At 45.7% G+C, this 72,089-nt stretch overlaps 1 protein-coding gene across 2 annotated transcripts; it reads right to left on the bottom strand.

Moving 5' to 3' along the window:
* Positions 1-1,176: 1,176 nt before the first annotated feature.
* Positions 1,177-31,301, bottom strand: Trim62 (tripartite motif containing 62). 2 transcript variants are annotated; one of them, XM_005317777.5, is made up of 5 exons: positions 30,230-31,301; positions 17,553-17,648; positions 12,828-13,084; positions 11,992-12,107; positions 1,177-3,531 (listed from the first exon to the last, which is right to left on the bottom strand). In XM_005317777.5, the coding sequence occupies exons 1-5, from the start codon at positions 30,635-30,637 to the stop codon at positions 2,981-2,983; spliced, it is 1,428 nt and encodes a 475-aa protein (XP_005317834.1). In that variant the 5' UTR covers positions 30,638-31,301; the 3' UTR covers positions 1,177-2,980. The 2 variants fall into 2 exon arrangements, with proteins under 2 accessions (XP_005317834.1, XP_077881994.1); XM_078025868.1 differs by lacking the exons at positions 17,553-17,648; positions 30,230-31,301 and adding an exon at positions 13,558-14,467.
* Positions 31,302-72,089: the final 40,788 nt, after the last annotated feature.

Raw genomic sequence — 72,089 nt, forward strand, 5'->3', positions numbered from 1 at the left:
CCAGGTGTCAGTCAACCTGCTGACAGTGGACATCATGAAGACAGACTCAGTCCCCTGAAACCTGACCCCTTGCCTCATTTGAATAGCTTCTCCTCAGTAAAAGGGGTCGGCCTGTGCTCTCCCTCTCTCTTCCCGTGGAGCCTTAAGGTCAGAGGAGCTGTCACAGTGACCCCAAAGAAAAAGGTATTTGTGTCTCTTGTGTGGTTATTTTGCACAGCCCAGTCAGCCCAGTTTTACTGGAGTGACCCCTGAGCCTTTTAGTCATGAGAACAGAAACCTGGTGGGGTGGGAGGGGGTTCCCTCTAGGCCACAGATAAGATCTACCCAGTGCCTCAGAGCATTGGGTCTCACCTCCCTCATCCTGCAGGTGAGGAGGTGGAGGAATGGACCGTGACAAGCCAAGGCTGGGCCTAGGACTCTGGTCCCAAGGACATTGCATTACAAATACAGAGGGGTCTGGGTCTTGCTGCTGCCAGCATGCACAGCCTGTGCCCATGTGCGGGACCCTGGCTCCTGGCCAGGCTGCGTCTCCATCAATCAGAGGTGGGATGGAGCCTTTTCTACATAGCAGACATGGGGACTCTGCTGGACTCCATGGTCCCACGCTCCTCACAGGGCACAAGGAGGAAGAGGGACTTCTCAGGGTCAGAGCCAGTACAGAGGTTCAGGAAACCCACGCGCTCCAGACACTGACTCTTCCTCAAGTGCACTGTCTTTATAGCTTACCAATAAATCATGTGAGGTTGGTGTTATGATTCCCATTTTCCCTGTGGGGTAAGTAAGACCCAGAGAATTTAAGTCATTTTTCTAAAGTCACACAGTGATGGAGCCTGAACTTGAGGCCAAGTCCTTGTAGTTCCAGAGATCAGACTTGCCACTGTCTTGTGAGCTCTGTCTGCTCCCAAGGATATCCCCACTGTCCCAGGCAAAGACTGATCGTCCTTGGCTGGTGACAGAGTTGTGGTGTATTGGCCTAGAACCCAGGTCTTTCTAGTGTGGACTCTAGGACACTTGGCAGTCACACCCTCTCCCTTGAACTTGCTTTGCCTTCTCTGAAGAATGAGCAGAATGCCATCTACCTGGCAGGGCTGCTTTGTGGATTGGCCATTCTAACATACCCTTACTCCCTGGGATGAATGACAAGTTTGTCAGAATGAATGGAACTGACCACTGGAGTCCTGTAACTTTAATTTAATACAAATTTATCATAACTCACAAATGGGAAACATTTTTAAATAAAAATACTGCTGGGGGAGGCCCAGACTCTGGAGTTGAGGGGTTGGGCAGGGCTGAGGTTTACTCTTACTCAGGGAAGGCCTGAGTGCATGGCCGTTGGGAGTGGGAGCCCCTCAAGTTCGGCTCTTTGGGCTCCTTTCTGATGGGTGTGCTGAGACCCCAAGTACAGAGTTGAGGCCTCAGGACTAGAAAGAAAGGCCAGGGCTTGTGAGAAATCAGTGCGATCTTGCAAGCACATTCTCAGGTTGCTGCTTTTAGGTAGGGCAGGGCACCTCCGGGCTCTGTTGCTTCGAAGCCAAGGTGGGATGAAGCCTTTTCTACATAGCAGACCTGGGGACTCTCCTGGACCTCATGGTCCCATGAAGGTGAAGTCCTCTTGCAGGAGCGCTTCACGATGGATGCTGTGGCAGAAAATGCAATGGGCTTGCTCAGCTTGCAGGCTAAATTTCTTCTAGTGCCCTTTTTTGCATGGCTGGGGCTGGAAAGAGGGAAACTACATTTCCCAGACTCCCTTGCAGTAAAGGTAGCAAATCCCTTGTAGAAATATGGATTGGGGACCTGAGTTAGTGGAAGAGGCAGGCCTTGGGACATCCATTTGCTGGCATGGACGGTGGCAAAGGGGGCACAGTGCTGCAGTCTGCGGCTTCTGATACAGTAGCTTCCTGCAGGGGGGAACAGCTTCCCTGGTCATGACAGGATGAGTCTGGCAGCTGGGAATTTTTCTTGGAAATTCAGCAAGGACTCTACTGCTCCCTTCTGATGCAAACTCCCAGGGAGCTGGTAATGAATCCTTACCTAATTCAGCCAGCTAAAGTGGCTCTTGTTTCTGCAGCAGGATCCTAAGTAAGATAGATGCCAAGTCTGAAGGGGATGTGTGTGTCTGAGCTAACAGCTCCTCCCAGTGCTCAGGTCCTGATTAAAATAACTGCTCCCAGCAGCCTTTCTGTACCCTAGCAGGTCACAGAGGCCTGGCCGCAAGGGGTAGCTGGACCAGAGTCCAGAGCTGCTGGAGACCTTTGTCATTCAGTGATGCTTGCTGTCCTGCAGGTACCATTAGCTTGTGCTCTACCTGGGTCTCCAGGGTGCCCTCATTCTGCCCTCAGATTTTGGGCAGGAAGGTGGTGACATGGTAACTAACATGTGGCCTCAACTACTCGGTGCCTTCCCACAGGCTACAGCATGGTCTCTGCTTTGTACAACAGTGGGGAAAGTGGAGCCTTACAGCTCTTGGTAGAGGTGGGCGGGGGTTGAGAGGGGGGGGTTCTGTGACAACCCTAGGACCAGCTACTGCCTGTGTCCTTGGTGGGCTGGGGTCAAGGGTAAAATGACCATCACTAGCTTGGTCAGGGGCAAGACTTAGGCCATGAGACTTGAGGATTCTGTGTCTTTCAGGCTGCCAACTCCTGACCACATCTGACACATCCCAAGGCCAGGCAGCTGGGCAGGAGGAGACACAGGGAGGTAGTGCCCTTTCCCTGAGGGGCTGGGGATAAGGGCTGGGTGGGGACTGCCTTGAGGAGAAGCCATGTCACATCCTCATCAAGGTCAGAGCTTACAGAACTTTAATGCTTCAAGAGAGCTTAGGACTCGTGGAGCACGACCTCCATGTCACACACAGGGCAACGGAGGCCCCAGGGCGAACAAATGGCCTGAGGTCTGCGGGTGACCGGGCAGAGGCGCCTGGGCCTGGACCTCTGGTGTGCAGGCGGGGCTCCTGCTGGCTGCAGCGGCCTGGAGGCCTGGACTAGATGCGCACCGTGTTGATGCGCAGGGGCTGCACGTTCTTGCCGTTGGCGTGGCTCTGGCCGGGACTGAAGTAGGAGCAGAGCTTGCCGGGGAACTTCTCCCGGAAGGTGTAGAGCCAGGACATGTCGTCGGCATTGTAGAAGATGAGCAAGCCCTGGTCGTAGTCCAGGAAGACGCCCACCTTGTCCAGCTTGTCCCGGACGTTGAGCCGCGTCCAGGGCTCGGTGCAGGCGCTGTACTGGTTGCCGTCGTGCATGACGATGCAGTAGAAACCGCGGCTCGGCTGGATCTGGATGCTGCCCTTGCGGCTCGCGGCCTCGTGCGCCAGCCCGATCACCCACTGGGTCTTCTCCGCCACCACCACTTCCCAATAGTGGACGCCACTGCTGAAGGCCTCAGAGCCCAGCACCGACACCTCCACGTCAAAGCGCTTTGGCGAGTCCTGCAGGGGCTGTGGGTGCAGGTTCCCGTAGGCCACGATGGTGCAGTCATCAGACAGGATCAGGCGCTGGTGGGCAGTGCCAGGGTCTAGGGTCAGGGCAGCTGGCACTGTGAGGGATGAAAGAGGGAGAGGTCAGCAGAGAGAAGGCTGTGGACCCACTGTGCGGTGTCTCCCTGCATACAGGATTCTGGGGGGCCCCCAGGAGGCCATTGATTTGCTGTGTGACTTCGAAATAAAAGCTTGTCTTCTCTGGGCCTCATCTTCCTTCTCTGTAAAAAGGAAGGGTAATGGCTAAGGTCCTTCCAGATTTACACTAAGCCTCAAGAGATCAGGGGCCATAGCTGCTTGGTCACTGCCTGATGCTCAGGGCAAGGCAGGTAGTGAGCACTCCACAAATATTTGTAGAATTAACGAGAATGAGGTCCAGAATTTCAGAGCTGCCAGGGAGGTTGGTTAAAGATTTTTCAGGTACTACTGCCCCCTAGAGGGTAATGTGGGAATTTGTGAGGGTGTTTGGGTTGTCTCTGATAAGAGGGATCCAGGGACCACAGAATGAAATGACCAGGACAATCCATCACATCCCCCCACCAGGGATTTTCAAATGTCCCACCACACCTTCATGTGGATGAAGTCTTCTTTATAATGATATGAAACTACAAACTCCACTTCATGTATAAATATGAATTTTTTTTTGCATACTGTACATACACTGTATATTTTGGAATACAATTACCAAACTCAGGGAAAACTGACTTTTCTTTCTTTCTTTTTTTTTTTTGTAAGGGAGATTGAACCCAGGAGTGCTTTAACCCCTGAGCCACATCCTCAGCCCTTTTTATATTTTATTTAGAGACAAGGCCTCGATAAATTGCTGAGGCTGGCTTTGAACTCACAATCCTCTTGCCTTAGCCTCCAGAGCTGCTATAGGCATGTGCCTGGCTGATTTTTTTTTTCTTTTTTATCGAACCCAAGGGGCCCTACTGCTGAGCTACAATCATAGCCCTTTTTTATTTTTAGATGGGGTCTCACTAAATTGTCAAAGTGGCTTCGAACTTCAGATCCTACTTTAGTCTCCCAAGTAGCTGGGATTACAGGTGTGTGCCACTGCACCTGGCTACATTTTGTTTGTTTGTTTGGGACTTAACTAAGAATTGTTCGCTTTTCTGGAAAATACATCTCTAAGGGCAAGACCACTGATAAAAATCTGTCTATATAGGACTGCATTTGAAGCAGAAGGTGTTTTACCTATAAAGTGAGCACTGGAATTACTTATGTTTTCTAATGTGGTTCTGAGTGAACTTCTACACGTTGACATGTAAAATATTTTATTATAAATAATTTCCTTCTATTTTCCATTATGTGAGTGTATGTATATAAATATGTGTATGTATAGTGTGCATATGTGGACACACACATGTATACTTGAAATGGTGATGAGATTATGATCTTTGTAACATCACAAATTATTTAATATGAAAAGTAGAAAATATGCTGAAAAAGTAAAAAAATCTCTAGTTCTAAGCCAATTCTTCCATTTGACAGGGGAAACCTGAGACCCAGAGAGGAGTCAGGTCAGCAGATACTGGCGGAGCTAGGACTGAGCAATGCCAGCCCAGTCTGGCCCGGCCCTCCCCGCTGCCCATCTCTCACCCTGCCCCACCTCACTCAGGCCCAAAGCCTTTGCCCCACAGTTTCCTCCCCTGCCTCCTCTTTGCTGGCATGACCAGGTTCAGGGGGCTCTTCCTGGTGGCTAGGAGTCGTGCTCCCCTGCCTCTGAAATTCTTGAGCCATGTCCACGGCCCAGTGCTCACATCTTTGCCCCAGGAGGGTAAGGACTGGATCCTCCTGACCTCGGCCCTCCCCTGTGTGCCCAGGGCTCAGCACAGGACCTGGCACAGGCTAGGCTTCTGGAAATGCTCACCAAACCAGGTTGACCCTGTTTTTGTTGGGCAGGTGGTGCAGGCTGGGTCACCTGCCTGTGGGCTGGCCATACCGGCTTAGCAGGTCTCATCTCAAGTCTCAAGAACTCTTGTCAAGACCTCTGTTTACTCTGTCTCCCCAGGGAGCTGATAAACAAGCCAGAAGGAGAGGGGAACCTGGGACCTGCTCCCCCCTTAGGTCCCATGGCCATTTCCAGGTCAGAGCAAGAGAGAGGAGAGGACATGCGGGAGGAGGGGATCCTGCCACATGTTTCACAGAGTGAAGGACTTCACCATCCACGTCCCTCTGGCCTTCCTTATCTGGTGGAGCAGTGTGACGGGGCTGGCACACTACCCCCTAACTCTGCTGCCTCTGTGGGCTGCACACACACAGAGAAGTAAAACGGCTCATTGATGGTGACTGTCCTTGTTGGGAGTGATGCCCATCCCTGAACCGTGCTCCTGTTCATTCACCCACTAACAAGCCGACCGCGGCCTGCAGCAAGCTCCTGCCACCATCTCGGTCAGGAATAAACTCAGCTTTGCACTTTCCTTTCTTCTCTCCTACTTTTGGGAACCTGAGGGCTCTATGCAAACAGTGAGCTCTGTGAACAGAGGGGTCAAAAAAAAAAAAAAAAACTCCATCTGGGAGGAATGAGGAGGAGGAATGAGGAGGAATGATGGAGGAAGAGGAGCCAGGAGATGAAAGGCACTGGCTGTCATCAGATGAAGGCTTTGCCCACAGTCTGACTGGTCCCAGGGCAGCTGGTCAGAGCTAGAAGTCTCCTGCCTCTTGGAATGTGGGCAGTTCCCACAGAGGGGTGTGGAGGGAGGAGGTGGAGGAGTGTGTGGGTGGAGGGGGGCCAGGGAGCCAAGAACTTAATCAGATGCAGATGGGGTCACCCCTACGGGCAGAGGGGTGTCTGTGCAGAGGGGTGGGAGGGGTGGGGGGGGCGAGTCCCTGCCTGGGAGATGGTGGCCACAGCTCTAAGTGTCCTGGAGAATGTGGCCCTCCTATTTGAGGCGTTTGGGATGATGGACCAGCAACAGCTAGAAAGGCGAGCTTGGAGCAGAGAGACCTGAGTGTGGGGGGGACTGGCAGGCAGGCCTGGGAACAGCTTCAGACTCTCAAGCCTCCAGGGCCACATGGGCCACTCACTTCTGAGCCACTGGGAAGGGCTCCAAGGGCTCCCGGTGGTTCTGGGAAGGTGAACAGAGAGGCGCCTGCAGGGCAGAGGAAATCCTGATCCCCACCTCCAGTCCTGCAGGTGGAGGAGGGCAGGGCCTGCCACTCTTTGGGTAGGACTCAGGCGAGGCCTGGGTTCTCCTTAGGGAGAGGTGCTTGGATCCTAGGGAGGCTTTTCCAGTCCCAAGGGCAAGGCCAGAGGGGGCATGGCAACACCTTCTCCCCCACTGGGAAGCCAGTCCCTGCCTGTGGGACTTCATCCCTCCTTGACCCTCGGGAGAGGTGACAGATCCTACAAAGGCAGTCCTCTGGGCTCACTGTCTTACAGGTCGGGGCTCATTTCTAGGTCGTGGGACTCTGAACCTGTAAACACAGAGAGCTGAGCATGCGTCTTGGTCCTCGAAGCCTCTCTGAGACCTCCAAGTCAAATGGCATTTGGGACTATGGAGGCCCCAGGAAGTATGTCCTGGCCTCTGGTCGCCTACCACAAAGCAAGCCCTCCCGAGGCACGGCTCGACACCAGCACTGGGCAGCCTGGCAGCCCCATGGCTTGTTTCTTTGTTCTCAAGGACAGCGGGGCCAGCTGCACAGGCCTGACAGGACAGGAAATATGTCAGTGCTTTTCTGCAGCCAGGCATTTAACACCAGGCCTCAGGTCCCCGAGTCCTCCCACCTACTCAGCCTGCAGCTGCCTGGGCGGGCACCACAAAACATCTGCATACCTAAGAGCACAAATTACTATACCCCCATTTTCCAGAGGACAAAACTGAGGCTCTTCGAGTGAGTTACGCGATTTGCTGAGGTTGCCATCTGGGGTGGAGCAGCGTTAGAACGTGAGCTTTTCACATCATATTCTTTCCTTCATGTGGCTCCAGAAAGCCTGTTCAGCAGGACTGAGGAACCCTGAGAGGGCCAGGTACTTACTAAGTTATAGGATTATTGTCCCCAATTTTAATTTAATTCTCATGTGTAACCTGGGAAGCCAATGGGACTTTCCCTGTTGTATAGGTGAGGAACTAAGGCTCAGATGGGGATGCCCTGCCTTGGGTCCCCTGGTCAGGCAGCCAAACACTGGGACTCAAAATGACTGTTCAGATGAGCAGGAGGTGGGGAGAGGGCTGCCTGGGGGTGGGGTGGGAGTGGGGAGGCAGCAGGAGGGAGAGGAGCAGTGTCTGGTTCCTTGGGACAATAGGTGGCCTGGCCCTGTGGGGAGCAGGCCAGGTAGGGGAGGGCAGAGAGGGGAGGGCTTCCTAGTGTGAGGCCAGGGGTGGGTGGGGCAGGGGCCTGACAGGTGGTAGATGGGTTCTCCAGTGACCCAATAGGAAGCCAGGGCCATAGGGGAGGGGCGGGCAGGAAGCTGCTAGAACTTGTGGGCTAGGTCCCTAGGGGCACCGCTCCATTTGGACATAAAGGGCTCTGGTGCTGGCAGAGGAGCCAGAGTGACTTCACAGGCCTCACAGACAAAGGAAGGGGCCCAGCCAACAGGATCACTGCTCTCTGAAGTCCCGGGGCCTCTGCTCCCGGTGGGATGTTTGGGGCACACAGCTGCTGCCTCAGCTTGACTGCAGGCACTGTTCGGCGGGGGCAGTTTTGCTTCCCAAGGGACATTAAGTCACGTCCAGAGATACCTTGGGTTGTTAAGACAGGGGTGGGGGGGTGGGGGGGGGGCTACAGCATTTAGTGGCTAGAGGCCAGGGACGCTGCTAAGCATCCTGCTGTGCCCAGGAAAGTGCCCCCAAGGCCTAAAGTCAGTGGCACTGAAGGTGGAAAAACCCTGCCCCTGGGCAGTCAGCAATTCCCCATGTGAAGAAGCCCAGAAGGAATACTGTCATTCAGAAGGGGAAGCTAAGGCTCAGGGGAGGAAGGGACTTGTCTCATACTGTACAGTGAGTTCCTTCTCTCAGCGGTTTACTGAGCACCTATTATAGACTCAGCACCATTCTGGAAGCAGAAGTGGACTTCTGCTTCATTGTCTTCTTCATTCATCAACACATACTGACTGTGCTGGCTGCTGGGGATGAATCAACCCTGGGCCCTGAGCCTTCAGAGCTCACAGTCTGGAGAGAGAGAGAGACAGCCACACAGATGGTGGCCAAACAGTGAGACCAGGAAAGCTGAAGCAGGGCCCTGTGGAGAAATCCAGGAAGGCTTCTCAGCACAGGTGTTTAAGACACGAAGGGAAAGCAGGAGCTGGCCGTAAGGACTGAGGATGGTGCGTGAGGCTCTAAAGAGCGTGAGGAGGGAGAACAGGGCTCACTTAAGACCTGAAGGGGGTTCAGTGTAGCTGAGTGGGATATGGATGGGAGGATGAGGGGGCTCTTGAACGGCAGGAGGAGAGGCCCAGCCTGTCTCTCTGGGCTGACAGGGATAGAGCAGGTGGACACTGAGGCTCAGAGCTCTCAGGCCTCCTGCACAAGGGGCTCCCCCGGCCTGCGGCTCAGGAGAACAGCGGCCGGGATTCCTGCCTCCCTCCAGTGGCCCTCAATCTCCTGGTCCCTGTGTGGGGTTCCCCAGGGGTGGGAGCATGCTGTGGCCTCTATCCCAGGAGGGCAGCCCAGAACTCCTACCCAGGCTGCTAGGAAGTGGACCCTTGCTCCAGCTGTTGCCTCCTTTCCCACGGAGAGCAGAGGAGAGCAGAGGAGAGCAGAGGAGAGCAGAGGAGAGCAGAGGAGAGCAGAGGAGAGCAGAGGAGAGCAGAGGAGAGCAGAGGAGAGCAGAGGAGAGCAGAGGAGAGCAGAGGAGAGCAGAGGAGAGCAGAGGAGAGCAGAGGAGAGCAGAGGAGAGCAGAGGAGAGCAGAGGAGAGCAGAGGAGAGCAGAGGAGAGCAGAGAACCGGCTCTGAGCCCGCGTCACTCCGAGGAGGTCAGTAAGGACATATCAGGCGAGGCCTTCAGTCACCGGCAGGGAGCCTGGCTCTGTGGTCCAGCACCCTCTCAGTGACTGTCCTAGCGCTTCTCCATCCCTCAGGGACTCAACTGTGATTGCCCTGGGGTCGTTCATGGCCCTGCCCACCCCTGCTCCTTCGCCTTCAGCACTCAGCTCAGACAGCATCTGTTGCCCAGCCTCCCGCCAACTCCACCCCCAGCCTCCTGTTGCCCCTTCTGGGTGTCCGTGGTACCCGGGAGTCCCCGGTCATAGCCTTGTCCCACTGGACTCTTGAGATCTGGTTGCTTGCCTTTCTCTCCTGACTCCTGAGGATGTCTTGAAGGATTTTTATTGTTTGTAGAATAAAAAAAAAAAATAATCCAGACAGGTGGGAGAACTCTGACTGCCGTGTGACCTTAGAAACACAGTGAGCCTCTCTGAACCTCAGTCTTCCCAGGTGCAGCTGGTGTATCAGGCTGGAGAATGGCTGGTGAGCTGAGTTGGTAAGGTCACAGGCTCTGGGGTCTGACCTGGGGGTCTGAAGGCTGGCTGTACCTTTTATAGGTTGTGACCATGGACAGGCTTCTAACAGCTTTGTGCCTTAGTTTCTTCGTGAAGGTACCTACCTCTTAGGGGGAATTCCCTCCTTTATCTGTATCTCACCTCTCAAGGGCAGGTGCTGACCCAGGCACAATCAGGGGTCCTCACTGCCTGAGGCTTGAATCTGTCCTGTGGTGCAGCTGTGTGGTTTTCGGGAAAGCACTGACCTCCCAGGCCCAGGGTCAGCTAATGCACTAGAAACCTGCTTCCTCCTCTCTCTGCAAACCTCCTACCACCTCCTCCTCATCTCAGCTGACAGCTTCACTTCCCACCTCATTGGGAGGTGATGCCATCAGAGGATGCTTCCTGCAAGCTCCCACTTTGCTCTGCTGCCCATATTCCACCCTCTCCAGGCTTTTGGAGATAGACTGCGTAGGCTCCTGGCAGAGGCCACCCCTCAGCAAGCAGCAGACCACGCCAGGGACAGTACCAAGGCCATGGCTTCCACAATTCTCTCCCTCTTTTTTGTATTTATTCATTTATTTATTTTTTGGTACTGAGGATTGAACTCAGGGGCGCTTTACTATTGAGCTACATCCCCAGCCCTTTTTATCTTTTTAATTTGGAGACAGGGTCTCCCTAACTTGCTGAGGCTGGCCTTGAATTTGCAGTCCTCCTACCTCAGCCTCCTGAGTCACGGGCATTACAGGAGTGCACCACCGCATCCAGCTTCTGCCTCTTGATTCTGCCCTTCTACTGCCTCTTTGCCATCAATCCATGAGCAGGCGGCTATTCCTTCTCTCTTACAAAAATAGCCACTCAACAGTCCCTCTCCCTCCTGTATGTAAAGTTCCTTGAAAGCGTCGTCTCCACCTGCTGTTTGCACTTCTCTCTTGGATGGGCTCCAATCAGGCCTTTGTCCCACTGCGCCACCAAAATAGCTCTCGCCAAGGTCATGGATGATCTCGGTGTGGCTAAACCTGGAGGAGGGTCTGCTTGTGGTCTGGCTACTGCTGCCTTCCTGACCTTTTCTTCACCCTCCCTCTCATTCACTCTACTCCAGCCACACTTGGCTCCTTACTGTTCCTTGAACATGCTAGTCATGCTTCTGCCCCAGGGCCTTTGCACTTGCTGTTCTCACTGCCAGGAGCCCCCTTCCCTCAGATACCCACATGACTCACCCTCCTTCCTTCAGGTCTTTCCTTCCATGCCCTCACCCTTATCTAAAATCTCTCTCCTATCAACATCTAATGTACCATAGTGCACGATGTGTATTTGATTTTTGTTTTACTTATTCACTTTTGTTTACTTTCTCATACCCTAGAATGTAAGATCTGTAGGACAGGAATTTTTTGCCTGTTTTGCTCACTACTCCACCTCCAGCACCTAGAACAGTGTCTGGTGTGAGAAAGGGGCTTGATATGTACCACGTGTATCCAGTGACTTGCTGGAGTGCCAGGGCCTTGGTACACAAGGCCCCCAATTGATGTTTTTTTTTTTTTTTTAAACCTATATTAGTGTGAAAACGATAGGCATTCAGGAGAAATGTTATTTCAAATTCTGACTTTTGATCTCTTCCCAGGGTTGGTCACGTGTGGTATGACACTCAGGTGTTTCTGGGCAGAGGCACAAACTGGGGGCCGGTTAGTCACATGATCCCAAGGAGAAACAACCAATAATCCTCTTTCGGTGCCTTGCTAAGGGGATGCTCTGCAGGTGAGCTGTTAAAGGCATTTTCACCCCAGATGGGTCACTGAGAGGTGACTCTGTCGTTGGTGAAGGAGCACCTGCAGCTCCCCGGGGATGGGACGGCCTCACGGAGTCCTCTGAGGATCCCTCAGGATGAGCAACTGCGCAGTGCCCAGCACAGGTCCTGGGGCACAGCAAGCTCAGGAAGGCACCCTGGGTCCCCCCCTGCCCTGCCCCCAGACTGTGTTTAGGATCTGGGGCCCGGCGGGCTAGGACCAGGTGCTGCCTGGCTTCAGCCCACCAGAGACCATTCCTACCTGTGCCCCCACCCGCCTGCCGGCCTCTCGGGGAGGGACAGGGGAACCTCACCTGGGTGGATGTCCTGGAACAGGGACTTCCAGATGGTGTACTGCAGGGGGCCCGTGTACTTGGAGGTGGGGAAGTCTTCGTATGTCAGGTTGGTCTCGTGGATTTTCCCCTTGAGCCTGGAAGGACAGCAGGAGAGAAGGCTGCACAGGGGACTAGGTACCTGCCCGGTGTTGGGGCCCCATGACCACCTTCAGGGCAGCTGGCAAAGGGTGAGGTCATGAGTGAGAAGGCTGTGGGACTCAGGTGCAGGTGCCTGCTTGTGCCACTGCAGACCTCTCTAGCTATTACCTTCAGTTTTCTCATCTATAAAATGGGCACGAGCTAGAACCTGCCTTCTAGGATTGTCATGAGGGTTACATGGCACAGCGGACAGAATGCTTAGCACAGTATATGGCTCAGGGCCAATGCCATGGGCATGAGGCTATGACCAGTGTTGATCCCAATAACTAAGTATTATTACCAAGGGTGGCCTTGAAGCCAGAGAAGCCTGGGCTTGAATCCTGGCTCCACCACCTAGTAGCCGACAGATCTTGGCCAATCGATCTGGCTTGTTTGTGCCTCAGTTGCCACATGTGTGAAATGGGGACGACAGTGATATGCTATATAACATAAAGAACATAAGATATAATACAGGTACCTACCACGTGATCACAGACATTGCTATTACTTGTACATTAATGGCAGAAAATATTAAACATAGATGCATGGAGCCTTTCGCCCAAGCTCTGACACACAGTAGGTCTTCCATAAATGATCGATGGAGACGTGCATGATCAAGTTCTCTGCTGACAACCCATCTGTCTCCACCACCGCCGCCTCGCACAGGTGGCACGTACCTCTCAGACAGGGAGGCCACCCCGGCCAGGAAGGTGTGCCGGTCGGTCTCTGCCAGCCGCTCCTGCAGGATCTGGGCCCCCTCCTGCACCTTTCGCAGCTGCTGGCTGTAGCGCTGGACCTTCTGCTCGATGTCGGTCAGCGTGCGGGCCGTGTCCGCCTCCAGCTCCTCCAGCATGGCCTTCTGCCGCTCTCGCAGCAGACGGTGCAGCCGCTCAAAGGCCTCGCCGATGGTGGTCCGCAGGCTCTTGGTGGAAGACTGCGGGGACAGTGGTCAGGGGTTATGGCAGCGGGCGCAGATGGGGGGAACCCAGGTGAGAAGAGGAAGCCGGGAGCCTCGTTGGCAGAGAGGGAGGGTGGGAAAAGGCTATGCAGGGGGCCTGGCAGGCACTCGAGGATGCCGGTACAGAAGCCCTGGCGTCGCGGGGACAGCAGTTAGTGTGGCCCATTAGGAAACTAAGGCTGTGGTCCAGGTGAAACAATGAGTTTGTAGCAGGCAGAGAGGGAAGAGGACTGTGCCCAGATATCTGGCACAGAGGCAGGAGGGACAGGGAAGCTGGGGGAGGGAGAGGGGACACTGTGGAATGACGTCTTCAGCCTGGGATACTTTGTCCTTCCTTTTCTCTCTCCCTCCTGTGTTCTGGGGATTGAACCCAGGGCCTCAGGGTTGTTGGTAAGCACTCTGCCCCTGAGCTACACCCCCAGCCCTAGTTTTTCTTTATAATGACTCACCTGTGGGGCTGGAGGGAAGAAGAGGAGATCACAGAGGTCAGAGAGCTTCATAAACTGCAAAGTGCGTGGCTGACCCTGGTGGTCACTCCCCTGTTCTGACACCCCCGAGACTCCCCCAGCTAAGGAACAAGAACTAGAGTGAGGGTCTCTGCCAGGGCAAGTGAGCATGGACAGGTGGTTCTTGATGCCATGCAGGTACTGCAAGGCCCAAGAGGGCACGGGGCAGTGAAGGGCACTGGGCAGTGAAGGGCACCAGCTTCGGTGCCCCACAGCCTGGGTAAGAGTCCCAGCTGTGTCTCCAGCTGTGGCAACTTCAGCACTATCAGCCTCAGTTTTCCAACCCATGAATGGGGTAATGCAAATGATTTCACAGGGCTGTGGTGAACAGGACATGAGGGGTTGTTCCTGCCCCTAGGGACAGGGTCCCAGGTGTGGAGAAATAGCCAGGTTATTGCAAAGGGATTGATTCTAATGGGTATGTCCTGGGAGTCCCCAAGGGCAGGTGGCCCGAGGAAGCTCTAGGCACCATTTGGGGTCAGGGGAGAGGTGGAGGGAGCGGCCTGGGGAAAGACTGAGAAAGTCAGGCAAGACACAGGATGTGGCAGCATGTGGGGCCTGCCTCTGCAATTTCACTTTGCAGGATTCTGGCTGGCAGTTCTCGGAGTCAGAGACCCCACTGTGTTCAGTGCCCTGGGCTCTGTGGGAGGCTCCACAAAGGCTCAATTAGGGCCTGTTCCCTCCCGTGGTGGCTGCCCGCCTGCAGGAAGAGCTGCTGGCAGCTGGCCAGCCTCCCTGCGCATGCCCACCCAGCGAGCCAGGCAGACAAAGAGGGGATGGAGGAGAGCCTGGGGATGGGAAACCAGGCTGCCGCTGGCTTCCCCAACCCCTCACCCAGGGAGGCTGAGGCTGCTGCTGCTGGGGGGATGGGATCTCCCTCCCCCTCCCTCCCTCTGGAGCTAACCTCCAAAGGCCCCCAGGCCCCATGGCCACCAGGTCTGGCTCCTCCCAGACCACTCTGCAGTGTTTGCCTGCTGACCACCCTCTGCTGTTGGAAGTCCTGGTTTGCATCCCATCTCTGGCTGCTCCTCCTCTGCCACCCAGGTTTCTCGGGACACATCCAGGCCAGCTCCTTCCCATCTCTCCCTCATCTTTATCTATTGCTTACTGTTCTGAGGCTGGCTCCAAAGTCCATAGGGATGGCTGGGCCGGGACTGGTGCAGGATCACTTTTCCAACTCTCTCTCCAACACATCCCTCCAACTCATTCAGTCCCCAAGTCAACTCCAGTCTTTGCCAACAAGCTCACTGCCAGTGGTCCTTCTCAAGTACAAGCTGGGTCACAGCCCATACTGGGTTTAAGGACCTTCCCTGGCTTTGGATCACAGCAAAATGCTAAATATCTTAGCCTGGCATCCAAAAGCTCCTGTCAAGTTGCTCCCAGCTGACCTCCCTAACATCGCTGCGCAGCACTTCCGCATGCCTAGAACGACCCCTCCCAATCCATTATTCATTTGGCAAATTCCGACTCACCCTATAAAATCCAGCTTGAAAGCTACCCACTGAGAGACCTTCTTTAAACTTTTCAGGGAGTTAGATATTCCCAGAGCCTTTTATAAACTCTCTTGATACATTGTCCTCCACATTGTCTCCCCAACTTGTGCATGAACCCCTCCTGGGTAGGAATGGCATTTTTCTTTTTCTTTTAGTTGTCAACGGGCATTTATTTTATTTATTTATATGTGGTGCTGAGAATCAAACCTAGTGCCTCATGCATGCTAAGCAAGAGCTCTACCACTGAGCCCCAGCCCCAGCCCCCAGGGCATTTTTCTCAGCCCTTTGCCCACCCCAGGGCCTGGCACGAGGCTGGAAGTCAGGGGCTACTTGAGAAAGGGAGAAAGGGCCTTGCTCATGATCACTTCACACAGCTGGGCAGAGACTCCATTTTCTTTCCAGAATGGGGATCCAGTGTCCCCAGGATAAAGAGAATACAAAGAAAAAGAGGTGGAAGCAGGGAAAGACCAGCTCAGAAGTGGCACATCATACTGACAGCCACCCCAGGAGCCCTGAGCATGTCCCCTAGGGTCCTCTCAATCTATCCACTTGACTTTCACAAAGCCCTAGGCCTGCAGAAGGCACCCCAGAGACCTCCCAGCATGAGGCTGGAATGTGCATTGGGCTCTGCAGAACTGGGCAGTAAGTGCCCTGTTGGCCACTTACTAGCTTGTATGGCCTCAGGCTGGTCCCTCAACCTCTCTGTGCCTCAGTGACCTCACTGATAAAATTGGGATTAAAAAACATCTACTTCCAAAGTCCCCCTCCCTCCCAGTGCTTTTTCTACAAATACAGTTTGTATGTCAGATATTGTGCTAGGTTTTGGCAAGTCCTGCTGGGATGGAGGTGACATTCTGTGGGCTTTGGTAAGACACTGAAGCAGAAGCACAGTTCTCAGCATGGAGGAATGTTCGGCCTGCTTTCGTCCTTGGCTGGGAAAGCCGCTCCCATCCCTGGTCCGCCATGCCCCGCCTGGAACACACAGGGGCTTGGGGGAGCTGTGGCCCTTTTAGAAAAACACCCTTCCAAGAATGCATCACCCTCAGGGTCAACCAAGGAAAACACAGGACCCGAGGAGGGAGATCAGACAGGCCCCAGGCTGGGTCACTGGAGGGGCGGGCGCCATAGGAAAGCAAAAGTCAGGCACCAGGTGAAATATGACCTCCAAGTCTCCATAGGCATTTCTTGTATAAATACCCCAGTCCAGACAGGAAGCAGGGCTGGGGGAACTGGAGGGGGAGGTGGCCCCACAGGACCCCCCAGAGGCATACAGATGGACAGGAAAGCAGGGGAGGAAGAGGTCAGTGAAGAAAAACAATAATGGGGGAGAAGAGAGGAGAAAACCGCTGGTCGGGAGAAATGGACCCTGGAATTCCCTCTCATCCAGAGAGGCTCTGAGTTGCTTCTCAGCATAGGGTACAGAATTACCAGAGAGTTGGGGAAACTGAGGCTGCAAGAAACAAGGAGGCTATAGTTCTCTGACTGTTTTTCATCTCTTTCCCACTAAGGGGCTATACCCAGAGGCATTCCGGAATGTTCTCTGAAGAAATATGTGTCATGACCCTCCCGAGACCCCACAGTGGGTTGGTGGCTATGCTGGGGCCCAGATGTGAGTTTCCAATGGCCTCTGTAAGCCCTGGGCTGAATTCTGGAGGCTCAGGGCATTCCCGAGGCTCCTTTCTGCCCCTAGATTTCACGTAGAGTCACTTGGTAAGGGAGGGAGGACTTCTAGTCTTGAAGTTCTGAATGGAGCCCCGCAGATCCTCGCTGTACGGATGGGAAGGCTGGGGACCCAGGAAAGAGTATAATTTACCCAAAGTCAGTGGTGGGACCAGAACCCACATTCTTCCACTCAGGTCAAGGGAAAACTCCCCGCATCCCCAGCGCTGTAGCCAGACTGCAGGGCTTTGAACGACCTTTTTTGTGTCCACATCTCTATGGCCTGAGTGCAAGAGGGGAAATGACACCAGGGCTGGCTGTGAGGGGAGGAAGAGGTCAGTGAAGAAAAACAATAATGGGGGAGAAAAGAGGAGAATAGCGCTAGCTGAGAGAAATGGACCCTCGCATTCCCTCTCATCCTGAGCTCAGGGTGGCTTCCTTGGGCCATGGGCACGTTCAATAAGGGCGGAACAAAAGGAGACTGGGTACATTTTTCTAGCCCTTCAGGATTCTGGAGGTTTCCGAAGGTCTCTATTTCACCCGCAACTTCCATCCACATTGGAAAGGGAGAAAGGGCCCAGCTCAGTCCCTTTGTTGTCTGGAGTGGGTTCCTTGCTCCTAGTCCCCATCAATTCACTTTTACAGAAACCTCCCCCTCCTCCCTGAGGCTGCCTTTTACACCAGGTTCAGCCCCCCCCCCCAAGCCCCAGAGTGGACGGAGGCTCCGCCCCTTCCCTGAGATGACCCCGCCCCTCTAAGCCCCGCCTCCACGCCCAGCTGGCTCACCTTAGTCTCCGCCAGCTGTCGCTTAAGCAGCTGTAGCGCCTCCGTGTGCTCCCGCTCGCTGTCCTGAAGGGCCTGAAGCTGCTCTTTCAGCTCCCTCTGAAACACACACAGGACCGGCTTGGGGGCTTGGGTGACACGTGCCCAGGGTATCCAGCGGTGATGGATGGTCCAGCCCTCCTAGACGCCAGGGCATTACCCTGGCTTTGTGCCCCACTTCTGGTCAACATTCATGTGGATTGCTGTGTTTTCTTGGCACCAGAGTCAATTACATTTCAACCACCAAGTCCTGTAGGGTCTGTATCTTAAATGTCTCCAGAATCTGTTCCCACCTTTCACCTTTCACCAGGAGTTTTGCAAAAGCCACACACACACATATCCCCACTCTGCCCCTCCTGAGCTGCTGCTTCTGGAAGTAGACCTTTGGTGGCAGCAAGGCTTTGGGAAGCAAGGCGGGAAACCGGATAACTATCCACACTGAGCGCTCAGCTTGGGCTAGACACTTCTGTCGGCACTTGGCTTATTATTAATTCATTGGAGCTTCTGGGTAACCCTAAGCTAGGCACTATGATTCTACTTTTAGATGAGGAAAAAGGCACAAAGAGGTCAAGAAACTGGCCACAAAGCATACCAAGCATGTAAGGGTAAGGTCAGAATGAGAACTAGACATCTGGTTCTGGAGACCATGATCTTGAAGCCAAGTGACATGTTTGCAACAGTGGTAACACCCAAGATAATTAAGAACAAATTTACGCTAGACAATACATCACCATTTGAAATAAAAACATGATCAGGATTACTTATATTTCCTTTGTCTCAAGTTCCAGTGTAGCTTAGCAAGGAATGGCTAATGAATGTTGGCCTTGTTTAAAATTTTGATATTTTGCTCATTATGAATTTTTGCATTAATTTTGACTGAAGAAATATTGCAATACTGCATTGCCTATTATTCATGTGTATTGCTGTGTTTTTTGGCACCAGAGTCAATCCTGTGCCTCCCTCCCCTGACCTTGCCTCCAGTTGTCTCCATCATCCAACCCTAGGACTCTCCTCCGGCCACAGTGAGCTTGGCCCTGCTCCTCCAGCACCTTGCACTCCCTCCAACTTAAAGACACTGCATTTGCTGCTTCCTCTGGCTGTCCCTCCACCGTAAGGGTTTCTCACAGTGACTCCTTTGTATCATTGACTTATCAATTCCGTTGCCATCTCTGGGGGATCACCCCAGGGACAGTGGCATCTGCTTGCACCTCTGTCACATTCCCAGCTCCAGGGTCTTCACCGTACCTCCCACTGCCTGGAATGGCCTTGCTTGTTGACTCACCTGCGTGTTTCCTGCTTGTTTCCTTCAATGTAATGGGAGTTCCATGAGGGCAGGAATCTTAACTGGCTTGATTGCTGCTCTATCCTAGTGCCCAGAACAATTCCTAGCAGGGGCCTCAATCAGTATTTGCCAGATAAAGATTGGGATGATAGATGCTCCCCAGCAGAGGGTCTAGCTGGCTGTACTTATTTATTTTTGGTGCTGGGAATTGAACCCAGGGGTGCTTTGCCACTGAGCTACATCCTCAGTCCTTTTTATTTTTGAGACAGGATCTCACGAAGTTAATGAGGCCTGGCCTCAAACTTACAATCCTCCTGCCTCAGCCTCCTGAGTTGCTGGAATTACAGGCATGCACCACTGTATCTGGATGTCTGCACTAATTTGAGCCCCTAGCCATTGTATCATAGCCAGTTTTCTTCCTATCTGTCCCAGCTTCCTCCTCATATTAGCCTGTGAGTCCTCCAGGGCAGGCGCTTGATGCTTCCTTTCCCTGTGGCCTGTACCCAGCAGCCTGTACCCAACAGCCTGTACCCAGCGGCCTGGCATTGAACTGGGCCTCAAGAAAGTTTGCTGTGTGAATGAATTTCCATGGAAACAGCCTCTGAGCAGGCCCTGCGGTCCCTGACCAGCTTGGGCTGAGAGGTACCAGGGAGGCTGATCCACCAGTTCATATTCATCTCCCGCTCAGTCATGTCGTCAGAGCAGGGAGGATCCTCAGCAAACATCTGGTTCAACTAATTTTACAGACTGGGTAGCAACCTGGGAGAAAGGCCATTACATGTGAGGGGAAGAATGTGAAAAACAAAATTATCTTTGCTTACTATTGCTTATTCATTTAACAACTATTTATTGACAGAACAAGGCATAGGCAGTCCTTGCCCACAGGGATCTTTCAGTGTGGTGAAGAAGACAATAAGCAGGAAAAATAATAAAAAATAAAGATAATTACTAATTTGGTCTGTGCGCTAGAGAAAATAAAGAAGTGTAGGGTCGGGAGGAGAATTTAGCAAAGTTGGTCAGGGAAGGCTTTCAAAGGAGGTAACATGAGAGGTGACATTGCAGGATGAGGAGAGTCTACTCATGAAAACAGGAGTAAGAGAGAAAAATGGGAGCAGCATGTTTTGTGACAAAAGAGAGCTTAATGGCTGGAACTCTAGCAGCCATCTCAGGCCATGAGGCACAAAGGTAAAGACAGAAGTCACAAGATGAAACTAGAAGAGTAGAAGAAGACAGGACAGGCATGGTGGTGTATACCTGGAATCTCAGCAACTCAGGATGCTAAGCCAGGAAGACTGCAAAAGGGGGGGCTCATCTTAGCAACTTAGTGACACCCTGTCTCAAAATTAAAAAAATTAAAAAGTCTTGGTGATGTATTTCAGAGGTGGCAGAGAGTCCCCGGGTTAGCTCCCCAATACCAAAAAAAGGAAAAAAAAAAAAAAAAAGAAAAGGCAGAAGTGTGGGTCCCCGTCCCTGAAGACTAGCCACACCATCACTAGACTAAGTGATTTTTAGGAAGGAAGAAAAGAGAAAAAGAAAGAAAGATCAAAAAAGCTCCACTAAGGTTTGCCAACTCCCATGGTGTAGATGCTCCCACCAGAGTGGATCTCAAGCTACTGCTGTTGAGGTCACTGGCCGTGGAGTTGGGAAGAGATGGCACAGTCAGCTCTCAGGAGCAAGTGTGGCTACTGCCAGCATGCCGCTGTCCTGAGTCCCTTCCTACGGAGCGTTTTAGGGAAGGGGATGCTGAAAGGCATCCTCATGGACTCGCACTCGATCCGCGGGCTCCCCAGGCCCCCTCTGATGGCCTTGGGTTTATCCAGCTGGGGACATGGGCTGGCCGAGAGGCAGATGTTGGAGGAGATGGCCCAGTGCTACAGCTCTCCCCTGGGGCACCCCCGTGGGCCCACGTCAGACCCAGCCGCCCAGGCAGCTCTTCTGTGTCTCTGAGAAGGGGCATTGGAGGCCACGTTCCTCACACTGCTCAGGATCTGAGGGACGTGGACAGATTTCTCCTTGATTTTGGAGTCAGGGAATGAGGAGAGCTGGGCCGCAGGAGCAAGAGAACCCTCATCCACCCATTCCATGTCCTGGGTCTCACACGCTGCTGTGTCTGGGATGGGGAGAGGGACGAGGGGCAAGTCCCAACCCATGAGACATACAGGAGTCAGGGAGACAGACAGGGACACAGAGAGGTTGTCACACTCTCAGTACCTAGGACAGAGGCAGGGACAGACCAGCCTCAGGCTTCTGCAGGATGAACTGCCCAGGGAGGAGGCCGGCCTGGGTCTGAGCTCTTCCTGAAAGGGTGGGAGGGGAGAGAGGCCGAGGGCAGGGAGCTCTCCCCAGGCGGGCCAGGTTCCCAGAGCGAGGGAGCCGCCCACTTAGGAAAACCAAACCCTAGAGCCCAGGGGAGAGAACACAGGAGGCTGTCTGAGCTCTGTCCCACCTCACCCTGGGGACCTTCTTCCAGGCAGACCTGGGTTAGAAGCTGGCTCTGCTAAGCCCCTCACCAGCCGTGTCCCTGGATGTCAGGGAACCTTCCAGTGCCCCCGTTTCTCACCTGCAACCTGGGAATGGGGATATCTTCTAGGGCTGGAAATGAGGAGAGAGGAGCCAATGTTCAGCCTTCCAGGGTGCGGAGCCTGGCAGCGCCCGGTGCATGGGGGATGGAGTAGTCACTGCCCCATCCGAGGCCTCTAGTCATGCCTTCATGTCCTCACCCAGAGCTGTGTCCAGTGGCCCCTCCCTGCCTCCTCAGATGGCAAGAGCAGGAAGGGGCTGGAGGGACCATCTGGCCCAACCCCTACAATTGCCAGAACAGGAAACAGAAGTCCAGGGAGAGGGACTGACTGACTGGCCCCCAGCCACCTAGTTCTATTGTGGGAGAGTCAGCCGGAAAGTCTCCTCCCAGTAGACAGGTCAGTCAGGAAGTAGGAACCTACTGATAAACTCCTACATAACAAAGCCAACCCCGGGGAAGAACACTGAGACCATGAACAGAAGACACTCAGGACCAGAGGTGCCGGAGTGGCTCAGGGTTTGGGTTTGAATTTCCTAGGCATCTCATCATCTAATTCTCATAACAATCCACAAGGTTGGTGCATTTATCGCCTCCATCTCATAGAAGTAGAAATTGAGGATCAGAGAAGTTAGGCAGTTTGCTTAAGGCCACACAACTAGTAAGAGAGACAAGGCTCCGAGAGACTCTAAAAATGCAAGTTCAAAACTGCTCAGCGTCTCTGCCTCCCAGTCAACTCAAATCAGCAATAATTTCTGAGCACCACTGAGAATTGGGCTTTGTACTGGCTTTGTACATGGGCTGGAGACAGGGTCCCTGATGTTAAAGATTTTGCAAGATCCAAGGAAAAAGAAATTTAAACAGGTGGAACACAAGGAAGAACAGGATGTGCATATGGGGGGTCTGCCAAGGATCCAAGCAACTGTCACCACTGGCTGTGTTTGTGACAGTCCCTCCATCTCAGTTTCCTATAAGTGAAGCTATAGTATCACCTGTTCAGTAGGGTTGTTGTGACCATCAAATGACTTGATTCCTAACCTGACCTGATGCATAGGTTGGGTTCAATGGGTCTAAGTTGTTATTATCATAATTATATGTGAAATGGGGCCTCAGAACTGGGGAGTGTCACATTCAGGGTTTGTCTGATGGAAGGACCAGGAAAGGCGATGGTAGCGTTCCTTCGAGTTTCCAGGACATGGAGAAGCTGTTCCAGGTGGAGAGGACTGGTCAGGCAGGGGCACACCTGGTGTGCAGGAAGTGGGGTTAGTCCTGGATGGCCAGGGCCAGGTAGGCGACAGGTGGGAGGAGTCACAAGCTGGAAAGGCCGGCTAGAGCTGGCTGGGATGGGACAGCGGGTGGAGGAGGCCTTGAATATCAGCCAGGAAGAGTGGGACTGGCAGGGCCCCATCAGAGCTGGGGCAGGGCAGGGGAGGACAAGGGGTCTGGGGAGGACACACCCCAGAGGGCCGGGTGGGTGCCCGTCCTATCAGCTGTGAGGTTTCTGGAGCTCCATCAGTTTGGCAAGACCAGCGTGGGGCAGCAACCAGGAGGGAGGACAGAAAGCCAGGGCTCAAGGCCCCAAGGCCAAGATCAGGACTCCCCCACCACAAGACACTCCTTTTCCTGTCCAGGGGACAAAACTGCCTGGAAGCCAGCCCAGCTCTGGCCTCAGGGACCCTTTTCATCCCAATGGAGATGGCATGAACTCTGGAGTTAGAAAACTGCATCTGAATCTGGACTGTATGAACTTGAACAGATCACTTCTTCCCTTCCTGCGGCCAGCCTCCAAGGGCCTTCTCTATACACTGAGGCTAAGAGCCCGGCAGGGTTGCAATGAGGGCTCCTGAGAGGACCAGATGCGCGGTGACAGTGCTGGTACCCCCCTGTCTCCAAGCCTGGGCACTGCTCTCTCTTCTCCTCCCCCACTCGAGGATGTCACAAATCTGAACAAGGCAAAGTGGACTTGCGTCTTCCTCGTCTCCCAGCCCCCATCTCTCACCTCTACCTGAGGCCCTGAGGCCCTGTTCCTCTTGACAGATGTGAGCTCTTCTCTTGCTTCTTTGAGACCAAACCCTCCCTGGGCCCTTTGGAGCTACACAGTCCCTGGAAACACCTGGCTGTTCCCCTGCTCCAGGGTCTCTACCATGCACACTGCCCAAGGGTGCAGATCTGACAGGCCACATGTACCTGCTCAAACCTGTCCCTGGCTTCCCCGCCTTTCCAGGGTGTGTGTGTGTGTGTGTGTGTGTGTGTGTGTGTGTGTGTGTGTGTTTGTGTGTGTGTGCGCGCGCGCACATGCAACCATGCGTGTGCACAAGTTCAAGGCCTTTCCTGAGCTGGTTAAGACTCTCTTTCTCACTCTTACTCTTCTCCCCCTCCTAGAGCCACAATGACCCATCTGAATGTGTTCCTGGTCAGACTCATACCTGAGTTCAACTTCCAGCCTCAGTGGCATTTAGTGACCGTATGACCTTAGGCACAGTATTTGAACCTCAGTTTACTCATTTGTGAAATGGAGAAATGATACACACCTCATAGGCTTGCTGTGAGGTGAGAGAGGGAGGCTGGGGGGAGAAAGAAAACCTGCCTGTCTGCCAGGGCACTGAAGGCCTGTAGCCTGCGCCCAGGCCATGGTGGCTGTGGAGGGTGCCATTCCCGCTGCCCATAGCCTCTTTGCTCCCTGGCCTGAAGCACTTGGCACATCCGCTAAGAATCAACTGGGAAAGCTCAGTTACAGTGACCTACCAGTTCACAGGCCTGTCCCAGAGCCCCAGCAGGGCCAGGTCTCGTGCAGACCTGCCCTGGACCTGGCACAGGGCTGGCTCTCAGCCAGCACAGAAGTGTATTGGCCAAAAGAATTATTAAGTGAATCTCTGAATCCAAGATGGAATCCACTTCTGAGTCCCCCACGCCCATCCTTAGCCTTCAGACAGAGTACAAGGGTGGGATGGCAAACGATGCTGTAAGTGAGGTAGGAGCTAAGCCCTGGTCCTGCCTTGGCAACCAGCTTCCCCATCTATGTAGAGGGAAGGGTGGTTTCTGAGGCTCTTCCCCTTTTGAATGCTCCCCAAGAGGGTTGGAGTGCTGGTGAAGAGGGGGAGCTGTGAGTCTGACAGAGCCAGGCTGGATCCCAGCTCTTCCTCCTGCTGGCAGTGAGATCTCCACTCTAGACCTCAGTATCTGCATCTGTGGAATGGACGGATCCTCATCCCACTCAGGATACAGAGAAAGGAAAAAGACTTGCCTTAGGATGAAATGCCTGTTACATAGCCCCTGGCACATAGTAGATGCTCACTAAACTTTATTTTATGAAGTTGTTTTACGGTTGTCACCAGATCCTTTTCTTTCTATAAAATAAGCATCTTGGGGTCCTAACCTAAACTTCAACCCTAAGTTTTTACACTGGCCTGTGCTCAGCCTGGCCCAACTGGTCATTCCTGGCTGTCCAGACACCTGTGGGAAGTGGAGATGCCAACAGCCAGCCCTGCATTTGACCCCCAGTCAGCCTCACCCACACGGAGGCTACACTTTGCACATAAATCCTGCCCTGTCCTGGGAAAAGAGATGGCAGAAGCTGCTTCCCCAGGATACAGACAGCGCAACTGCCTCCCACAACATAAAGGCCTTCCCATCTGTCATTTCTTTGGCTAGGTAGCAACTCTCTCCTCCGCATAGGAAGTGGACGGTCCCCTTGTTCTTTCCATTTCTCAGGTTGGGGAAAAGGGTACAGAGGCCGTGTCTACTATGCCACAGGAAGAAGCCAGAGCCCAAATTGGATCCCTGTGCCCTAACCCTGCTCCCTACTTGTGGGGCTGTGTTGGCAGCTCTGAATCACCACACCCAGCCTGTCAGGCTCCCATCCAGGGCCTGTCCACTTCGCTTGGCATAAAGGAGGCCTTGGGAAAGGCTCCAGTGGCCACATGAGGCCTGGAGGGGGTGGCTAAGATGAATTGGATTCCCTCTCTGGGGGGTCAGGAAACTGAGACGGCCTGAGAGCCGGATGCCAGGCCTGACCAGGATGACATCCTAGCCACCTGCCCTTGAGGTGTCAAGCTGGCGCCAACAGACAGTCCCTAGCCTGGTCCTGTGCTGAGTGCTCTCAATACAAAGCCAGGCGGGATGGATGGGAGGTCATTCCCAGGCTCTCGGAGGCAGCACAGATGCTGTACATGGCTCAGTCAGGCTCCAATCAAATTCTGGCCTTGCCATTTACCAGCTGGGTGACCAAACAAGTCATTTGATTTCTTTGAGCCCCTGTTTCCTTATCTGTAAAAAAGAATAAATAACAACAGAACACACCCAACAGGGGGTTATGAAGATTAAATGAAGTACTGTTAATAGGTTTTTTTTTAAAGCACCAAGTCTTTGGGGAATCTCCCTGCCCTACTTTGCTCTGTGGACCAGGTGCTCAGCAGTGGTGGAAAAAGAAAAGGAAAGAAAAACAAAATCCACTAACACACCAACATACACACTCATGTTACGTAAAAGTTCTGTACAACTATACAGTAATTCTAGCCATATTTCCCGCCTTGGTAGAATTAGCAGACATTTTAACTTTTCAATCAGAGTGCTCCAATTCCGATGCATATTTTGTCATCAGAATGAATAAAGCTATTTTGAAATTGTGCCTAGTGTGCCAGGCACAGTGTGGGCACAGAGAATCCCTTAACATGACATCCTTCCAGGAACGCCACCCTATCCCCATGTTACAGGTGACCCTTGGAGGCTTAGAGAAGCAAAGTGACTTAATTAAGGACATGTAGCATGCCAGGATCTAAGCCCTGGACTCTGGGATATACAGCGATTCTGCCTAGCAGGTCAAGGTGGGAAAAAGCTGCACAGGGCAGGTGATATTTGGGCTGAATCGGGAAGGCTAAGTGGGATGTCTAGGGTTCTCAATCTGGGGTGATTCTGACCCCAGGAGACTCTGGTAAATGTCTGGAAGCATTTTTTTAATATTTATTTTTTGTAGTTGTACACAAATAATTTTTATTTATTTTTATGTGGTGCTGAGGATCGAACCCAGGGCCTTGCACATGTGAGGCGAGTGCTCTACCGCTGAGCCATAACCCCAGCACTGGAAACATTTTTGGTTGTCATAACTTGGAGGGAGGGTGTTGTACTGGTACCTATTGGGTGGACCCGAGAGATGCACAAGTAGCCCTGCATAACAAAAAGGCTTAGGTACAATGTAATGTATTTATAGCTGTCACTTATTGAGTCTCCCATGTGCCAATTCAGTACTAAATTCTTATAAACATCATCTTATTTACTCTTTTATTTAGTGGGGGGAGTGTACAAGGGATTGAACTCAGGAGCATTTGGCCACTGAGCCATATTCCCAGCCCTATTTTGTATGTTATTTAGCGACAGGGTCTCACTGAGTTGCTGAGGATGACTTTGAACTTGCAGTTCTCCTATCTCAGCCTCAGGAACTGCTGGGATTACAGGTGTGCCCCACTGTGCCCAACTAATTTAATCTTATTCTGTTTTTAATATTTATTTTTCAATTGTAGTTGGACACAAAACCTTTTATTTATTTATTTATTTATTTATTTTTATGTGGTGCTGAGGATGGAACCCCAGGCCTCACATGTGCTAGGCGGGCCCTCTATTGCTGAGCCACAACCCCAGCATCCCCCCTAGTTTAATCTTAACCCTATCACTTCAAGTTGTCAATGCAGAACCTGAGACTCAGAGAAGGCAAATAACTTTTCCTAAGATCACACAGCCAGTAAATAGTAAAACCAGGATGGAGCTGCCTGAGTCCAGAGCCAGAAATCTTCATCTTTCCACTCTGCTGTCTCTAGGACTTGGTATAAATGTAAAAGTTCCAGGACAACTGCTAGGGAGGGTATCCAGAGACCAGCTAAGTTCAAGCCCAGACTCCTGTGGCTTCAAGGCCTTGGGCATGTCCCCACCCTCCCCCTCTACCAGTTCCCCATCTGTCAAGTGAATATTGCACCAGACGATTTCCAAGGCCCTGCCAGCTCTGAGTCTGTCATTCTCCAGGAGAGGGGCTCAAGCTCAGGCTCCAGCAACCACTAGCTGCTGGGGGAGATGTGCGCACCTGCGTGTGTGTGTGTGGGGGGGAGGGCGGGGAGGCGGGATGGACTGATCTCCTTCCCAGCTAATAAGCCTGCTTTCTCATGAGAAGGGAGAGCCCGGTGTGGGCGGAGATCAGCTTGAACCCCCACCTTGAGCATATCCCAAGGTGGGGACCTCTGCTGACACCTGGCTAGGCCCAAAGGGGACACCAAAGTAGGCTTCCTCCTCAGCAGGAGAGGTGGGGCTGGGCATTCTCATGAGCTCTTAGGACTCCAAGGAGAAAGGATGGGAATGTGTGCTGTCCCAGACCCTGACATGTGCTAGGCGCCTCAAATAGTAGGTTTGTCCTAGGTCAGCTTCTTGGAAGTCCAGGTAGGAGGGCATCATCCTGACCCCATGTCACAGACAGGGCATCTAGGTTCACATGACATGACTCCCCAAGCCACAAAGACAGTGCCTAAGGCAGGTCCAGGACTCCAGTGTGTCTGACCCCAGGGCAGGGCCCTGGAGTGTGAGTGGCAGTCTTGTATTCTTTCTATCCACGAATGAAAGAGTTTCATTAGTATGTGGAGGAAATATATATTGAATTTCACCTGCAATCCCCAGGTCACAGTACAGACTGCAAAAGTCCTAAACACAGTAATCTGCATTTCCTGTTCTGCAAACCGGAGAACCCACGCTCTGAAGCAGATACTGGGAGTCAGATAGAGAGGGGAGGGCTGTGCAGCAGAGGAAGCATCTGGCTCGGGCAGGCTTGCTCTCTAGCCTTGCTCTCTCCCTATCTGGCAGTATGGCCTTGGATAAGTCACAGCACCTCCCCAGATCTGTGTTCAAATCTGTCAAATCAAGAGGTTGAACAGATGGTTTCAGATGGTGTCCCTTCAAACTCACACTCATTCTCATTCCTGTAGAGGTTTTCCCTCCTCCTGGTTTATGTGACTTCACAGATGGAGAGATGGGGACACCAACACCTAGCACAGGGTCTTTAGGGGTAGAGGGACATAACTGGCCTTGTGCAAGTTCCCAGAGCCCATGTTCTTTGCTCATCCTCTGATGGGGCCTTCATCCTCAGGCAGTCAGACAGGGAGGGGTATGAAAGGTGGCGATAGGGAACATGGGCCATTTCTCCTGGGCCAACCCTCATCCCTTGGTATCTGCTAGGTGTCAGCTAATTTGCAGATTCACATATGGGTGGGGGGTGAGATGGAGTTGGGTGGGGAGTGGAGGTCCCTTATGATACAGGGAAAAGTAGTTATTTAGCTCTTGATTAAGTAGTGAAGGCCATGGAGCTCAGTACCTCCCAATTCTATTTTCTGCCCACTCCATTTCCAGAAGTTGTTTGAACCCCAATCTTCCACTTCTGAATGTTCTACTGTCTGGTGGGCTTAGGACAGGACTGGTCACTCGTTCATTCATTCGACACTTACTGGAATGTACTGCAGGCTAAGCCTATACCATCAATATGAGGAATTAAAGACAGTTTCTGTCCTTGGGAAACTGTGTGCTAGACTGGTATCCCAAGGCCAGGGACATGGGACTGATGGATTAAAAAGGTTTAGCTTGAGAAAGGATTCCAGGTTTAAATAAGTATGGGGATTATTTTATTAAACATAGTAAAACGGATTTCTTTGCTACAAGATTTAAGGCTTTTTCCAAGCCTTTAGTATGCAAATTCATACTAGGAATCATCCAACAGAAGTTGGGAGAAGGCGGGTATTGAAATATACTTTATTTTCCAAATAGAGCTGATTTTGGAATACTTTTTTCAAAAAGTCATGTTATTAACAGAGGGTATTTGGGAAAATATGTTTCTCATGCAAATTTCCTGGTCAGTGAAACTTAGAGAAGTCTTTGCAGGGAGGACATGTGAGCAGGGCCATGAGTGTTGAGTAGGAGTTCATCATGAAAATGGGAAGGCTTAAGGTAGATCAATTATTGTCCTAGACTGACTGCTCTTGTTTCAATGAGTCCTCAAAGATCCTGATGTGGGTGACAGAGTTATGGAGGTCATCAAAAGTCCTTGAAGACTACTAGAGGTCCATCCACTTCTCTCCCCAACCTTCTCAAATCACCTCTGGGACTTATTTTCTTCTTAAATCTTCAATTCCTGGCCCCATTCTCAGTCAGCCCCCATTCAAATCCAAACGTGTTCTCACAATATCTGTACTTGATCCGGGCCTTAACCCCTCATACACCTCAGCCCAATCAGTGGAGCATTATCCCACTCTTTCAGCTGTTTGCTGACCCTAACTTCCATCCCTCTCTTAGACTTAACTTTCATCTGCGCAACAAGGTCTAGCACCTTACGCCCCTCAGCCCCGATGTACAACAGATCAAGGCCCCGCCTCACCGTACCCCAGCCTGCCAGAGCTCAGCTGCTCCAGCGGTGCAGAACCCTTCCTTGCAGCCCTGCCCACGGTCTAGCTTTAATGGAGGACTGCCCTTGCCCAAATCTGATTTGCCTGCGTCCCCAACAAGACCAGTAACTGGTCCAGCTCTTACCTCATCCATCCCACTGTCCCACTCCACCCTCGACCTTTCCCCAACCGGTGTCAGGCTTCCACTCCAAGAAATGTTTCAGATGTCACAGGGTAAAGGCAACCCAAGGCCCCGCCCCTCTCCACGGCCCCGCCCCTCTCGATATTAAGTCTGATAGGGCCCGAACCTACCTGCGGCCCGCCCCTTAACCATCCTGACTGGGCCCTGCCCGCAGTCCAGCCCGGACCCCACCCCCGGCTCGGGCCCGCCCCCGCCCCCGCCCCCGCCCCCGCACCCGGACCGCTGGTCGCTCACCTGCAACTCCTCGAAGGCATCGTCGATGCCGGTGACTTGGTGCTGCTCGTGGAGCGCGGGCTCATCGCAGAAGAAGCAGAGCAGCGCGCGGTCCGTGAGGCAGAAGAGCTTGACCTTGTCGTGCGCCTGACAGGGTCGCGCGGCGCGGCGCGCGTTGAGGATGGCGTCCAGCGGGAAGGCGCTGTAGCGCTCCACGATGTTGGCCAGCTTGAGGCTGGGCGCGAGCGCGGGCTCGGCGAACGTGCGCCGGCACTCTGGGCAGTCGCGGGCGCCCTGCGCCTCCTGCCGCACCCAGTGCTCGGTGATGCAGCGGCGGCAGAAGTAGTGCTCACAGCCCAGGCTCACCGGGTCCTGGTAGATGCTCAGACAGATGGAGCAGAGCAGCTCGTCCTTGAGGCTGCAAGCCATGGCGCCAGGGGCGGGGAGGGGGCTCAGAGGCAGGGGCAGCGGAGAGCGCGACGCTGTTGGGGCAGCACCCAAGGGGGCGACGCGGGCTCGAGGCCCGCGGAGACAGGGGAGCAGACACCGGAGAAGGAAGGGGTGCTGTCCGGGTGGATTACACGAGGAAGGGGTTCGAGACTGCCCGGGATGAGCGTCTGGCAGGGCGATTTCGAGGTAGTGGGTAGCTCAGAGCGATGGGTGCTGAAGGGAAGAGGCCGAGGGTGTCTAAGGGAAGGGGCTCCAGGCGAGGAGGTTCTTGAGGGACCGGACAGTCCGAAGAATGGGTGCTGGAAAAAGGAGATCCAGGAAGGGGGCGGAGGCCTGGGGGGGGGGCTGAAATCCCGGGACTGGGGCAACTGGGGGAGGGGGAGAAGCTGGGGATGGGAAATTCTGGGGTAGGGAGAAGCCAGGCCGAGTCGCACCACAGCTGTGCGCTGCAGAGGAGAGGAGGAGTGGGGGTTCGCACAGCTGCCGCCGGATCCCTGCACAAGCCCCAGCCAGGCGCAGCCCCTTACCCCCGCCAGCCAGCTCAGCGGCCACCTCTTCGGTCCAGCGCAGCCTCTCAACCCGGAACCAGCAGAGCCAAGCTGCCGGCGGCCGCGGCTCCCTCCCCGCCCCCGCGGGCGGGACCCAGGCGACTCCGCCTCCGCAGCGGGCGGGGGAGGGGCAGGAACTCCAGACTCCCGACCCCCGCCCCGCCCCCACCATCCTATTGCTCAGGGGAAGCAAAACCCAGCTGTTCTTTTAAGATTGGCAAAGCAATCAGGTCTTGCTCAGAGTCCCAGCGGCTGGGGAAGAAGAGGACAGCTGGTTTGAGAGGACGACGAATAAACAACGAGCATCTCTCTGGATCATCAATTTGAAGTTTGGTAAAAATAATATTTGTATTAAAACAAACATGAATATGTTGTGTACTCTGCATAGAATACAGCTTTTACACAGTCTATAACGACGAAACTGGAGAAATGCCATTTGCTTAGAGCAAGTGCAAGGTCCTCATGATCCCAATTTCTCTTCACCGTTCCCTACCCACTACCTGGGGACATTGTATCACTGAGATACATCCTCAGCCCTTTTTATTTTATTTTGAGACAGGGTCTCCCTAAATTGTTCAGACTGGCCTCAACTTGCCATCCTCCTGCCTTAGTCTTCTGAGTTGCTGGGAAGGCATGCACACGGTGCCGGGTTCCTTTCATTTGGGGGAGAGGTTTGGAGAAATCTGGCTAACTTCCTACTCAAGGAGTTTCCTCCACTCAGTTAATGTATCTGCAGTGCTGCATTTGTGTGTGTGTGTGTGTGTGTGTGTGTGTGTGTGTGTGTACACAATGTACACACATTATGGGTGCACATGTGTAAGGGGGTGGTGTGGAGAATGAGAGGGAGAAATTGTAATGGAGACCCTATCTTCTGTGCCAGATGGAGAGGAGATGAGGAATTTCTAGGCAGAGGGAGGTGTGTGCAAAAGTCTCAAGGGGTGAAAGGGGAGGGCACTTGGAGGAAGTGCCAGTGTTCTTTTACTGTTGGGAGTTGGGTGAGGAAGGGGCTAGGGAAGTGGAACGCATAGAGGGTCATCATAAAGAATTGCTTGCAGGCACGGGGGCTTTCTAGCAGGGGAATGACCTTGCTCAATTTGGGTTTCATGAAGTGTTGGAGATGCTCATTCTGCCTGCAGCAAAGCAAAGGCAGGCAGGTACCCTTTCTGCTCTGTCTGCCTATGTGGCACCTAGGCACACAATACAGATGGGCAGCTGAGTAATAGCAGCAAAGCTGTGAACTGCAGGAGGAAGGAAAGACTGGGCCTGATCTTTTGTCACAGTGCCTGCAGGAGATGAGACCTGAGTGGGGGCCTGATAGTGGGTCAGGAGAGAAGGTCAGAGGATTAAGTTTGGACCCTAGGAAACTTAGTGATGATTGCATGTGGGAATGAGACAAAGGAGGCATTGAGAGTGGCTCCTCCTCTTGTGCCGCTTCCCAAAATGTCTTCACTGAAATTAAACTTTATTGAGGTACAATTTAACAAAAAGGTTCAATTCCCTGCTGTTTGCATGCCCTCCACCACACTCTCATCTGGTGCTGTGCCTCCATCATCGCTAGAAACAGTTTGGTGGCTCATATACCAGCCATTCCTCAGAGCACTCAGAGCGCTGATTTTATTCAGGTATCTTCAATTCCCATATGTCCAAGGGAAGGCTGGCCTCCGCCCAGCTCCAGGAGTGATTTCTGTTTGGTCCAAGTTCATCCTGGTGGTTGCATCTCTCTTGCCAGTGATAGTTCAGCTAGGTCTGGCCTGAAAAACCCAAGGTGAAGACTATGGCAGAGAGGAGACTTCTGGAAACAGTCTCTTCATGTGTGAAGTCCCACCAGCCATGTTGTTCCCTGTATGAGAATGTGACCAATACATGAGCGAACCAAAGGGATCTTAGGGAAGATATGTTGCATTGACTCGAAGCTTGGACTTCTGGATATGTGAGGGAGTCCATTTTCCTCAAGTCCAACTTGCTCAAGCAAGTTTAATAGTGATGGACTGTCATTTGGGCTATCCAAAGAATCCCAGTTGGTACCCTGACAGGCATCTCCATTTTTTTCTACAAGCAGAAAATTATTGAAGTTTTCAAAGAGAAATGAAAAAGGGTTTGATGGTGGATAAACAGTGGCTTTATTATTCAATATGTGTTGCCAGGGTTGACTCTGGGCAGGCCTTGTGCAAGGAGATGGAATAAACTATGCTTCTTACTCCAAAGAGCTTGCAGCTTAGAAGAAAAAACAATGAGAAATTTTTATCAGGCACAGTAGGGCACTGAGTGTTCCCACATATATTGTTGCATCTGAGTCTCAAAGAAATCTTAAGTAGTATATGACATGATCCCCATCTTTTAAGGGAAGCTATTGAGGGTCAGAAAATGGAAATGTGGTGGAGATTGCTAGTTATGTACCAAAAGTCCTCCTCCTGCTATTCTACAGCAATAGAGTAGCAGTCCGAGGAATGACTTGTCCCCTAGAGACCATACTTCCTGCTCCCCTAGAGACCACACTTCTTGGCTTCTCTTACAATTGAGTATGGCTTTGTGACTAAGCTCTTTCCAATAGATTATAAATAGAAATAGGCCTTGGTGGGTACAGTGGCACACACCTGTAATCCCTACTTGGGAGACTGAAGCAGGAGATTGCAAATTCAAGGTCAGCCTCAGTAACTTAGCGAGACCTTGTCTCAAAATAAAAAATGAAAAGGGCTGGGGATGTGGCTCAGAGGTTAAGCATCCCTGGTTTCAATACCTAGTACTGGGGAAAAAAAAAGCCTTAAGGCAGGGGGATTTTGCTCTTCATGCTTCATTTCCTCTTCCCTTGAGTTGGAACACAGATGTGTCAGGGACCCAGCTTCAATAATACTTGTAAGGGGCTGACAGAGCAAAGATATGGGACGAACCTGGGTTCCTAAATGACTGCATGGAATACACTCATGCACATGGTCAGAAAGTGAGAAATAAACTTGTATTTGCTATAAGCCATTGTATTTGGGGTGGCTTGGTAGCAGGAGCTTGGCCTTTTCCATGCTATTTGATTGTTTTTCAAAGAGGCTCTGGTCTATGTTATGCTATTGTTTAAATTTTTCCATCAATAAATTTCTCTTAACATCTAGTCCCAATTTCTCCAAAGAGTACAGGACATAGTTTTCTCTAGCTAAAAGTCAGTTTCTCTTATCTTTCAAAATACTTTAGAGTTTTTAGTCCTTTTGTCTTTTGAAATGTTCTTCTCCTAATCTCATCCCATCTCAGTCGAAGATGAAGAGCACTAATAAATTTAGTGCATCATGTTTAAGTTTGGTAAGTCATTGCTCTGCTTCCCCAAACTGATGTGGTTGAAGGATCCGAACTAAGACAGAGATCCTGACTATAGGGTAGGTCACCTGCTTCTACTCATAGATTGGAATTCTTTTTTTTTTTCTTTTTCTGGAAAACTCTCCAAGAGATAACTGTTCAGTGAAATAAAATAAAGAAGACCCAAATTCACATTCACAGACACACACAAATTTACACAAGCACATAGGCATTATTTGCATAACAAAACTCACAAAACCCTATAGCAATTCTAACCATGTTCATCTATGGGTTAGATTTTTAAGGGGACTTTATGTAGCTCTGCTTATTATACTAATTTTATAATCAGAAAAAGATTATAAGTTGATTCTCATGATTCGTGGATTTCATATTTGCAAATTCACCATGACCCTCAAATCAACACTAGAGGCACTTGTGTGGTTGTTTGTGGACATATGCATGGACAGAGATGTGAAAATTTGGAGTTGCCTATAGGTCCCTTTCCAGGAGACAGAACAAAGAGACATTCTGCTTTCTTGTTTCAGCTCTCAAAGTGTAAACAAGTATCCTTTTTGTGACCTATTTAGTGAGTACCACATTTTTTTTTCTTATTTTTGTGCTTTTTATTTTCTTGGTGATTTAGCTATTTAAAATGGCTCCCAGTCTCGTGCTAAAACGCTGTCTAGTGTTCCTGAGCATAAGAAGGATGTGATATGCCTTAGGGAGGAAATATGTGTAATTCATAAGCTTTTTTTTTTCAGACATGCTATAGTACTGTTAGCTGTGGGTTTAATATTAATAAATCAGCAATATACAATCAGCTCTATATCCACAGGTTCTTCACATATGAATTCAACCAACTTCAGATCAAAATATTTGGAAAAAATTGTCTTCCTACTGAACATAAAACAAACATTTTTCTTGTCATTATTCCCTAAATAATACAGTATAATAACTATGTACATAACATTTACATTGAATTAGATATTATAAGTAACCTAGAGATGCTTTTAAAATCTATGGGAGGATCGTGCAGATTATATGCAAGTACTATGCCATTTTACATAAGCAATTTGAGCATATGCGGATTTTGGTATCTGCCAGGGTCCCTGAGGATACTGAGAGATGACTGTATTTGTTAAATGAAGCGTCTTTAAACAGGAACACCTTTAAAACAAAGTTATGTATTAATTGGCTGCTGAAAATGTGGCCATAGGCTTGCAGGAACCTGACCCTGTCTTTCCTCTTGGGGCAATGACTCAGTTCGCTAGTTCAGTTTTGCAGTGACTATAGAATGTAACTACCATGAATAATAAGACTCGGCTGTATTTAAAATAGTTGTGTGTAACAATACCCACCAGTACAAGGGACCCACACCCATGTCCCTTCCCTTTCCATCAGATAACACTGCCTGGGGCCGCTGGAAGGGGGAGGTGCAGGAGGGTGAACAGAGTCTTAGCAGCTTTGGTCTCCAGGCCTGTGGTAGGGGCTTCATGTCAGTATTTTATGTAAACCTCACAATACCACTCCAGACTTGACAATTTCCTCTCCATTTACAGATGAGGAAACGGCTGCTCAGAGCAAAGTAATGACTTGTCTAAAGCCAGAGAAATAAGCAGCCAAGGCTTCTTCACCCCAAGCTGTTGGAGGAATTTCCACAGTTGTGCAACCTGGACTTGGGCCAATTCTGGGCCATTACAAAAAAAAAAAAAGGTCCAGCCGGGGTCCCTCTCTCAGACACCTCCCAAACCTCTCTTCTAACCTATGGAGACATCCCTGCTGGTTCTCAGTGAGACAGACCTTGCCTCTAACTTCACAAAGGAAGCAGAGCCCCTCCATGGGGACCTCTCTACTGCCAACCCCTTCTCTATTGGCGTATCTATAGAAACGCCACAATGTGGAATCAGACAGTGTAAAACAAACCGACAGATGAAGTAAATGCAATTCTAACTATCCATCCTTACCTCCTTTCCTCTGATCTCAGAGGATGAAGCTTGCCTTCCCTTCAAAACTAATTCCTCCACCAGGGCCCTGGTCTAATCCCTTCTGGCCCCCTCTGGGACTTGACTCCTTCAATTATCCCATCCTGATTCTCTGTTTTTGTCTCCTTTCTCATCATTGGCTTGCTCTTCCTTGGTACATAAACATGCTCAAGGATCTCCTAATACAACACTCTATTTTCCCCCACTTCGGCTAATCCCCATCCCTTGTCCTTCCCTAGCCTGGCTTCTTGAAAGAACCATCTGTACATTCTCCCTGCCAGGGTATCAACACAACACTCCACTGAACCCACTAATAATCTCCTGTTTGCCAATTGAAACGAGCTTTTGATACAATTGTTAAACAAAATAGAAGAAAAAAAACTAAGAGGAAACGTGGAATATTCATGATTTCACCATCCAGAATTACCTGGATGAATATCTGGATGATATCCTTATGGTCCTTTGTCATATATGATGTATGTACAATGTCATGGTTTAGATATTAGGCATCCCCCAAAAGCTCAAGTGTGAGACAATGCAAGGAAGGTTCAGAGGAGAAATGATTGGTTTATGAGAGCCTCAATCCAATCAGTGAATTAATCCCCTGATGGGATTAACCCAGTGAAAACTGAAGGTGGGTAGGGTGTGGTTGGAGGAGATGGCTCATCAGGGCGTGCCTTTGGGATATATATTTTGTATCTAGTTAGGGGAGTTTCTCTCTCTCTCTCTCTCTCTCTCTCTCTCTCTCTCTCTCTCTCTCTCTCTCTCTGCTTACTAATCATCATGTGAGCTGCTTCTCTCCACTACACTCTTTCACCATAAAGTTCAGCCTCACCTTTAGCCCCAAGGAATGGAGCTGGCTGTCTATGGAATGAGAACTCTGAAACTGCGAGCCCTCTAATAAACTTTACCTCCTTTAAAATTGTTCTTGGCATGTCTTTTAGTCACAGCAGCAAAAAACTGACTAAAGTGCACACACACACACACACACACACACACACACACACACACACATACATATGGGATAGAAGGAGGAGGGGTGAGGAAGTGGGGAGAGTTTCTTTTTAAAAAGAAATGAGTTCACTCTCCAACCAGTGCTTCTCAAAGCATAGTCCCTGAACCACATGTATCCTAATGTGGGTTCTTCCAAGAACTGATCTTGAGAAAAAGACTGGAGTGGAGATAGTTTATTTGGGAAGTGAAAACAACAGTAATAGGGGAAGGATATGAGGAAGGAGGAATTCTTATCACCTGAAGATTTATCCTGGAAGGAACTCTGGGAAATGGTACAAAACACCTGCCTCAGAAGAATCCACCCATAGGACAAGGATGCTGTGATATTGATATGCTGTGATACATCTTGGAGTGCTGAGGCTGCTCCCCAGTGGTGTTTAGTTCCTTAGTTCCTTGGCACTTGTGAACAGTGATGAGTGCAGACATTTCTCTGGAGTTCTGGGGAAAAAAAAAACCTTAACCATGATGCAGATACTGGCAGCTGGAAGTCTTGGGAGAAAACTGTCAGGTTTTAAGGAGAAGGACAGGGCAGTATCTGTTCCAGTTATGTACTTGCTCTTGCTCAGATAAAATTGTACTCAACTCACAATATGTTCATGGTGTATCACTAATTTTCCAAGGAGGAGGAGGAGGAAAAGGAGCAGGTGATAGTAGTAGGAGGAGTGGAACAAGCTCCAGCTCCCACTGCTGTGGTTGGTCCTTAGACTGAAACTCACCATGCTACCATTTTCCTTCTCTGCCATCCAAGCTAGACACCTCTCACCTGGGCCAGCAGGAACTCCTCCCTTTGTCTGCTGGTCTGTTGGCACAGGGAGCCCACAATTGCCAGGGGAAGATAGAATTGAAGGTATAGTAAAACCATGACTAGGTCCTCTGGTAGACATGCTCTCCCCCCTTGCTCTGGGAAACAGGATCTTTAGTCCCACAGTGAAAAAAAAAAAAAAAAACCCTCTGGAAACAGAGTTTTATTAAGCAGGTCAACAGGAATAAATGTTCCTAGACCTATGTATTCTGGCTATTAGGGACATAGCACATATATAGTGCTGTTGGCTCAAGACAAGGACAGGGCAGTATCTGTTGCAGTTCTGTACTTGCACTGTATATGTGTTATGTAAATACATTAGGACAGCACCTCAATCCTAGCTTCAAGTTGATGCTTTAGTAATGCTTTCAAGTGGTTATTTCAATTTTTTTTCTCAGAATGCAGCTTCTGGTTGATATAGTATATAGTAGGACAGATGAATAACATAGTCACATGCCTCCTTCCTCTGGGGGAATCCCATGATGATAAATTACATATTCTGGGAGATCTTATTGGTGCTGGGCAAGACAATGTGGACAGAAAGGACCAATCTGTCAGTTCCGTGAAGTCTTAGAAGAGCCACATCCCCTCTAGGAGGTTTGGGTCCAATATAATCATCCCAGCATCATATGGTCCTGGCATGGTACCAGGTAAAAAGCTCATCCTCAGACTCTTGACAGATTGAACACTTCACAAGAGTAATACCTGGTCAGCCTTGGCCACAGGGAGCCCATGCTGTTGGGCCACATGCGCCCTCCATCCCTGTCACCATGACAACTAGGTCATGGGCCAGTTGTGCTCCAGAGTGGCAGAGGAAAGAGTTAGGCTTATTTCTGCTGGATGAGTCATTCCATCTACCTGGTTGTTCAGTGTCTGCTCTGTAAGGGACATCGTCTGGTAGATCAGAAAATGAGATGGAGATCCACACATTTTGTATCTTCTCTCATAGCTTGGTCCACATGCCTCTTCCTCAAACTTCCTTAACTGAAAATTTTCCATCTGACTCTTTGTGAGTCCCTAAGCAGTCGGCCAAACTATGCACCACTACCCAGGAGGCCTGACCCTAGGGAACTTCTCTTTTTGTACCAAGTTGATGACAACCCACTGCTTGAACTTACTGCATCTGGCACTGCTTGAAGTCCTGCCTCCTAAGAAAAATCCCCTTGCTCCCATGCTTTAGAAGCTTCTAGGTGGGGCTTTAGCACAGCAAGAGTATTTTTGTCTTATACAACCTATTGTCCCAATCTGTTCAAAAGCCAAACCCAAGCTTTTTCCTTTTCTGTCAGCTGGTCACAAGGAATTCATAGGCATGAACGGAGGGAGAGGCTCCAGTATAAACAGAGGTGACCACATGGGGATCTAGACCTGCTTATATATTTTATTTGGGACCTCTGGTCCTAATCCTGAATGTTTTATTTCCAACCTGCAATGGATTGCTGTTGTACCTGTCCAAATTTATGGCTCAGTGGACCTGATAGGACCCAACTTATGATGGGAAGCTCTGGCCAAATACTCCCCACAGGGATTGACTGCCTGATGCAGGTGAGCTTCCCTCTCAAGCTCTGCCTAAGGGTGTGACCTGCCAAGATGTCGATCAACCTGCTGACTGCAAGACATCACAAAGCAAGACTCCGCCCTTGAAACCTTATGCCTGTTGTACACCCTTAAGTACACTGGAGCAGTACAGACTGGACACTTGTCTAGTTCAAGAACTAGAATTTACCAATGTGGTAAATTCTTGTCTAGTTCAAGAACCCATGTGGATTAGATCTATCAGGGGCTTCGCTTTTCTAAATGTATTTCTGAGTGTTTGTATTTTATTGTTTGTTAATTATTGAGATATTAAGATTTAGGGTGGCTTGTATTCCTCTGGGAAGAAGAACCCTGCAATGAGACCCTGGCCATCTTCCCCCCCCCAAAAAAAAACCACAACAAATGGATTGGAGCAGTTCCCACATGAGATGTATGCTGGGTCCAAAATCCCAAGAGGTCTACTGAGTGGCTCTTGGTAGTAAAAAGTGCAAGGCCCAATCACTTATGACTTTGGAGGAGATATCTCTGCATGACATAGGTCATAGAACACCTAGGATCTTTACTGTTGGGTCAGACCCTTGAATTTGTTTATCTCCCACCTTCTTGTTCATGTGTCTTGGAGGGCATCCAAAGTCTTTTCTCAGGCCTGATTATCATGGTATCATCAACAAAGAGAACTAGAATGACCTCCTAGGAATGGCAGGTACTATAATGTCACAGTAGGAAAGTTAGCATTGCCCTGAGAAAAAACCGTTTGTGTTCACAATTATCTGTTCCAAGTGAATGCAAATTGCTTCTGTTCTTCCTTCCTGAAAATGACTGGGGTTTGCATACCACATTGGAATTGCATAACACATGTCAGAACTTGTCTTGACTTATTTTAGTTAACTTATTGCATCTGGCATAAGTTACAATTGAGGCTACTACTTGGTTAAGTTTATGGTAGCACACCCATCACCACCATGATTTTTAAAAAATTTTTAATTTTTGCACTGGCCCATGTAGTAAATCAAATGGGCCACTCCTGCATTTGTTAAATCTCTTGAATATATTGCTAATCTCTGCTATTCATCAGAGATTACAGAATTACTTCTATCTTCTCTCTCTGTCTCTGTGTGTGTGTGTGTGTGTGTGTGTGTGTGTGTGTGTGTGTGTGTGTGGGCGTGCGCGCGCGCGCGCGCGCTCTGCACGCAATTCCAGATGCCTCCATTTGGCCTTCCTTCCATTATGGATCTTACTTCACAGAATGAGAAACCACTATAAAATTTCTACTGCCTACTGAGTTTGATCATCCCAATTAAGTATTCAGAGACTAAGAAATGGACACAGGAGAGCCTGCTGATCTATTGGACCCACTATGAAGTGGGCTTTGTCAAAGACTCCTTTTTGTCATCTTGTCTCCATACCTCCTACTAACAGGAGGGCCATAATGGCATTTTGGATTCCCCTATCTCACTGTCAGTCCAGACCCTATATCCAAAAAGCATGAAGATCTCTGGATATTATTCTTTACCTTCTGTGCAGTTAACACAGGTTAAATGGTCATAGGTTCCTTTGGTGAAAGACTTGAGGGAATCAAATACGTAGATACTTTCTGAGTTGCATCATGGTCCCCTTTTTTAAGGAATCCAATCTTTCCTTCAAACAATAAGCTCTGGGACTAAGGACTAGCACAAAAAATGGGATGGTGATTTTCCTTTGTGTCTTGACCTTTGTTGTGACAGTGGTCAAAAATACCCTTGAGTATCGCCCATTGACCTTTCCCTTAGGAAGTCCAGACTCCTGTGTAGGTAAGGACTCCTGGTTGGCTTTCTGGCTTTGCTGTCCATATAGTAATTCTACCCACTGCGTTCCTCGTGGTTAAGTGCTGCCAACTGGTATCTGCTGTTCTGGAGTCCCATTGTCACCAAAAACAAACATTGATTCCAGTTCCATAGCAATCTCTCCTACTGTTCCCCTACCTTAGAAAAGACAGCCACTGCTGAGCTGCTCCATGGTGCCCATGCCCACTTTGTGAGCATATTCCTTTCTTCTCCAATGAAGGAGCATACTGGGAAACACGTGGGTCCTCTGGTTTTAAGTAATGGATTTCTTCTAACAAGCCCACCTCTGAATCTTTTGACTACTTCCTCTTATCTGGAAGTTCGTACATGTCTTCATCGTTTATTGTAACTGTTCTTTAGAAATTGTTATTATAATTATTAGTGTGCACTAGTTGTTCAAATTAATGGGTTTCACTGTGACATTTCCATATTTACATATATGGTGATTTGGTCATGTCCACCTCCCTTCTACTTTCTCTTGGCTTCCCCTCTCCCCTTCCCTGGGTCCTATTCCTCTTTCCTAATATCCTTCTTCTACTTTCAGGTCAGTTCTTTCCTTCTTTTACTTTCTACATATGAGAGGAAACGTGATGCTTGTCTTTCTGGGTCTGGTTTATTTCACTTTACATGGTATCTTCAAGTTCCATCCATTTTCCTGCAAAGTACATGATTTTATTCTTCTTTATGGCTGAATAATACTTCCTTGGGTTTACATATTATATTTTCTTTATCCATTAATTTGCTGACAGGCACCTAGGCTGATTCCATATTTTGGCTTTGAATAGTGCTGCAATAAATGGATATGTAAGATAACTTCTTTTCCTTGGTATAAACACCCAGGAGTGGTATAGCTGTATCATATAGTAGTTTTAGTTTTTTTTTTTTGTGTGGAACCTCCATACTGTTTTCCATAGTGACTGTGCTAATTTACATTAGTACACCCACAGTGGATAAGGGCTCCTTTTTCTCCATATCCTTGCAAGCATGTGTGTAACTGTTCCTTCTCTCATTAAGCTATTGCCTCTTAGCACCACGCCTACCCTTCTACACCATGTTGTGTGATGTGGGAGCTACGACTCAGAGAATCCCATTTCAGCCCTGCCAATCGCTCCCTGCTCTGCCTTGCCAATGATTTCAGGAGGTAGCTGATACGGCTGAAGCAGGAAGAAGGGACTTGCTTCTTCCTCTTGGCTTCCTGTTCCTGTGAGCGTCGCCCTAGCAACGCTTCTTCACCCTGGCATCTGTTCTGCCTTCTCTTGGCAGCAGCTGAACCCAGTTTGCAGTTTTCCCAACACTTTGTGGCACCAGTTTCCAACACTTTGGCATCCCTCCTCAGAGTCTGAGCTTTGGTTTCTTGGAAATCCTCTTCTAGGCTTCTAAATTTGATAGTGTTACTCTCTTACCTTGTTTCACCAGCCCTGGGTATGGTATCTGTTCCTGTTGCTGCTTCTGTGTGACAACTTAATACTCTTTTTTTTTTTTTTTGCCTTTTCAGGTTCCTAGATAATAAGCTAATACCTACATAACAATAATTTACATTAGAAAAATATGTAAATTACTGCTGCGGTTTATGTCTTCTGATGGACTCTGATCATCTTTCCCCTCCAACTTTCAAGTAACCATCCCAGATCCAAGCGTCCTTGCCCAGGAGAGTACCTCCTTATCAAGAAACTCTTCTTCACCCCTGTGTTCCCTTCCCCTTCCCCACTTAGCACCCTTAATATCCATTCCCAGGCATGTCCTCCAGCTTTCTCTTGGTTCCAATATCCAGGCCCTGAAGTTCTAAAAACAATTCTATTTCTCCAAGCAGGGACAGTACTTCCTCAGTGGTACCATGCTGAGACTTGATCCTAGTGATTGGCCTAAAGACACAGAGGAAGTAGAATCCAGTCTTGAGGCAGGCAAGTACCATCTTTCAAGGCATCTTCCATGTGAGGCCTCTTCATGTCCTCCAGGCAAGGGGAGGAAGCCTACTGTCCCCCTTGTAAAGAGGAATGGGACACTTCTGCTGCTCTTGTCATTAGGTCCTGGATGTGGTTTTCAACTGTATCTGCCCTACAGCTGCAAAACATTAAGGAATTTTTAAAATGTCATCATTGGTGTTTTCTGTCTTTCATGCCATGCCCTGTGTTGGTAGTTGGCTAGTCTGACCCTGTAATTTTCTTCCTTTGGCACATCAGTGCATAACAATAACCAATGGGTTTCACCAGTTCTTTAATTATCATTGCTTCCACACCTCACACAGGCTGGAGGGACTACATGGGCCATTCATTCCCCTTTTATATGTGTCCTAGCCCCAATTCACTAGAAGAGAGTTCTTATAATAGTCCTTATAATGTTATGGACTATCAGAAATGGATCTCACTGTTATTGGCTGTAAAATTATCCAATTATACAATCCATCCTAAGATGGTACAAGCTCTTAGTGTAGGATACCAAAGCAGATCCAAAACAAAAAATCATTTATTTATTTATTTATTAGTTCAATCAGTTATACATGACAATAGAAAGCTCTTTGATTCATTGTACACAAATGGAGCAGAATTTTTCACTTCTCTGTGCATGAAGTAGACTCACACCATTCGTGCAATCATATATGTACCAAGCTAGAGTAATGATGTCTGTCTCATTACACCATCTTTCCTACCCCTTTGCTCCCTCCCCCATCCCTTTTGCCCTATCTAAAGTTCCTTCACTTATTCCATGCCTCCCCAAATGTATTAGCATCCACTTGTCAGAGAAAACATTTGGCCCTTGTTTTTTGAGATTGGCTTATTTAGCTTAGCATATTCTCCAACTCCATCCATTTATCTGCAAATGCCATGATTTTATTCTCTTTTAATGCTGAGTAATATTCCATTGTGTATATGTACCACAGTTTCTTTATCTATTCATCTACTGAAGGGCATCTAGGTTGCTTCCACAGTTTAGCAATTGTGATTTGTACTGTTATAAACAATGAAGTGGCTGCATCACTATAGTAAGGTGTTTTTAAATCTTTAGGGTATAGACCAAGGAATGGAATAGTGGAGTCAAATGGTGGTTCTATTCCAATTTTTCTAAGGAATGTCCATACTGCTTTCCAGATTGGTTGCACCAATTTGCAGTTTCAACAGCAATGTATGAGTGTGCCTTTCCCCCTACATCCTCTCCAACTCTTATTGTTGCTTGAATTCTTGATAACTGCCATTCTGACTGGAGTGAGGTGAAATCTTGAGAGTAGTTTCATTTGCATTTCTCTAATTACTAGAGATGTAGAACATTTTTTCATATACTTGTTGATCTATTGTACTTCTACATTTGAGAAGTGTCTGTTAAACTCCTTGCCCATTTATTGATTGGGTTGTTTATTTTTTTGGCATTAAGTTTTTTGAGTTTCTTATATATCCTGAAGATTAGCGCTGTATCTGACATGCGTGTGGCAAAAATTTGCTCCCAAAATATAGGCTCTTTCTTTACATCACTGATTGTTTCTTTTGCTGAGAAGAAGCTTTTTCAGTTTGAATGGATCCCATTGATTCTTTTTTTAAAAATATTTATTTTTTAGTTGTACACAACACCTTTATTTTGTTTATTTATTTTTATGTGGTGCTGAGGATCGAACCCAGGGTCTCGCACCTGTTAGGCGAGCGCTCTACTGCTAAGCCACAACTCCAGACCCCATTTATTGATTCTTGATTTTATTTCTTGTGCTTTAGGAGTCTTGTTAAGGAAGTTGGGTTCTAATCCAACATGATGAAGATTTGGGCCTATTTTTTCTTCATTAGGCATTGAGTCTCTGGTCTAATTCCTAGGTCCTGGATCCACTTTGAGTTGAGTTTTGTGTATAGTGAGAGATAGGAGTTTAGTTTCATTTTGCTGTATATGGATTTCCAGTTTTCCCAGAACCATTTGTTGAAGAGGCTATCTTTTTTTTCTAATGTGTTTTTGGCACCTTTGTCTAGTATGAGATAACTGTATTTATGTGGGTTTGTCTCTGTGTCTTCTATTCTGTACCATTGGTCTACATGTCTATTTTGGTGCCAATATCATGCTGTTTTTGTTACATTGCTCTGTAGTATAGTTTAAATTCTGGTATAGTGATGCCACCTGCTTCACTCTTCTTGCTAAGGATTGCTTTCGCTCTTCTGGGTCTCTTATTTTTCCAAATGAATTTCATGATTGCTTTTTCTATTTCTATAAGGAATGACATTGGGATTTTAATTGGAATCACATTGAATCTGTATAGCACTTTGGGTAGGATGGCCATTTTGACAGTATTCATTCTGCCTGCCCAAGAGCATGGGAGATCTTTCCATCTTCTAAGGTCTTCTTCAATTTCTTTTCCTTAGTGTCCTGTAGTTTTCACCTTTCTCTTTTTTATTATAATTTGTTATACATGACAGAAGAATGCATTGCAATTCATATTAGACATATAAAACACATTTTTTCATATCTCTGGCTGTATATAAAGTATATTCACACCATTCGTGTCTTCATCCATGTACTTAAGATAATAATATCCATCTCATTTCACCATCTTTTTTACCCCCATGTCCCCCCTTCCCCTTCCACCCCTTTGCCCTATCTAGAGTTCATCTAATCCTCCCATGTGCCCCCTCACAATCGAATTATGAATCAGCCTCCTTATACCGGAGAAAACATTTGGTGTTTGTTTTTTTGGGATTGGCTTACTTCACTTAGCATTATATTCTCCAACTCCATACATTTACCAGCAAATGCCATGATTTAATTCTCTTTTATTGCTTAATAATATTCCATTGTGTATATATATATATGGCATTTTCTTTATCCATTCATCTACTGAAGGGCATCTAGTCTGGTTCCACAGTTTAGCTATTGTGACTTGTGCTGCTATAAATATTGATGTAGTATGCTGTTTTTAAATCCTTTGGGTATAAACTTAGGATTGGGATAGCTGGGTCAAATGATGGTTCCATTTCCAGCTTTCCAGGGAATCTCCATATGCTTTCTAGATTGGCTGCACCAATTTGCCGTCCCACCAGCAATGTATGAGTGTCTTTTCCCCCACAACCTCACCAACGCTTATTATTGTTTGTGTTCTTAATAGCTGCCATTCTGACTGGAGTGAGATGAAATCTTAGAGTAGTTTTGATTTGCATTTCTCTAATTACTAGAGATATTGAACATTTTTTCATATATTTGTTGATTGATTATATATCGTCTTTTGAGAGGTATCTGTTCAGTTCCTTTGCCCATTTATTGATTCTTGATTTTAATTCTTGATTTTAATCCTATAGAGTCTTATTAAGGAAGGTGGGGCCTAATCCAACATGATGGAGATTTGGGTCTACTTTTTCTTCTAATAGGCACATTGTCTCTGGTTTAATTCCTAGGACCTTGATCTACTTTGAATTGAGTTTGTGTGCATGGTGAGAGATAGGGTTTTAATTTCATTTTGTTGCATATAGATTTCCAGTTTTCCTAGCACCATTTGTTGACAAAGCTATCTTTTCTCCAATGTATGTTTTTGGAAACTTTATCTGATATAAGATAACCGTAATTATGTGGTTTAGTCTCTGTGTCCTCTATTCTATAACATTGTTCTACCAGTCTATTTTGGTGCCAATACCATGCCAGTTTTGTTACTATTGCTTTATAGAATAGTTTAAATTCTGGTATTGTGATGCCACCTGCTTCACTCTTCTTGCTAAGGATTGCTGTAGCTATTCTGGGTCTCTTATTTTTCCACATGAATTTCCTGACTGCTTTTTCTATAAGGAATGTCATTGGGATTTTGATTGGAATTGCATTAAATCTGCATAGTACTTTTGATAGTGTGGTCATTTAAAAAAATTTGTAGTTGTAGATGGACAGAATGCCTTTATTTTATTTATTTTTATGTGGTTCTAAGGATCAAACCTAGTGCCTCACACATGCTAGGCAAGCGCTCTGCCACTGAGCTACAGCCCCACCATCTTTTTTTTTTTTTTTTTTTACCAGCAGTATGGTCATTTTGACAATATTAATCCTGCCTATCCAAGAACAAGGGAGATCTTTCCATCTTCTAAGGTCTTTTTTAAATATTCTGTAGTTTTCATTGTAGAGGTCTTTCACTTCTTTCATTAGGTTGATTGTTTTCACCTCTCTTGTTAGATTGATTCCCAAGTTTTCTTTCTTTCTTTCTTTCTTTCTTTCTTTCTTTCTTTCTTTCTTTTTCTTTCTTTCCTTCTTTCTTTCCTTCTTTCTTTTGAGGCTATTGTGAATGGGATAGTTTTCCTAATTTCTCTTTCAGAGGATTCATCACTGATATATAGAAATGCATTTGATTTATGGGTATTGATTTTATATCCTGCTACTTTGCTGAATTCACTTATTAATTCTAGAAGTTTCCTGGTGGAATTTTTTGAATCCTCTAAGTATAGAATCATGTCACAAAACAAAAATCTTGAATTAAATTACCTTATTTGGTAAGTATCAGTTACACTAGTAGAGAAGTCTGCAGTGATTAAAGGGCATCCAGTAAGAGTGCACTACTGAACTAGCTATGAGGGGTTATTAAAGCTCACTCCAGTAGGGAAACTCTGGAAAAAGGCATAAAATATGACTCAGAAACAACCTACCTGAGGGATGAGGAAGCTGGGATATTTAAATACCATCACTGAGAGACCTTGGTGAAGGGTGGATTTAACAGATAATAGCAGGAAATGGACAGTATCTGCAACAACTCACCTCTATGTCTGAGCCATCTGATCACCATCTTGAAGTGTAGGATCCTGAGTAGAGGAAACTCTGTGAAGGGTACATGGGCCTTCTCAGAAGTTTCCTATGAATCTATAATTTTAAAAATAAAAATAATGAATAGGAAGCCCAAGGAAACAAATTATATGGAAACACATTTAATTGTACATACATATATAAATGTATTTAATCATATGTGTGTGTGTGTGTGTGTGTGTGTGTGTGTAATTTCATGTGATATGGTTGAGATATATGGGTATCCTCCCAAAAGCTCATGTATGAGACAATGCAGGAAGGTTAGAGGTGAAATGATTGGGTTATAAAAACCTTAACCCAGTCAGTGAATTAACTCCCTGATAGGCATTAACTGTGGTAACTGTAGGCAGGTAGGATGAGGCTAAAGGAGGTGGGTCATTGGGGGCGTGCCTTTGAGGTTTATATTTTGTCAGAGTGAGGAGAGCTCTCTCTCTCTCTCTTCCTGATATGATGTCATGAGCTGCTTCCCACAACCATACTCTTCCTCCATGACATTCAGCCTCACCTCGAGCCCTGGGAATGGAGTCGGCTGTCTATAGACTGAGATCTCTGAAACCGTAAGCCCACAAATAAAGTTTTCCTTCTCTAATTGTTCTTGTCAATTCTTTTGGTCACAGCAACGAAAATCTGACTAAAACAGATTATGTATGTATGTATGTATGTATGTATGTATGCGTGTATATATATATACACGCATACATACATACATACATATATATATCTTATACATATATATACACGCATACATACATACATACATATATATATCTTATACATAAAAACATAAAAAATGTAGCTGGGCACCGGTGCACTCCTGTAATCCCAGCAACTCGGGAGGCTGAGGCAGAAGGATCATAAGTTCAAAGCCAGCCTCAGCAATTTAGCAAGATCATTAGCAACTCTGTGAGATCCTGTCTCTAAATAAAATATAAAAGAACTGGGAGTGTGGTTCAGTAGTTAAGAGCCCCTGGGTTCAATCCTTGGGACCAAAAAAAGAGTACAAATCAATGGGATTCCAGTGATGTTTTGATATATGTATACATTGTTTAATGTTTAAATCAGATATATCTATTATTTTCTCTAAATCTATTTAATACAGGTTCCTGGATTTGCTTTCAGTGAACAAGGGTTACTATAAGGAGGACAAAAGCCACTTTCATCCCTTGCTCTAAATACACAGAAACACATTTTAAAATATAAAACTGAACTCAAAAGTTTTAGGTAGAGCAGAGCCACCCAGGAGCAATTGTAATCATGGTCTGCATTAGTGTGAACGTGAGATTGCATTTGCAGTAACTATATCATGATGTAAGTGGTAGGAGAACTCTAGCCAAGAAATTGACATAAAATTCATCTTGGAACTAGTTAAACTAATGGAGCTTATCATGAAACTACCCATGGTACCCTCCCACGATGCAGAGCACGTGGGGCTTCCACAGAAAGCAGCTCCTACTGAAGATAATCTCAGAGTTTAAAAAACACATATGTATGAATGGATTGCTGGGAGAGAAATTCAGAAGATGAAACAAGTTGGACAGTTCACACGTATTAGTTGGAGTCAGGAGTGCAGGGGGTTATTGAGGGGTAAGGACTGCAAAAGATAAAGTGGGGAAGAAGCCAGTTTGGGCAAAGAGAGCCTCAGATGTGACGCAGAAATGAGAATCTTGGTTAGCCCAAAGAGGAACTGCAGAACAAATACTCCCATTAGAGGAGTGTGTTGAGCAGAAATGACAAGACTCCAAGGCCTCTGCCATGTCCAGGTATTGCTTGGGGACCTCCAAGGAAAAGCATGGCCCCTATTCAGTAGCAGTCACTGGGATTATAGGAGTGCACCATTGCACCCTGCAGAGGCAGCTTTCTGCTGCTGGAGCCTAGGACATAATAACATGCATAATTAGACTGCTCTTGCATGCCCCTGCTGTGAGATCTAAAGTGCACTTGGTGGGGAACAACCGAAACAGGCATGGAAGATTATACCTGGGGGACTCAGGCTGGGGACACTGAGGGGAGTGCAACATGCTCTCACTTTGGATCTGATGGTTTGTGTCACTGGCCAGAGAGAACACTCTCTGTGTTCAACTGGACAGGTGGGCACATTTGCACTCAGGCTCTGATCCTAGGAGGCTTATGTTCACTTGAGACCTGCATGCAGAGGTTTGGACTCTTTGCCCTACCAATGGGGTTCTTGAGAGGCCCTGGAGATCCAGATGCCCAGCAGAAATCAGCATATGCCCTCCAATAGGGTGGGTGGGCTATTCTCTCTTGAGCCGGATACCACCTGACAAAGCTCCAAATGTCCACCAGAACTAAATACCAGCTGTTAGAATTTCACATTTAGAACTGTGCCTCAGTCCCAATCTAGGAGTACATTTATGTAGTTTGCCCAGACAAAATTCCAATGATCACTACTTCCTATTCTGTTCTGCCTTATACTGGTGAGAGGAAAAGTTGAGCTCTATCACAACCAGCTTTGGTTTCAGGCCACTCTAGTGGCAATTTAGTGAGCAACTCAAGGATTAACTCAAGGTTTAACAATTCCAAGCCCTAAGGAGTACACAGCCAAAGAAATGGAAAGGACAGTATGGCAGAGTTTTGACCACGTCACCAGAGATAATCCCTTCATTTTCTTTCTTTTTTTTTTGTATTTATTTTTTTTTTGCTGGGCACAATATCTTTATCTTATTTATTTTTATGTGGTGCTGAGGATCGAACCCAGGGCCTCACACATGCTAGGCAAGTGCTCTACCACTGAGTCACAACCCCAGCCCAATCCCTTCATTTTCTAATAAGATATTTTCCCCTTTCCCGCCCTTATCCCCCCTGTGCGTGTGTGTGCGCATGCGCATGGGCACACATTCTTGCTTTGCTAATTTGCTCATGGATATATATACATTTTCCCCTAGTTCATTGGTTTTGGTTTGACTTTTGTTTGTTTTTGCTTCTCTTATTACTCTTTTTCTCCTTTCTTTCTCCTCCAATAGCCAAATTCACTTATTCTCTCTCTCTCTTTTTTTGGTACTGGGAATTGAACCTAGGGGATCTTAACCACTGAGCCACATCCTCAGCCATTTTTAAAATATTTTATTTAGAGACAGGATCTCACTGAGTTAACTAGGGATTCACTAAGTTGCTGAGGCTGGCTTTGAATTCCCACTCTTCCTGTCTCAGCCTCCCAAGACACTGGGATTGTGGGCATGTGCCACCACACCCCACTCTTTTTTAAAAATTTTAATTCTTTTGGTTATTTTTATTCTTTCTTTATAGTCATCACTTTCTGTTTCTCTCCTTTTACTCTGTTTACTTTTTGAATATTTTAAGCCATTTTCCCCTCCCTACCCCATTTCTTTTCTCTTAATGAACTATAATTTGACTCTTTTAAAAATTTGTTTTATTTAGTTACACATGACAGTACAATGATATCGACATATCATACATTTGAATCAGATGGGATATAATTTCTCATTCTTCTGAGTAGACAGGTTGCAGAATCACATTGGTCCTCGTTGTTATATGTAATTTGACTCTCTTATAGAACTATTTAGTTTATGTCATTCCTGCCCCCACTACTCACATTGCACTAAAGTGTACTGTAAAGGCAGATTTAGTTTATGGTTGTTTGTTGGTATTACTATTGTTATACACTAACCCTGTCATTCCTCATTTTGTGATAATTAGTGTTGTATGCATGATAGAAGGCATCAGCCTTTTATTGTGATGCTGTGTATTGATCACTATTGTTGTTGCTGATGCTGGTTTCCCCTTTTTCTGAGAGAGGCTGAGAAGTGATTAACAAATTCACAGGGTTGAGACTCTGTGGCTGAATTGTATTCATAACTCAGCAAAATAACAGTGCACCTTCTTTCACACACAACTTAACTCCACTCAAACTTCACCAATACTTTAACACACAGAATAGGGAGGACAATAGCCCTAAACCAATGACTAGGCCCCAAGTAAGAACAGCTAGAAAGGGATGTCACATCTCACTCTTATATGTCTACTCCTATGCAAAATCAGAGAAAGATTCCAAAATAACGGCTTAGGAAAACACACAGCTCTCCAAGCAGCTCTCCAAGAGCAAATCTGCAGTAGCTCACTGAGAGGCATTGGTGATAGAAACTAATGTTTAGATTACACTGAGCCTATGTGTTAAACCTAAGAGATACCAAAGCACAGGATTTATTATGAAAGGAATAACTACACATCAAAGGACATCATCACAAAAGAGGAAGGAGCATCCACCTCAAAGGTGCAAATCCAAGACCTCTGAAAACATGAGGGAATAGGCAAACAAATCTCTCCATCCCAAATTTTCAATTACCCAACAATGGAACACATAAACTTGGAGGGGATGAAATTCCAGAGGAAAACAAATTAAATTAATAATTAAAATGGTTAATGAGCAAACAGAAGCTTAGGGATGAATTAAGAAAGAAAATACAAGAGGTGAAAGACCATTTCAATAAAGAGAAATTCTGAAGAGAAACCAATCAAAACTATTCATGAAGGCTAGGGTTGTGGGTCAGCGGTACAGCACTCGCCTAGTATGTGCAAGGACCTGGGTTCCATCCTCAGCATGGCAGAAAAAATAAATAAATAAAGGTATTGTGTTCAACTACAACTAAAAAATAAATTTTAAAAAGAAACCATTCATGACTATTAAACCATCACTAAAGAAAATACTTAAAGAAATACTACACCAAGAACTTAAACACAAATCCCAGAGCTCTCAAGCCAATGAGGCTTAGCAGAACAGCAATTAAGCAATTTGAAAATTAAATCTATGAAACAAACTGAAGATGTCTGTAACTAACATCTCTCCATAATAACTCTGAATATAAATGGTCTTAATTCTCCAATTAAAATACATAGACTGGCAGAATGGATTAAAACAAGACCCAATCATATGCTGTTTTCAACAAACAACTTATAGGCAAAGACATCCACAGACTGAACGTAAAAGGCTGGAAAAAGAGATTCCATGCAAACGGAGTTTAGAAACAAGCAGGAGCAGCTATTCTCATATCGACAAAGCTGATATCAAGCAAAAATTAAACAGAAGAGACAAATAAGGTCACTGCATACTGTTAAAGGGAACAATCCAATGAGAAGATATAATGATAGTAAATATGCTCTAAATATTGATGTACGTAATTATATAAACAAGCCTTTCTTGACAATAAGTCCCAGATAGACCCCAATACAATAATACTGGGTGATTTCAATACACCCCTCTTACCCATAGATAGGTGATCAAGAAATCAACAAAGATTTTTTTAATCTAAATAATGCTATCAATTGAGTGGACCTAACAGACACATATAGAATATTTCATTCAAGAACAGCTGCATACAATTTCTTCTTAGCAGCTCATGGAATGTTTTAAAAAATGGACTATACTTTAGGCCATGAATCAAGTCTTAGCAAATGCAAAATAACTGCTGTTATCTCATGCATCTCATCAGATCATAATAAATGAAATTAGAAATCAATAGCAAGAAAAATTATAGAAATCACATAAATACATGGATATTGAACAATACTATTAAAGGAGAAATGAATCATAGGAGAAATGATTCATAGAAGAAATGAAAGAAGAAATAAAACATTCCTAAAATCAAATGAGAATAATGATAGATCATATCAGAATTTCTGGGACACTGTGAAGGTGGTTTTAAGAAGAAAGTTCACAGCATCAAGTATTTACATTAAAAAAAAGAAAGATACCAAATAAACAGTCTAATGCTACATCTCAAGGCGCTAGAAAAGCGGGAGCAAATTATTTCCCAAACCAGTAGAAGACAGGAAATTATTAAAATCAGAACTGAAATGAATGAAATAAAGAATGAAAAAATAGAAAGGATCAACACAACAAAGATTTGGAAAGATATACTAGATTGATAAACCCTTAGCCAAACTAGTTCAAAGAAAGAGAAGACTCTAATCAACAAAATTAAAGATGAAAAAGGAGATATCACCATAGACATTTCTGAAATCCAGAGATAGTTATGGACTACTTTGAAAACTCACATTCCAATAAATTAGAAAAATTTAGATATTGACAAATTCCTAGACACATGTGACCTACCCAAGTTGAGCCAAGAGGATATAGAAAACCAAAACAGACCAATATTAAGCAGTGAGATTGAAACAGTAATAAAAAGCCTTCTAAGAAAGAAATGCCCAGGACCCAGATGGATTCTCAGGTGATTTCTACCAGATCTTTAAAAGAAACTAACACCAACCCTCCTCAGAATGTTCCATGAAATAAAAAGGGATGGAACATGCCCAAATTCATTCTATGAAGCCAGGATCACTCTAATACCAAAACCAGATAAAGACACACGAAAGAAGGGTGGAGGGTATGGCTCAGTGGTAGAAAATTTGTTTAGCATGCACAAGGCACTGGGTTCATTTCCCAGCACTACAACAAATAAATAAATAAAGTGCTTCATAGTTATTTTAAAAAAAGACACACCAAGGGGAAAAAATTACAGACCAATATCCCTGATGAACATAGATGCAAAAATCCTTAATAAAATATTTCCAAACCACATTCAAAAACATATTAGCAAGATTGTACACAACAAAATCACGTTGGATTCATTCCAGGGGTGCAAGACTGGTTCAATGTACATAAATCAATACATGTAATTTATCACATAAATATAATCATGGACAAAAATCACATGGTCATCTCAACAGATACAGAAAAAACCTTTGACAAAATCCAGCGTCCGTTAATGTTCAAAACACAGAAGAAACTAAGGACAAAAGAAATTTACCTTGACATATAAAGGCTATATATAACAGCCCAAAGCTAACATCATGTTAAATGGAGAAAAACTGAAAGCATTTCCTTTAAAATCAAGAACAAAGCAAGGATGTTGACTTTTACCACTTCTATTCAACATAGTTTTTGAAACTCTAGTCAGAGCCATCAGGCCAGATAAGAATATTAAAGAATATTAAAGGAATACAAATAGGAAAAAATAAGTCAAACTCTCTGATAATGACATAATTCTATATCCATAGAATCTAGAAAACTCCACCAGAAGACGTACAGATCTGATGAACAAATTCAGCAAAGCAGCGGGATACAAGGTCAACATACAAAAACCAATAGCTTTCTTCTATTCCAATAATGTATCTGCTGAGAAAGAAAACCACTCCATTTACAATATCATCCAAAAATATACTTAGGAATAAATCTAAATAAGAAAACATAGAAGAAGTCCCTAGAAGATGGTTCAGTCCAACATATTAGTGCAGGCACTGACATCCTTAATAAGATTCCTAAATCTCAAAAAATAAAAACCAGACCTCTACAGTGAAAATTATAAAACACTGAAGAAAGAAAGTGAAGAAGACCTTAGAAGATGGAAAGATCTCCCCTGTTCGTGGATAGGTAGAATTAATATCATCAAAATGACCATATTACCTAAAGCAATGTAATCCCCATTAAAATATTAATAATAGTTTGAACTAGAAGAAAAACATGGAAAAATAACAGAATAGCCAAAGCAATCTTGAGCAGAAAGGCAAGGTCGAAGGCACCACAATACCTGATTTCAAATTTATTCTTAGAGCTATAGTAACAGAAGCAGCATGATATTGGCATAAAGTAGATATGGTATTGGCATAGCAGTAGATCCACTCCAACATGTTGGTACAGGCACTGACATCCTTAATAAGATTCCTAAAGCTCAAGACACAAAACCAAGAATCAAAAAGTGGGGATGGCATTAAATTAAAAAGCTCTGCACATCAAAATAAATGTTTAAGAATGTGAAGAGATAGTCTACAGATTAGGAAGCAATCTTTTCCAGCTACTCTTCCAACAGATGATTAATAACCATAAAATATAAAGAATATATAAAAAGCTCAAGAAACTTAACACACACACACACACACACACACACACACACACACACACACTAATAACCCACTCAATAAATGGGCAAAAAATCTAAATAGACATTTCTCAAAAGAACAAATGCAAATGGTAAGCAAATGCATGAAAAAAATGTTCAACACCCTTAGCAATCAGGGAGATGTAAATCAAAACTACACTGAAATTTCACTTCACCCCAGCTTGAATGGCAATCATCAAGAATACAAATAATGATAATTGCTGGTGAGGACGTGGGAGAAAAGGTACACTCATACATTGTGTATAAGTGTACCTTATACACCTATAAGTGGATGGGATTGCATGTTAGTACAACCACTTTGGAAAGCAGTATGGCGACTGCTCAAAAAACAAAAACAAAAACCCAGGAATGGAACCATCATATGACCCAACTATCTAACCCATTGGTATTCATCCAAAAGAACTAAAATCAGTATACACTGTAATTTTATATGCGTACCGATGTTTATAGCAGCACAATCCACAATAGCCATTTGAACCAGCATAGGTGATCATCAAGCGATGAATGGATAAAGAAAATGTGGTATATATACACATAAAGAAGAATGAAATTATGCCATTTTCTGATTAATGGATGAAACTGGAGAACATCATGCTAAGTGAAATAATCCAGATTCAGAAAATCAAGGGTCTAATTTTTTCCCCATATGTAGAAGCTAGAGAAAAGAAAGGAATAAAAAAGGTGCAAGGGATCTTGTGAAAATAGAAGGGAGATCAGTAGAGGGAAGGGTTCAAGGGAGAAGGAGGGAGGAGGAAAAAGGGAAGAATTGGGGAATGAAGTTGACCGTATTTTGCTATGAATATATGTACATGTATGAATATATCACAGTGCATTCCAATGTTACATATAACTATAACACAACAATTAAAAAATAAACAGAAGGAAAACCAATAAACTCGAGAAAGAGGATCAGGGGAGAGAGGAGGGAAGAAAAAGAGAAAGTAATTGGTAAGGAGATGAGCAAACTATTTATAAGCATATATGAATATGTCAAAATGAACTCCACTATTATGTATAACTATAATGCACTACTAAAAACATTAAAAACTCAATAGATGTTTTGAAGAATAAATTAGACTCAGCTGGAAAGAGATTTAGTGAACTCAAATGCATGTGAAGAAACTACTAATAATATCATACAGAAAGCATAACAAAAGAATAAAATAAGAATAACATAGAATATTGGTGGAGAATATGGGCTTCGAAGCCCTGCACCTGGAATTAAATCTTAACTCTGCTACTTGCTAGTAGTAAGGCCTTGGGCACATTTTAAACCCTTTTGTGTCTCATCTATAAAATGGATATATACTAGTACTACTTAATGGTATTGCTATGAGGATGAAATGGGTTTATGGTTCTTGGTACACGGTAAGTGCTCAGTAAAAAGAAAATGAGAATTTCCAACATTTACCTTAGATTAGTGGGTTAGATTAGTAGCTTCAGACTGAGAAAATAAGGTAGAGGCAGCATTTGAAGAAACAGTGGTAATGGTTTTTCTGTAAGTGAAGAAAAATGGGCCCCTAAAATGAAAAGGCACACTGAGTTGTGAGTAGGATAAAAATGTCCAATTCTGGTCATGTTGTAGAGCAATTGAAAAATAATAAAGACAAAGGAGAAAAAAATCTCAAAAGTTATCAGGAAGGAAGCATGAGCCAAAAATAAGTGATGTTGTGTCAGAAGCCAATTTCTCATCAGCAACAATAGATTTTTTTTTTTTGACATGGGTGGGAGTGGGTACAGGGGATTGTACTCAGGGGAACTCAACCACTCAGCCACATCCCCAGCCCTATTTTGTATTTTATTTAGAGACAGTGTCTTACTGAGTTGTTTAGTGCCTCACCATTGCTGAGGCTCGCTTTGAACTCTCCATCCTCCTTCCAAGCGCTGAGATTATGAGCATGCACCACCAGGCTCCGCTCTCATCAGCAATAATAGATGACAATGTTCCTTTTTTTCTTTGATTAAATTATTTATTTATTCTAATTTGTTGTACATGATGGCAGAATGCAATTTATTTAATATTACACATATAGAGCACAATTTTCCAAGTCACTGGTTGTACACAAAGTATTTTCACACCATTCGTGTTTTCATACATGTACTTAGGGTAATTATATCTAACTCATTCCATTCCATCGTCATTGTCATTCCTACCTGCTTGCCAGCTCCCCTTCCCTCTCTCCCCTTTGCCCTATCTAAAGTTCCTCCATTCCTCCCACACTCCCTCCCATCGCCCTTATGAGTCAGCATCCTCATATCAAAGAAAAATATTCGGTCTTTGGTTTTTTGGGATTGGCTTACTTCACTTAGCATTATATTCTCCAACTCCATCCACTTACCTGCAAATGCCATGATTTTATTCTTTTTAATGCTGAGTAATGTTCCATTGTGTATATAAACCGAAGTTTCCCTATCCATTCACAGTTTAGCTATTGTAAATTGTGCTGCTATAAACACTGATGTGGCTGTGTCCCTGTAGTATGCTGTTTTTAAGTCCTTTGTGTATAAATCAACGAGTGGAATAGCTGGGTCAAATGGTGGTTCCATTCCAAGTTTTCCAAGGAATCTCCTACTGCTCTCCAGATTGGTTGCACCAAATTGCAGTCCCACCAGCAATGTATGAGTGTACCTTTTCCCCCACATCCTCGCCATTGTTTGTGTTCTTGATAGCTGCCATTCTGACTGGAGAGAGATGAAATCTTAGAGTAGTTTTGATTTGCATTTCTCTAATTGCTAGAGATGTTGAACATTTTTTCATATGTTTGTGATTGATTGTGTATCCTCTTCTGAGAAGTGTCTTTTCAGTTCCTTGGCCCATTTATTGATTGGGTTATTTGCTTTTTTTTTTTTTGTGTTAAGGATTTTGAGTTCTTTCTATACCCTAGAGATTAGTGCTCTATTTGATGTGCTTGTGGTAAAGATTTGCTCCCATTCTGTAGGCTCTCTATTTACCTCAATGATTGTTTCTTTTGCTGAGAAGAAGCTTTTTAGTTTGAATTCATCCCATTTATTGATTCTTGGTTTTAATTCTTGCACCATAGGAGTCTTATTAAGGAAGTTGGGGCCTAATCCGACATGATGGTGATTTGGGCCTACTTTTTCTTTTATTAGGTACAGGGGCTCTGGTTTAATTCCTAGGTCCTTGATCCACTTTGAGTTGAGTTGTGTGGGTGGTGAGAGATAGGAGTTTAATTTTATTTTGTAACATGTGGATGGTGACAATGTTCTACTAACTTCAAAGAGCTCAGAAAAACAATTATTGTCTGCACTCAGCTATCCAGCATTTAAACTTAACATAAAACTTAACAGAAATTTTCAGATATACACAGATCAAAAATTTACTAATTTTTTACTCAAAAGTTTTGCTTAAGTGACCATTTTTTTTTTACTTTTGCTCAGAGATTCTGTAAAGGATAAACTGCAGCCAGAAGAAATTAAATTTGAAGGAAAGAAATTATCTTTTAGTGAAGATGGAATAACAAGGACTAGATTTATCCTCATACCTGGTGCAACGAAATGGAACAAAATATATGAAACAATTCCTGAGACATTGGCCGTCAAGGACAGGATATCTGAGAGATGGGAAACAAGCAAGGTGAGCTGCACAATTGCCCCAGCTGTTGCCTAGAGACAGTTTCCAGGCTATGGTATAGAGAAGAAGAGCCCAAGCTGACCCTGGATGCCTGCCTGAGATGAAGGGACAGGAGTGGGAGTCCAAGAGGAACAAAGATACTAGGGTCTGCAGATCAGAGAACCAGAGAGGGGAGAGTTTCATGGTGATGAATGCTGATAAATTAATATTAGGAAATGATCCAGGCCTGGGAAAAGAACGTCCCAAAGGATAAGAGGAACAATTCTCAGAGTTCACCTATAGCCAGGAACAGTGCCATTCCCCTAACCACAGTGGAAAAATGTCATAATTCTTGGGGCCCTGGGTAGAGTACTCAGTTTACATCAGTAAAGGGGAAACTCAACTCTAGACTGAATGCTGGTCCTGCCAAACATGTTAAAAGCAAGACCTGAGAGGATGAGATTATTCCCCAGTAACTTAACAACATTTTAACCTAAGCTAAAGGATTTTTATAGAAATAGAAAAGGTATCCAACATCCAACAAGGTTAAATTTACAATGATTAGTTTCCAATAAAAAAAATCACCAGGCAAGTAAAGATGAAGAAAATTCTGTTTATGTGTAAATCAGACTTCCATCACTGTGACACAATACCTGAGAAAATAAATCTGAAGTAATAAAGATTTACTTTTGCTTTTGCTTTTGGAGTTTTCAGTCCATGGCCAGTTGGTTTCCAATGCTTTTTGGGCCAGTGGCAAGGTAGAATATCAAGGCAGCCAGAGTGAGTGACAGAGAGTCTGCTCACTTCCTGTCAGCCAGGAAGGAGAAGAGAGAGACCTTCAAAGGACACACCTCCAATGACATAACTTCCTTCCTTTCACTAGGCCTTATCTCTCAGGATATCACTAGGATATCACTATTAATTTTAAAAGTCCCACCACTTCCCAATAGTGCCATCTTCTGAGGACCAATCCTTCAACACATGAGGCTTTATGGGACAGTTAAGATCAAAACCATAAAAACAAGAAAGAAAAACCAGTCGATCAAAACTGACCCGGAAGTAACACATAACAGAATCAGGAGACAAAATCATTAATATAGGGCTGGGAATGTGGCTCAAGCGGTAGCACGCTCCCCTGGCATGCGTGTGGCCCAGGTTGGATCCTCAGCACCACATACAAACAAAGATGTTGTGTCCGCCAAAAAACAAATATTAAAAAATTCTCTCTCTCTCTCTCCCTCTCTCTCTCTCTCTCTCTCCCTCTCTCTCTCTCTCTCTCTCTCTCTCTCTCTCTCTCTCTCTCTCTCTCTCTCTCCTCTCTCCTCTCTCTTTAAAAAAAATTAATATATCAATTGTAACAGAATTCCATATGTTCAGAAGCCAGAAAAAAAGATTAAACACATTAGATAGAATAAAGGAAGATATTTTAAAATTAGACTTCTTTAGATGAAAACTCATAATGTTTGAGCTAAAAAAAAGTCTTGAAATTAATGGCAGTTTTGATGTTGTGAACTTTAAAAAAGTTGTGAACTTGAAGACATCGTCATAGACACTATCCAAAAGAAAAAAGAAAACAGACTAAAACAAATAAAAAGAGCATCAATGAGCCATGTGATAACTTAAAGCAGTATAATATGTAGTATTTAAAGCCCCTGAAGGAGGGAGAGAAGGAGAGGCAGAAACAAATTTGAAGAAATGTCTGAAAAATTTCCAAATCTGCTGAAAACTATAAATTTACAGATCCAAGAAACTAAATGAACCACAAATACAAGAAACATAAACAAAACAAAAACAAACAAACAAATAAACAAAAACCAAGGCACATCACCAGATTGCTTAAAACAAGTGGTAATGAGAAAATCCTAAAAGCATACAGAGGAGGAAGAGACATCACTTACAGAGGAACAGGAATTACAGTAGATTTCTTATGATAAAACAATGCAAGCTAGGAGACAGAAGGACAACATATTTAAGGCACTGAAAGAAAAAAATCTGTCAACCCAGAATTTTATACCCAGTGCAAATATAGAAATTTAAAAAACAATCAACTATTTAAAGCAAAAATAATTACAATGCATAAGCATAAGCAAGATATATGACAAAATAGCAAGAAAACCTGGAGGAGCTAAGTGGAAGAATACTTTACAAAAGTTCTTATACACTATGTGAAGTGATATAATATCAACTGAAGATAGACTGTAATAAGTTAAAGCTGTATACTGTGAATACTAAAGCAACGACTAGAACAACACAATAAATTATAGCTAATAAGCTAACAAAGGAGATAAAGTATAATTATGGAAAACCTAAAGAAGGCAGAAAAAGAGAAAAAAGGGAATAAAGAACAAATGAAACAAATAGAAGCCAAAATGCAAGATGTAAGCCCAACCATATCAAAAATTACATTCAATGTAAAAGATCTAAATATTTCAATTTAAAAACAGATTTTCAGATTAAAATAGAACATTCTATGTTTTTAAAGAAATTCACTTTAAATAGATTTAGACACAAATAGATTAAAAGTAAAGTGATGTAGCCAGGCACAGTGGTGCACGCCTGTAATCCCAGTGCCTTGGGAGGCTGAGGCAGGAGGTTCACAAGTTCAAAGCCAGCCTCAGCAACAGTGAGGTGCTAAGCAACTCAGTGAGACCCTGTCTCTAAATAAAATACAAAATAAGGCTGGGGATGTGGCTCAGTGGTTGAATGACCCTGGGTTCAATCCCCAGTAGCAAAAAAAAAAAAAAAAGTAAAGTGATGTAAAAATGCATACCACTTAGCAGCCAATCAAAATAATTAAATTTCAGAGCAAAGAATATTATCAGGGATAAAATGAGTTATTGGTCAATTGGTCAATTAAACATGAGGACATCACAACTTTAAACATTTCTGCAAGTAAAATAGTTTTGAGATACATGATTGTGGGATGAATTATGTACCTCTTAAATTCATTATGTTGAAGTCCTAATTCCTAGTATCTCAGAATGTGAGTGTCTTTGGAGATAGTCTCTAAAGACACAAGTAAGCTAAATTAGAGTAGATCCTAATATTCCACGATTGGTGTCTTTATAAGAAGAGAAAATTTGGACCTAATTTATAGAGGGAAGATCACATAAAGACAGATATAAAATGGTCATCAACAGTCCAAGGAGAAAGGCCTCAGAACCAACCCTGCTGACACCTTGACCTTGGACTTCAAGGGTCCATAACCATACAAAAATAAATTTCAGTTATTTAAACCACCCAGTCTGTGGTACTTTGTCATAACAGTCCTAGCAAACTAATATATTCAGGAAGCTGATATTGATAGAACTTCAAGGAGAAAGAGACAAATCCACTATCATAGCAGGAGATTCCAATACCTTTCTACCAAAAGTTGACAGAAAAATAGGCAAAAATCTGCAAAGATCTAGAGGAGCTGGAAAATACTATCAGCAAACTGGACCTACCAGATGTTTGCAAATCAACTCACCAGCATCAAAAGAGTACCCATTCATTTCAGTTAATACACAACAGTTATCAAGACACACCATATTCTGGACCATGAAAAAAAGCATCAATACATTTGTTGGATTCAACTCATATACAGTCTGTTTTCTGACAATAATAAGATGAAATTAAAATTCAACAACAGAAATATCTCTGGAAAATCTCCAAATATATGGAAAATAATAAATAACACACTTTCAAGCAATCTGTGGATTGGAGAAGAAATCAAAAACCAGAAAGTATTTTTTTAAAATATTTTTTTAGTTGCTGAGGACATGTATTTATTTGTTTGTTTATTTATTTATTTATATGCAGTGCTGAGAATTGAATTCAGTGCCTCACATATGCTAGGTAAGTGCTCTACCACTGAGACACAACTCCAGCCCCAACAAAAAGTATTTTGAATGGGATTAAAATACTAACTCAACATATTAAAATTTGTAGAATGCTGCTAAAGTACTACATAGAAGGAAAGTTATATCATCAAATGCCCATGTTAGAAAAGAAGGAAGGTATCAGCCATTCAGCTTTCACTTCAAAAAACTGGAAAAAAGAGAAAATTAAACAAAAAGTAATCAGAATAAAGGAAATAATAAAGAAATGGAAACAGAAACAATACAAAAAATTGATAACACCAAAAGCTTGTTCTTTAAGATCAATAAAATGGAAAATCTCCATCCAGAATGATCAAGGAAACAAAAGAAGATAAGATACAAATTATTGATACCAGAAATAAGAGATGACATCACTATAAATTTTAAATACATCAGAAGGAGAATAAGAGCAACTTATTCCAAAAAGTTTGATAACCTAGATGAAATTTCTTGAAAGATACAAGAAGTTTCTTGAAAGATACCAAAGTTTTCTCAAAGAAGAAATAGATAACATGAATAGCCTTACAAATACAAATTGAATTTGCATTTGAAATTCTGAGGCCAGATGGCTCCAATGAGAAATTCTTCCATTCATATGAGAAAGAAATAATACTGATTCTACACAAAATCTTCCATAAAATTAAAGAATAACTCTCAATTCATTCTATGAGACCAGTACACCGAATTCAACAATGTATGAAAAGAATACTATATCATAGCCCAAAGGGTAACACACCTCAGGACTGGAAGATTATGTAAAATTCCAAAAGCTATCAATATAAGTCACCATATTAACATACTGAGAAGGAAAAGTCATATGGTCATCTTAATAGATGCAGAAAAAAACATTTCACAAAAGCCAAAATTTATTCCTGACTATAACTCTCAACACATTAGGGATAATAGAGATAAAGGACCCTTATTATTTTTGATTTAAAAAGGACACATTATTTTTAACTAATTTTTAAATTTTATCTGTTGAAGCTAATTGTAATCCTGAATACAACCCAAATTATTAACTATAGTCCTGATATTGTACATTAGATCTCTAGATTGTTCATCCTACACATCTGCAACTTTGTATCCTTTGGCCTATATCTCCTGGTATCTTCACCCTCCACAACCACTGATTTATTCTCCATCTCTGTGTTTTCAACTTTTCTTTTTATCCACATGTAAGTGACATCATATAGTATTTTTCTTTCTGTGTGAATCTTATTTCACTTAGCGTAAAGTCTTCCAGGTTCATCCATGTTGTGGCTGATAGCAGATCTCCTTTTTAAAGTCTGAATGATGTCCTCATGTTGTATGCTGTATATTTCAGGGTTTTTATTCATTTATTTGGATGTTACCATATATGGGCTATTGTGAAAAATGCTGTAATGAATGTGGCAGTGCAGATATATTTAGGAGGCAATGATTTCATTTCTCTTGGGTAAATACTCAGAAGAGGGATTGCTGGGTCACATGGTAGTTCTGCTCTTAATTTTGGGGGGAACTACCATACTGTTTTCCATAAAGTCTATAATAATCTACACTCCCACCACAGTATACCAGGGCTCTCTTTTTTGATAATAGCTATCCTAATAGATGCGAGGTGAAATTGTGGTTTCAATTCACATTCCTCTGATGCTTAGTGATGTTGAGCACATTTTCTTATACTTGTTGGCTATTTTATATTTTTTAGAGAAATGTCTATGAAGTCCTTTCCCCATTTTTAAATTGGATTGTTTGTTTTCTTCTGCTTATTGAGTTGTGTAAGTTCTTTATATATAGGGAATATTAACCCGTTGTCAGATAGAGTAGTTTGAAAGTATTTTCTCCCAATCTGTAGGCTCTAGCCATAGGCAGGTAGCAGTGTTTATAGCATGGATACCCTGGGCAAACGGATGATTCCTGCCCAGGTTGGACAGAGAGGGACTGCACAAGATTTCACCTTGCTACTCAGAATAGTGCATAATCTAAAACTCATAAACCATTTAATCCTGGGATGTTCCTCTTAACATTTTCAAACCATGGATGATGTGTGATAAATGGATGCACAGAAAAAAATATCAGAGATAGAGAAGGGCTACTTTAAAAGACTCTGAAACTCTATAATAAGAAAACACACAACGCTCCCCCCCAAATTGGCAAAAGATTTGCACAGACATTTCACCAAAGAATATATGTGGATGTCAAATTAGCATATAAAAAGATGTTTGCCATCATTAGTTCTCATAAAATACAAATTAAAACCACCTTAAGATACTACCATGTACCTGTTGCCATGCCTAAGACCATTGCCAAGTTCTGGTGAGAATGAGGAACAATTTACCTTTTCTTATGTTGCTTGTGGGAATGTCAAACGTACATCCATTTTGAAAATAGTTTGGCAGCTTCTTCTTTTTTTTTTTTGGCAAGCTCTTAAAAAGCTAAATATATATGTGCCATATAACGCAGCCATTCCTCTTCTAGGTACCCAAGAGAGAAAGCATATGTCTATATAAAGATTTGTACACAAGGGCTGGGGTTGTGGCTCAGTGGTAGAGTGCTTGCCTGCCATGTGTGAGGCCCTGAGTTCAATCCTCAGCACCATGTATAAATAAATAAATAAGGTAAAAAACCCATTGACAACTAAAAAGTATTAAAACAAAAAGATTTATACCCAAAAGCTCATTGCTGTTTTATTTAGAATAGCCAAAATTTATTTTGAAGTAAATTAAATGTCCAAAATCAACAGGTGAGTAGGTAAACAAAATGTGGCATATCTATACAATGACCTATTACACAGGACATAAAAGGAATAAATTATTTATATACACAACATGGCTGAATCTTGAAATAATTGTGCTAAGCAAAAGGAGGTAAACAAAAAAGTATATGTAGAATAATCCCATTTATATAAAGTTCTTGAAAGTGACACCTGATCTAAAGGGAAAGAAAGCAGATCAGTGGTTTCCTGCCGACAGGCGGGGCAGAGAGTGAAGGGAGGAAGAAATTAGAAAGAGTCACAAGGAAACTTTGGGGTTGATGTTCATTATCTTAATTGTGGTGAACATTAGATGGGTGTATACATGTCAAAACTCTTCAAAATTGTTCACTGTAAATATCTATCAATTATACTTCAATAAAGCTGTTAAAAAATACCAGAAGGGAAGTAGGAAGTATTGGTGAAGAAAGAAACTGGCAATTTGTTGGTGAATCTAAATAAGTATTGGCAATTGACAGTAATAATGATTGTATTGGTCAGTTTTCCATTACTGTAACAAAGACCAGAGGGGAAAAAAATAAGAAAGGTTTATTCTGGATCCCAGTATTAGAGGTTTCAGTCCCTAGTCAGTTGGCCTGTTGCTTTTGGACTTGGGGCAAGGCAGCCTATCATGGGAGGGAGCACCAGGTGGAGGAGAGCTGCTAACTTTATGGGTGGAAGAAACCAAAAGAGAAGAAGAGAAAAGAGCTGAGGTTCCCAATACCCCCTCTAAGCGCACATCCCCAGTCGTCAGAAGACAGCAAACCAGGGACTGCGCTGGGTCTGTGGCACACGCTGTTTAACAGTGAGCTTGATTCTGACTCAAGTTCACCTTATGGAGTGAGAGCCACAAAGAAAGAGCCTTGGGTCTGAAAGTCTGGGTCCTAGTGGTGACTGATAAAGCACGACTAACTCTCTGGATAACCTTGGCCAAGTCCCTTGCCCTCTCTGGGCCATTCAGACTACACTCCTGCCTCAAAGGGAGACTAGACTCTTCCATCTGACTGCTCAGGATTCACTCCAGAAAAACCTCCCACTGGGCCAGCAGATCCAGGCCCAGATCTCTGTGCCCGACCTTGAAGACCCAGCCCACTGGCAGGCCCTCCCCGTAGGGTCTCCTGTCCGTCTTACCACAGGCTCCACCAGCTTGGAAACAAGGCCTTCTGCTCACTTTCTTTCCTCAACATAAAAGTAAATTCTGATGGACTCACTGTTAAAAATTTCAACCATAAGGGAAGTATAAAGGAGACAGTAAAATGCAACCAAAATCCTACTGTATAAAGGCAACCACCATGAAGGTTTTGGTAATGGTCTTCCAGATAACTCCTTACATTCACACACACGCATATTTCCAACACTCTTATATATAACACGACAGAACAGTAGTAGTTTTTTTGTTTGTTTTTCTGGTGCTGAGGATGGAAACCAGGGCCTCACACAGGCTTGTGCTCAATTACAGAGCCCCAACCCCAGCCCCAGGATTGGAGTGTTTTAACTGTGGAGCAATCTAAGTTTTCCATTCGATAATACGTCACAAGTATCTATGTAAAACATATGTCTAACTCGTTACCTCCAAAATGTTCTCCTGATCACACACTCACAACCATTCGATTTTCAAACATGTACAAATGGGATCAGCAGGTTTGTGAGTGGACTCCAGCCATCTCTTTGTGTTCGGTGGGTCCCTGTGACTTCAAAAGTAGTTGGGCCATAAACATGCTGCAGTGAACATCTTTCAACAGATATCCTTCTCTATTTTTAGGATAAATTTCTAGATGTGGAATTTTGCCCCCATCAGGGTCAAAAATATGAGTATTAAAATTTTTGACATCATCTTCCCAAAAGTCATTGCTTATTCTCACTTCCACCAATGATATGTGAATGCCCATTTCTCAACACCCCTTCGACAGAAGGCATTATCCATTTGTAATCTAAGAGGTGAATGTGCCATCTCATTTTTTTAAAATCATAATTTATTTGGTTGTTAGTGACATTGATCCTCTGCTTATTGGTTATTTGGTGGGTTTTTTTGTATGACATGGCCAGTTTATACCCTTTGTTTTTATTTTGGGTACATTTGGTTGCTTTGTATTCCTTTTTGAGAGCTCTTTGCATGTCAAGGATTTAACTTGAGACCAGTGGGTTTCTCAGGGTTGCTGGAGGTTGAGCCACCTGGAGTCCTGTTGTCAGATTCCCAAGAGACTGGAACAGTTCTGCCTCTGGTCAGTGGAGGGCAGCAGTGGGCAAGATTCACTTCCAAGCCAGATCATATGCAAGACTGCCCAGGAGCTTCACATACACACACACACACCAAAGAGCCTTCCAGAGTGCCTCTCAGGAATTCTCCTGGTCCATTGACTCTTCAGGGCCCCAGACACAGATGACTTTCCCATGGTCTCTAGAGACAGGTCTGAATAGTAAAGAGAAGCAGGCCCTCCAGTCAGACTCGAGTTCAAAATCCACCTCTGCTGCTGGCCAGCTGTAGGCTGGTATGACCTTCATGATCTTCCTGCCTCTTACTGTCCTCATCTGCAAAATGGGCCTGTGGTCTCTACTTCGCTGGTGGAAGTGAAGGGCACTGAGGGATGCTGCGGCCTGGGCTATGGAAGGTGCTCGGCGAGCCGGAGCCGGGTGCTAAGCCTCTCAGCCCGCTCCCCAGCCTCTGTCCACCTCACTTGTTGGCTGACCAGAGAGAAGTTCTGGCTCCTGTGGTCACAGCTGGGTGTGTTCCTTCCCCAGCCTGCCCTCAGGTTCAATCATTTCCTTGTCTAAGGAAGATTCCCCCTTGGGGTGTAGGGAGGGAGCACGGGGGAGGAGATCTGGGAGGAGAGAAGAGCTAGGAGGACTGAACCCAGGCCCTGGGAAAGTCTTGGGGTGGGAGGAGTCAATAGGTCAGCTGCTGGTCCAGGTAGGAAGGCCAACACCTGAGACTGATAAGCTGGCCAGAGGGTGGGGGCTCCTTGGCTTCTCTCCGAGGGACCTGGCGGTCAGCTAGAGAGGCATAGTTTTATCATGGAGAAGAGTTCTGCCTGCACTGTGCTGAGTGTGAGGTGCCATAAGGACTTTCAGGATCCTCCCAGCAAGGGAAAATCATGGCCCTAGCCTGACCCCTCTCCTCCTCCCTGCCTCCCTCCATACCTCTCACCCCAGCAAAACCTGGGTCCATCCCTGCCCAGGGATCAAAGCTGCTCCAGACTAATTCAGGCCAGGGAGGGACTGCCTCCTCCTTCCTTCCTCTCCATCTTCTGCCTTGGTCCCCCAACTCCCCCAGATCCCAGGTCTGGGAGGAGACAAGAGGAAGCCCCTTATTCCAGCTCAGGGCTCCCAGCCCCTCCCTTCATGCTGGCAGCAAGGCAGTGCCCAAGGGGCCCTTGGCTCAGGAGGAGAAACCGGAAAAGTGACTTTCTGATGGGCACAGTTATGGCCTGGGGAGGATGAGTCAGTAGTCTGCAGAGGGAGAGGGCTGGGCCCAGCCCCAGGGATGTGGGTTCTGGGGAAGGAGGGGCCGACAGGTAAGGGTGAGATCCTGGGGCTCTACAGTGTAAAGTGGGGCTGTTTCCCTTGATCTCCAACCTGGCCCCAGGGTTAAGGCAGGATAGATTTTATTCCATCATTAAGAATGACGGCAATAGGGCTCCCTTTATAGATGGCCTCCTACATGCCAGGTCTCCTGCCAACCCTTCACAGTGTTACTTCATCGACTCCTCATTTACCTTATAATTGAACTCCATTTTACGGAGGACATGGAAGTTCAGAGAGGTCAAGTCCTTTGTCCTAAATCACAGTGAGGAGTCAGGGCAGAGTCTTCCATTTGTCCCCAGAAACTAAGAACTCCCTTATCCCCTGGCCCCTATAGTCATGGTTGGACTGTGTCCTGAGCCCATCAGAAGGTGTCTCTGTGGGCATGAGGGGTCCTCAGGGCTGGGCCAGGACAGGTGAGAGACAGGCCAGGTCTTGGAAGTTCTGGCTTGCAGCATCTCAGGCCTGACAAACTTGGGCAAGTTGCTTTTGCTCTCTGGCCCTCCATTTGCCCATCTGTCCAGCAAGATTAGTGGTTCCATTCTGGGATTTCAGGCCCCCAGAATCCATAGAGCCATAATCAAGATGAAGAAGCCCAGAGGATGCTGGGTACCTTCCCCACCATCGGGCCCCCTGGCCATGGTTTCCCTAATGCTGGAAGCTATTTTAATGTGCAAGTTTCATGTGGAGGAAAGGAATGAAACTGGTTGGCACTCAGTGGAGAACACGGGAGGGGTCACCAGACAGAGGGCAGAGTCAACGGGAAGGTGGCAGGGGTTCTTTGGAGTTCCTTAAAGCTGTACCGTCCTGTGACGAAGAGGCGGGGCATGTGTGCCTATGGTAAGAGGTGCTGGCAGTCACCTGCCTGTAGCACTGAGGGGAGGGTCTGGTCTTGTGGGTGGTGGGTGTGGCTTCTTGAATCTTATCAATCCCTCAGGAATGTACGTGGCTTTAGCAAACTCCAGCTGCAGGCAGAGAAGTGGGGTACAGGCCAGGGCCTGTCCTGGCCATGGGTGGGGATCCTGGGAAGGGGCCCCTATCAGGTAGGCCTAGGCTGAGGCCAGGTTTGAGGTGGAGCTGGCCGAGGAAACAGTACAGGAGCATCAGACATCTGTTTCCTCTGCCTGAGCTGGCCTTTCCTCACCCCAGCTTCCAGATCATACCCACAGGGCTGCTACGGCCTCAGCTATATCTTCATTCATCAAAGCACAGAGTGCCTATTAGACCAGGTATTTCTTGTCAAGATCTTTTTTAATCCTCATAAATCCATCCAATTTATATTTTTAATCATTAGTTTATACCTGAGGAAAAGTAAGTCTCAAGAGAGGTTAAGTGACTTGTCCAAAGCCAAGGAGATACTGAATGTCAGAGCCAGGTACTTACTGGCTGACTCCAAAGCTGAATCATGTCTCATTTCACTAAGTTTGAGGTTCAAAGTAAGTAAGACCTACTCCTTGACCTTAAGGTGTGTTCTGTCTGTTCCTACAAGGATAATCAGATGGATAGATAATCCCACCTAGTATGTTAGTCGGTTTCCCAATACTACAACAAATACCTGAGATAATCAACTTACAAAGAGAAAAATATTAGAAGTTGCATTCCATGATTGCTTGACTCCTTTGCTTTGGGCTTGAGAAGTGGCAGCACATCGTGGTGGGAATGTGTGATGTATCCCAGAGAAAAAAACCACTCATTTCATGGTTGGTAAGTAAAAGGGGTGGGGAGGGAGAGATGGCCAGGATCCTACAATCTCTTCAAAGGCAAACCCCAATGATCTAAAGACCTCCCACTAGGCCCCACCTCTTCATCTTTCTACCACCTCCCAATAATGCCAAGCTGGGGACCAAATCTCTAACACATGGGCCTTTGGAGACATCTCAGATCCAAAGAATAGCACTCAGCATGAATGGTAGACTGTGGGATGGCTACTTTTTCTTCTGCTGTAGACAGTTTCCTCTGGGTGGGGTGTAGCTGCAGTGACTCGAGGATTAAGCAAGGAGAGGGAAACAAGTGAAGGAGGAGAGGAAGGAGACACAAAGAGAGAGCAAGATAGTGTAGGTGTGTTTTGATAATTGTTATAGTGCCTGAATCTAGCTG

This window comes from Ictidomys tridecemlineatus, chromosome 11 (genome assembly GCF_052094955.1).
Source record: "Ictidomys tridecemlineatus isolate mIctTri1 chromosome 11, mIctTri1.hap1, whole genome shotgun sequence".
NCBI lineage: Eukaryota > Metazoa > Chordata > Mammalia > Rodentia > Sciuridae > Ictidomys > Ictidomys tridecemlineatus.

Excerpts from the sequence above, each read along its gene's own strand:
- Trim62 (XM_005317777.5), bottom strand. The coding sequence starts at position 30,637 with ATGGCTTGCAGCCTCAAGGACGAGCTGCTCTGCTCCATCTGTCTGAGC. Across the intron at positions 17,649-30,229 it reads ATGCCTTCGAGGAGTTGCAG|AGGGAGCTGAAAGAGCAGCT; the intron begins GTGAGCGACCAG and ends TGTGTGTTTCAG. Across the intron at positions 13,085-17,552 it reads GACAGCTGGCGGAGACTAAG|TCTTCCACCAAGAGCCTGCG; the intron begins GTGAGCCAGCTG and ends CTGTCCCCGCAG.